At 39.8% G+C, this 57,825-nt stretch overlaps 3 protein-coding genes across 3 annotated transcripts in view; 1 reads left to right on the forward strand and 2 right to left on the reverse strand.

The window, feature by feature from the left end:
• The window catches only part of LOC139743220 (growth/differentiation factor 8-like), a 36,008-nt gene extending 30,893 nt beyond the window's left edge, over positions 1 to 5,115 (forward strand). Inside the window, exon 2 of the mRNA XM_071653716.1 lies at positions 1,476 to 5,115. Coding sequence (XP_071509817.1) covers positions 1,476 to 2,218 — 743 coding nt within the window. The 3' untranslated portion in view covers positions 2,219 to 5,115. The remainder of the gene's footprint in view (positions 1 to 1,475) is intronic.
• Positions 5,116 to 20,474: 15,359 nt separating this feature from the next.
• LOC139743214 (growth/differentiation factor 8-like) lies at positions 20,475 to 26,141 on the reverse strand. The gene is made up of 2 exons (XM_071653710.1): positions 25,211 to 26,141; positions 20,475 to 23,157 (listed from the first exon to the last, which is right to left on the reverse strand). The coding sequence occupies exons 1-2, from the start codon at positions 25,845 to 25,847 to the stop codon at positions 22,436 to 22,438; spliced, it is 1,359 nt and encodes a 452-aa protein (XP_071509811.1). The 5' UTR covers positions 25,848 to 26,141; the 3' UTR covers positions 20,475 to 22,435.
• An 11,706-nt stretch (positions 26,142 to 37,847) lies between these two features.
• On the reverse strand, positions 37,848 to 43,270 carry LOC139743206 (uncharacterized). Its single transcript, XM_071653705.1, has 3 exons — positions 43,132 to 43,270; positions 39,949 to 41,337; positions 37,848 to 39,157 (listed from the first exon to the last, which is right to left on the reverse strand). Exons 1-3 carry the CDS (start codon positions 43,214 to 43,216, stop codon positions 37,848 to 37,850), a joined length of 2,784 nt encoding a protein of 927 aa, XP_071509806.1. The 5' UTR covers positions 43,217 to 43,270.
• Positions 43,271 to 57,825: the final 14,555 nt, after the last annotated feature.

The following is a 57,825-nucleotide window of genomic DNA, read 5'->3' on the forward strand; positions in this document are numbered from 1 at the left end:
AAAGGTGTTCCTGTGTAGTCTTCACACGTGCGGGTTTATGTGGCTAATTAATGACCAGCGATTAAATGACCAGTTGTTAACCGACCCGTGGTTAGCCTTTCATTCCTACATTCTTCTACACACTGATGTGTAGATGAAAATCAAACTATCTGCATACAGGTAGATGCGATGAGCCCCTACACGGTTATTTATTGTTTCTCATTGGACACAAAACATACCGTGCCACTGCGTTCATTATTTTGGGTCGCGATCCTGATCGCGACCCAAAATCCGGAATTGTTGAATAGACAGTGGTTATACTGGGGGATGTTTCACGAAGAATTGAAGTTGAACTTAACTGGTTTCTCGTTTCAGTTTTATGTAATGTTTTCAGAATCCACTTCAAATTGTTATCAAAATTTACAGGAAAAACCCTTTGTCCCCTTACTTTATTTTGTAAAGTAATGTCTTCAAATTTTCATTCCAATATGAAAATTAGAATATTCTTGAAGACACAGCCTATACCATCATTTTAAGATGAACGTAAAATTTAGAATTGACTTAAATTCGTCGTGAAACACCCCCAGTTTGTTATTCCGAAGTTTCGTTACTCCGAAGGTTCATTCTTCCTAAAGACCGTTAATCCGTAAACGAAATAAGGTTCGTAATTTCGAAATTTGCACGTTCTTTTTATTTTCGGATTAAAAGGGCATCTAGAGATTCCCCGTTGATGCAACAGCAGTCTAGCTGCCAACCATTTCTGCAATATAGAGAATCTTTAAGATGTACGTGATGGGTTCTTCCTGTTAACCGGAAAGCTTGAGCGAACAGATAACACATATTCAATACAGTACACTCCCGTTATAACGTACACGGTTAAAACGAAATGCTCGTTCAACGAAGTAAAGATTCAGGCCAAAAGATTATGATCTATAGATATAAACACATTTATGCACCTGTTTGGCTTTACCAAAGTTTCGATACCGGTACTACGAAAGGAAACCGCCGGCCCGGGACCGCTGGTTCCGAAGACTTCGTTATAACGGGAATGCGCTGTAATTCAAAGTTTGATTAATGTCGTTAAAAATGTAAATTTGGTTGAGTTTTTCTTGATGTAAAAACACCGAAAAATAATCAAAGATTTTGTGTCGTGTGGATGATACTTAAAGGTCAGTAGATTTTATGATTAAATGCTTTCTCAGTGTATTGGAATGCACGCACGATTCCAGTGCAACGGACTGACATTACAATTGTAATGCTTTGTGAAGATTTCTATGGTGCTTGTCAGGCAGAGCGAAACCTACAGATATTGATTAGCATGGTGTGCAACTTGGTCGGATGTTTTATAACAACAAATTGCTGGGCAAATTCTAAGGAATATTAATTGAAAGAGGCTTTTTTGTTGTTGTTGATATAATGTGAAGTAGTTTCCGATCCAACCCAGACGGTATCATTGAGCTTCTTTCTTTTTTCCTCTCTCCCTCTCTTTCTCTCAGAAGCGCCACCATGTCCACTCACCTCCATGTCATCATCTTGCTTCGGGTTCGATATATCTTCGGTAGTTCGGTCAAGGGTCGCCATGGCCGAGCTATGGCTGTACTGGACAGGCGAGCAGTCGAGTACGAGGAACCACACTCTGACGATTAGCCAACTGTCGGGATATGGGCTGAGGATTCGAAGGACGATCGGGAGCCAGAGCGTGCCACCAGGGCAGTCTGCCGGATGGCTGAAGGTGGACATCAAACACACCGTTCGGAGATGGCGATCGCACTCGCACCACGACCACGTGGTTCACGTGACCTGCCCCACGTGCGAGTCCAACGCGCTGCTGCCCCTTGGGCGGGAGTCCAACCACCGTCCGTTCATCGTCATCCGCGTTACCGACGAGGAGAGATCGCGGCGCCGGAGAAATGTCAACTGCCTGGCGAACACCACAGACTGTTGTCGGCAACACTTTCGCCTCAAGTTCATGGACCTCGGTTGGGACTGGGTAATATCCCCGCGCGGCTTTGACGCCAACTACTGCCGTGGATCCTGCTCTAACTTCAACAGTCCCTCCCTGACGCACACAAGTATAATGCACACCCTGAGATCAAAAGTCCCAACAGTCAACATTCCAAGACCGTGCTGTACGCCCAAGGCCACGGGAATGCTTTCTATGATTTACATAGATGAGCACGGCAAATTCTACACCGTGGACCTGCCACAAATGAAAATCTTGTCATGTGGTTGCTCATGAACAACTGTGTCTGCATCATTATGAGCTTTTCTGACCCTTGATTTACAAAAGTTAAATTCTGGTCTGAAACTAAATTTTGCACTATTCTTTGGTGATGGCAAAGGACCGCGTCTGAAAGAATACGGACCTTCAGCTGTGAGAGGTGTAACAACGCTTCGGCCAATGGCTAAAAGCCTGTTGTAGACCAGGCAAGCTGATGTACGGTCAGAACATTGTCCCTTTTTTGATCCCACCGTCATTTCGTGATGTAGAATCTTCTTAGGCTGATACGCTCTTTTTCTCCCTCTCTCTCTCCCTCTCTGACGAGGTGATGAGACCATGATGTTTAGCGCTGCCTTTATATCCAACACCTTGCCATGAAAGAAAGAGATGTTCCAGTCTTTGCATGCATGCATTAAACAACAGCAATTCAATCCTAGAAAGCTGGTCACGAATTCTCGTACGAGGATGGATTCCCCCATACACAGTACGAGAGTTCGAATGTGGCAAAGACGTTGCATGCAGGTCCTCCAACTGAGCTTTGGAACGCCATGTAGGAACGCCATTTATGCATGCACGAGGGATACATAACCAGCAAAGAAACAAATAATACGACATTCGGCCTTTTGTTATGTTACGTGCATTTTTTTTTTCAAATAATCAGGTGAAGTGAATGACGCACACGCACCTGGAGATTTCATTTCCACAGGTGTCTTCGAAATGCATTATGCAAATGAATTTAACAAACAATAGGGGCAAGGTGTTATTGATACCGTTGTCTAACAAGTATGCAAGTTTTAGTCTACTGTAAGGGTGGAATCTATTTGTTTTACCTGTATGGATCCCCCCTTAAGTTACTATGCAGTAGGCCCTACCCACTCATTGCCTCGTAATAACTTTCGCCAGACTTTTATGGTGGATGTACATTTCACGTTGGAAGATACCAGAAATTGCTTTCTTAGACGATGCATTTCCTGGTAAAACACGTTTGTAATCTCGTAGCCCTCTTTCGGAATATTTCCCATGCATTTTTTTCGATCACTAATGCAAACAAATGAACAAACAAGAAAAGGCAAGATAAGTCGTCATGCTATAATGCCGAAATGTGAGCAAAACGGTCCAGTTTTTTTGCAACAATTTATTCGGATGGTAGTATATTTCCTTTCTTGGTTAAAGCGACACTGGCTCTATATGAGAGAGAAAGAAGACCACTGGGAAAGAAACGCAAATCCTTTGTCATCGAGAATTATGATTTTGGTATTGGTGCGCGTTTCAACCTTCCCCCTTCCCATTCACTTTGCGGAAAGGGCTGCTACCTGTTGCCGTATTTTAGTCTGTCAAGTTCCTAGTAGAAAAACTTTCTTTGTTCTTTTGCAGTTTTGTTGTGTGTGTTGTTAATGTGGTTAAATGAGTGTATTACATGTTCACGTTGCACATCCGTTTCTTAGTATATCAGTCTATAGCTTGACGTGCTTCAAGGGCCGTCGATTCATTGCGCTTAAGAGTGGAGTCATACTGTCCCAAAATTGACTCAAGATGGCAATATGAATGTGAATCTTCGTAAGGTCTTCGGGAAATTTTTTGGCTTGCCAAAGATCTTGCCACCGCTCACGAAGTTGTTTCCGGAGCCCAGAGAACCCCCACCGGCTGTTGTACGATGGCTCAAGGTGCCTTCATGGCTGACCCGAGGTTTATACGATCAGAGCCGAATTCGTTCATTTCCTTTATAGTGTTGTCCATCTTTGCTCAATTTTGAGACAGTTTGGCGCCTGTTGAATGGACATTACTTGGTTCACTTGTATCCCTTTATCAATGTTCGTGAGAAGTTATGGAACGAATGAGACATCCTTTAACGTTCTCCTATAGGCGCTGTCATGATGAAATGTGTTGTTAACCGCCAGTAAACATGAGGGTCCTTGGCTGGTTTTGATTTAGTATTACTATTGTTATTGAATTATTTGTTTCTCTTCTTTCTTTCTTTTTTTTTTTGAGGGGGGGGGGGTTCGATTGAATTCAAGATTACGTTCTGTGCTACTTGGCCGAGGCGCAGGCATTTGTTGGGAATAAAAGAACAAGACGTTTTTCGATTCATTTCAGTTAGAACATTAACTTTTATCTCTGTGGTAATGGAATCTGTTTGTGCAGTTTAGCTGTAGGCCTTGCCCTTACTTACGTGCTTCAGCATTCTTCAAGAGTCAGTGATGTGAGGAACAATGGAAGTGACACTCATGCGTTTGCTGTTCACAAAACTACCAATTTACAGGTCATGTAGCACATTACAATATGCCCATATTTTTTGCCCACGAGATGGAGTTTTCCTTCGCATATCTGCAAATGTTTGATCCTAAGAAGGGACTTGTTTCGTATGAGGACCTATCAACCATTGCAACTTAAATGACCATTGTAACATAATGCCCATCCATGAAACTGGGTCCTTAGATATAGAGCATAGTCTGGTAACCTAACGCGTTTACTAGTATTAAGTCCACGCCTCATCCATTTATATTCGAATGCACATGCAACAGTAAGATAGGGTGTGCATGTGCATGTATAATGCGTAAGTGTTTAGTAAAGTGTATGTGTGGTGTGAATGTGTGTATATGGGGATGGGAGTGGGACTATTTGTCTTGCTGTAGACCTGATTGTGTACTCGGTATGAGCTGTACAATGTGTCCAACAATACATTTTAGCAGCAATGACATTACCCCGCGCTAAGGCCGACAGGAGATATTTTTGTGTGCGGCAGTATGCGTTTGCCAAGTAAGGGATGACGATGAAATTACTGCGACTGAAACGAATGCATGTCCCTTATTTAGGTCTTAAATTTGCAGTATGCTTGGCTAACGTTATTGATGATGTAACGTTACCTTAACTCTTTTATTCTTTCACTAATGTTGTTTATATCGTGCAATGTTTATCTTGCTTCATTAAAACGAAAACCTTGCTATATACTTAAATGCAATCTCGTGAGCTTGAGTATTATCTTTTTATAGCAGCAAATCAGCTTGACCTTTCCTTCAATCACCACTGTCCTTTTTTTTCCGACGTTGATGATGTAAGTGATGATGTCACAATGAACGAACGCATTACAGTGTACCAGTGTGTCAGATCTGCCCCACTGGGGTGCGTATAGTCGTGACTGATAAAAGTCAACAGAGCGCTTATTATATATCAGCCTGCTATTGCAACGTCTAAGGATTTATATTTATTAGCTTAAAGCTTGGTATTTATTCTTCGTCATCATCTTATATTGTCATTTTTGCAATTAGGCCGTTCGTAGACAGTATTTATCTCTGTGAAACAATAGAATTGTCAATGTAATTGACAAGCTCACTGTCGCAAGGAATGCCAAGGAAGCGGTTCCATAAAGTAAATAAAATGTTTATGGCAGTAAATGTTTTACCAACTTATTATGATGTTTATATTTTGGTGTCGTTTTTTTTTTCTTTCAGAAGGAAGCGCCATCATTTAAAATGTATATAAAGTGTTTCTAAAAACAGACGGAAGAGATAAGACGAAGTTTATTGCTGTTGTAAAAATAGATTTATAAAATGTGATGTCCGTATTAGTTTTATGCACCTATATAGTTAATGCACGAAGGTTAAACCGCTACAAGAATATGACAAATGTATAATTTGAAACGGCATGCATCCCTTGGATAGATCAGTCACGCTCTGGTCAATATCATGAACCAGTTAATGCGTTGATCAGAGAGGGGGTTCACACTTTAGAAACGCGTAGGCCTGTGTGTAAATGCGCCCGAGAGAAAACCTGAACAAACTCGCAATGACTTCAACGAAGTCATGGGACTATGGTCAGTAAAAAAAAAAGAAAAAAAAAGATAATTATGTACTCTCTATAACTCAAAGTCATATCATGGATCTCTCCACTCTGTCGCATGAGCTATACTGTAGACATAAATTTCGTTAATCCTGATTGAAGAAAAAGAGTGAAGGCCATCATCAACAATTGATTCAAAATGATACTCATGCTTTTGTAGTTGTACGTATGATATTGTATTCAAAGTAAAAGAAGAAAAAACAAAGAAGAGTACTGTGGCCTGTTGAGCCGAGATATTGCAGTCAACCGTAATTCCTTTGATTATAGATTGCTAGTGTGCCAATGTTAGATTATTATTAGTTATCTGTGAAGTGGGCATTTGTCTGGTACAGTTTGCTGGAGTTGCACTTTTTTGGTTTTTTTGTGTGTTTTGTGTGTTTGTGTTTTTTTTGGTGTTTTTTTTTCTTTTTTTTTTGGGGGGGGGGTGGTTAACCGGGTTAAAGTAACAGTGTACTTGTGGGAACTTTCGAATAAATCTTTAATATATTGACATTTATTTCACTATAACTTAAGTAAAGAGGATATGGTGAAACATGTATATATAGCGACACTTCGGGTTGTCCGTTCGTCCTACCTTTCGTCCGTCCATAATCGATTTGTGGACGGCGCAACTTAAGCACCGTTTGAGGTATCCAAATGAAACTTGGCATGTATGATCTCAATGTCAAAGGTCAAGGTAAAAATTCTAAGGTATATCATGGAACTTCGTGTTTATATGTATTACTAGGTTCTTGAGGAAGTTTAAACCGTGGGGTGAAAGGTCATAGGTCCAAGGTTCAAATTACAAAATGTCACTTTTTCTCCACAAATATCTCAGAAATGGTTCCAGGTATCTTTGTGAAACTTGTGCATGTATTGCCGGGCAATGATTCTCTTGGGCAGTGTCCGCTCATGAGGTTAAAGGTCAAGTGTAAAAGGTTAGGTTTAACATGCTAAAATGACCCATATTCTCGTTATCTTTGTATTGGAAATAAAATTGATTTGATTTGAATTGATTCTTTTTTTCAATTAACGTATAAGGCTCAAATGATATTTCATAATCCGAACACTGACGGATCAGTTTATATCTCCATGAACAATAATGTCGCAGTTCGACGTAATTACCTTTCCAAGAAGGTAAACTGTTAACATAAACCCGGTCTGACCAAGGAGGTTTTGAACCCATGATCAATGCCACCACTAAAAGTATTCTAAGAATGTGCCAAAGTGGATTTGCCTCACAGACAGGAAGACAACTGATATATATCTCATTGCATAATGACCAGCCACTCTCTATGGAATGCATTTCTTTAGGTTGTTAATTTTTTTTCGCCATTCCTAATATACTTATTAAAGATTAGAAGTACATGATGGGAAAGACGCGGGGATGCGCGAATAGAAATTTCTTAAAGACTGCTGAATAAAAATCAAAATTACTCGACTGGACACGTCTGGACACTAATCTGCGATGTATCAATTTATGAAGATCTATATTTGAAGATTATATCATATCACCTTCATTTCTCTCACGTAATCGCAAAAGAGACGAAATCGGCTTTCCAGGAGGGGTGCGGGTACAAACACTTTCACAAGTATACAACTCAGATTTACAATTTTGCGCATATTTCTAGACGGGACTGACTTGTTTCTTATACTTTATCCGGTGAAATTTCATTTCATTTAGTGAACAAACAAAATACCCCTGATATTTATGTGAGCGTTCAAAATGAATGTCTTGATTGCTCAGAAAGATGTCGTTAGGATCAAGCCCTGATCATTAAAGCCACAAATAGACTTAAGTGATTCTTTTGCGCAGCTGTAGAAAACTGACAACTGTTTGAATGATCAGCTGATGATAATCATACCCATCAGTTGGAACTCCTTGAACCTCCTTGGTCTGGTAATAAATTTAAGGTCTGTTTTTAAGTTGACTACAGTGCACTCCGTTATAACGAACACGGTTATAACGAAATTCCGGTGACAACGAAGTAAAGATTCTGGCCGCTACATTATCCACTCTATGTATTTTTATTGTTTATATGTTCAGTTATAACGGGAGTCCACTGTACTTAGTGTTTCCACGCAGTCAAGAAATATGTATATATTTTTTCTGTTTTTAGACCTTTCAAAAGGTACGTCAGGCGATTTTGTTTTCTCAAAATATACCTGTGTTAACAAACTATATACAACATGTACTCGTGTTTTAACGGGACGTTTGTGTTGTGTTGTGGAAGCCTCATCGTCTCGTAGTAGGGACGTACTATTTTGTAAGACAGTGGAACTTCGTACGATGCTAATTTGCCGGTCCCCATTTTTGTATCTCCTTGTTTTTGTACCCTAATATAGTGAGAACCCTGATGTAGCAAGGTATATTGTCATGGTTTCCAGGTCCTTGATAAGACGAAGTTCTCATGTAAATGGGCAGGGTTGAAATCATAATGACGTGCTATTGACTAATCAGAGAGTGCTTGCAAAAGACGCTGAAATTATGATCCGTATGAGGACCCGAATTCGCCTTTTCAATTGAAATTCTCGTGTGCATAATTTGACCTCCGTGAAAGTCTCATCGTTCTCTCTTTTATTAAGTGGTTTTATCAACTAGGACATGTCCGATGAAAGTATAAATCTACAATCAGCATATTCCAGTTTTGGAATTAGCTTTCTCTTATGATGACTGCAAACATTTGGAGATATTCTGATATCCATCTCATAAAAAGAATAATATTGTCTGTATGTTGCATGTGGTTTAAGAGAAACCCGCGACAATTAGTACAACTAACTGCCAATTGATTGTAAGTTTGTTAGTCGTTGCTTTATTTTTGTAGACATAAAGAAAATTAATGGTGTTTTAGTTTTTCTCTTTGTGTTTGCTTGTTGATACTCAGTATCCCTTCTTTCAATCGAGACATACAACCTTATCTTGCAAATGAGTGTTTAATTCTTGTCCAAGTCCTCGGTTTTCAGTGACCTTGTTCAGTGATACGGTCATCTGAGCGATGGGAATACAAACCCCGTTAAATAGCAAGGCACATCCTTGTGGGCTCTTTCAACATGAAGCTCCACAGGCCAAACCTTGAACAAACAGGAAGAGTAGCTATGGGCAGCCAACCAGGCCATTATTCGTGTACCTATACGCACGCACTGTTAAGTTTTAATGTGTGCGCATCATGTAAAAATCTCTCCTCGTTGAAGAGGCATACATTTTGAATGGGCACAATGCATTCTTACCTACACTGAATACGAATGTGACGTTTTGGGGTGTACAGTTACGAAGTTTAAAGTGGAACATCTCATGAGATTAAGCATATCAAACAATCAGTGCGGCCTGTTGATCTCAGATCTAAGTTACTGTGCATGGTGCATGTAATGCAGTGTTCTGGGAAGACTATTGCTTCTTTTTTCCCCAACATTGATTTCTGGTCACACATCAAAGCTTGGCGATGCATAGTAGGCAAAAGAGTGGTGCATTGGCCGTGTATATCGACGCTTTGTTTGTAAATTCATGTGATGCACGAAATGTAATGAAAAGATGTACTACGTTGTATACCTTGTCAATGATGGGCATTATTGATATCAATGAAAATCTTATGTGAAGGATAATGTAACACTGCCTGAATGCCGTGATTCCATTTTATCTTTCTGGGAGGTCTATCTAAATGTATCAGAGTGGTCACAAAATATTTAAGACCCCATTAAGGGCCTTTACACTTTGCTTCATTCTTCCCCGAATACAGTGTAGGTACCGTCATGCACACAGAGCATGCGCGCACATGCGTACACGCAAACAAAGAAATAATTATGTACACATCAACTTCGACACACTCAAGGGCCTTTATCTCCTCGAAAACCTGTTCATTCTATTTCCGTTACGGAGATTAAGCAGAATCATATGGATGCACTGCACTTTTCTCGTGTTTCTTTTATCATAGTTACTATTCAAATGTGTTGCGACATTGAGAATGGCTTTGTCGTTTTGCCGACGTCGTGGAAAATGCAATTATCAATTTTCCTGATTGCGTGTTAGTATTTCTGTGTATATCAAGAAAGTCACCAGGATATCAAATCTGATTCCTCAGAAAAGTGTCGATACTAATGCCCCCACGTTCGATTTAACGCATATACCATTTTGCCTCCTTCCTTTCAAGGCGGATGCTTGAAAAAAATAGGAAAGGGGCAAAATCTGTATCCGCCTTTTAATCGGGGTCGTTGCATGATAGAAAAGTTCTTGAGGGTAAAAGTTATGCAGGCTGCTAATTACGCTTTCAAACGCTCAAACCGGATTTTTACTCGGTCGGGAAAAAAATAAATGATGCAAACACGATTAATGCCATCTGCATGTATCTAGAACTATAGGACCGTGATGTGATGGAAAGTATTATTGATTAGGCGAATGGCAATTCCGGCTCGATGGGGGACGAGACCTGATGATGCACTTTGTAAAACGTGTTCAGAACCGATGTTAATGTAATGTTGATGATGATCCATACGGATGAGTGCGAAGGGCTTGTTCCGCATATGGTTTAGCGAAAGGGGAGCAGTTTGTTTTTGTGTTTGTTTATCTCCTTGTAGTATAAAAGGAGAGTGGCATATTGATCACGTGGCCTTGACAAACACGTTTCCAATCAGCACAATGCGCTTGTTGGCCTCGAATAAAATGTTAGCGGCTCGTCTTGTGATTAGCGTTATAGTTTTTCATCAACCATTCTCATTCATATCCGATCATAGATATATGAATGAATTTATTTCTTCAAACATTCGATCGAATTGTTATCAAATGACATGTTGATTACTAGACGTAATTATCCTGTAAATGTCTTTATTAATGTTCTTTATTTATTCTTATTTTTACTGTAACTTTGCGGTGTGCCAAACCACGTCCATTCAAATGTAAATACAAATGGGAATATTGAATTTCCCAGGCTCCATCCACTGGACTGCGACATTACGGAGAAGGCGATGGCCATCTTTGTAAAGTGACTGAATATATTTATGAATTTTATGTATTGTGGTTGTTTCAAGCACGAACGGGGAATTTTAACAAGCTTTTACATCGTACATCAAATAAAGGAGGAAATGAGTATTGTCTGTAGCAGATAGTGAATACATGTGGTGTTACTTACGGAGATATAACAACGAAGATACGAACAGAGATACGTATAGTAAATGATAATTGCGTCCAGAGAGAATTAGCACATAACTGCATAGCTGGACAATTAGCAGTGTTTAACAGAATTAAAAAAAGGATAATACTCCTATCTCTTTTGTTGTGTGACGTTTACGTAACTATGATAACGTAATAGAAGATGAGCTAATTTTGTAATACATGTATTTTCATTTGTCCTATGAGAACAGAGAGGTGGCAAAGTATGAATGCTCAATAATGATGCCAAATACGTTCTACAGGTTCAATGTCATGATTTTTAAATGTTATTATTTTTTTTCGGTATGGAAGACGTTTACTGGATGGGAAACAAGCGTTTCCAAATTTGGTAGAGCACACGGATATGCTGTCTTGAATTTTTACGTCTTCGTATCTCAGTGGGCGTTGTTTATTTGATGTGTGTGTATTTTCATAACCTAATGTGTCCCGAATTCTGCTCTTTATAGGATGGTGGCCGATTTACGTTCACCATGAAAAATTGTGAAATTTAGCCGTTATCTGCGGAATTCACTTCAGTGGTGAATGTGAATATGTATGTTAACTATGCATCGTTGTAAACGATTAGAGTCGTTTTTTTCGAAAGATATACTTTGTAACAAAAAAAATGTGACTTGTTTTGATGAAAAAAAATAAAATTTGATAAAATCGATCTTTTAATACACGATAGAATCACTGGATGTTTATTTCTCGATGTGTTTGTCATTTCTACAAATGAAACGTTTGTGAGGGAATTGTATACATATATATATATATATATATATATATATATATATATATATGCATATGTATATATAGGAGGGGGAAATAGAAAATGGGATACACAAACATAAACAGATAAATTTTGAAAATATAAATGCTAAAGAATTCCAGCGTAATGCATGCACATATTATATATATCGTAGGCCTGCCTGTATTTACAAGTTACCATTTTTACACTATAATACAGGCGAGCAATTTTTATTTTGCATCAGAAAATTTGATTCCGGAAAGTGTTGTTGTATCTTCCAGTTCCCCTGCGAGCAAGGGAGTCAGAGATCAAATTTCACAGTGAGAGATTGAAAAAAAAATATATCTTTACCATGTAAACGACAGACTTGAAATCTAAAAATTAAATAAAGAAAAGGTCTATGTATTCGGAATGAGTTTATCATCATAAGTGTTTTCAGGACAAAAATATCACATTGAATATGTAAGACGCAAAGGCCCATTCACACTAACAGTAAAATATTGCTAAGCAAGGTCAGGTACAAAACGTCTCGAGGAATATAGCCAAAAATATTGCAGACCACTATGCACACATTTGTAATTCATCTTCCGTATTATTAACGAAAATGTGTTGGAACACCTGGGGAAGAGGACGTCATAAAAAGGTGTCTCTATACCTGTCATCAGGGATCATTTCACACATTCTTTACGATTTCCATTTAAATGGATTATGATCAAAGTCATCGTTTTAATTATGTGAAGTTTTTTTCCCGCCCATTTTCATCACCATTTTCTTTCAGTTTATCAATTTCCGGAAGGTCCGGTCCGGAAAAGATTTTATTGAAACAGGGCATAAAAATGAGTGAATTATGGAAGGGGCGGGAGTGACAAAATCTGATGATAAGGAATATGCGAATATAACTGTTTTCATTGATTTAACTAAAGTATTGTGATGTTATAGATCAATTGTAACTAGAATTATGTTATTGCGGTATTAAAGAGGCACCTCTTTTAAATCACTGACAATTCATCTCACAAATTGTTAACCATTGATATGTATTACAGGAGTCCCATCCTATATTTCAAAGAAATATAGTGCAGATTTCCACATGGGTCTCACCTTTGGCAATTCTGGTTTATTTTATTTTATTATTTTTAATTATTTATACTGTACTAAACACACACATTTTCAGATGGCATAAGTGTATTTGTTGAAGGGGTCTGAATCTATACATTGTAATACCTAATTTCATGATTTGAATGTTTAACTTAATAGCCTACTGTAACTGGATGTTAGCTAATAAATCAATTTTGAATGTTGATAAAAATCATTATGTGTTACTTGAAACAAAAACAAGTTGACAGTAATTTCAAATTAGTTTACAAAGACAAGAGAATAAAGAATTCATAAAATTATTTTTTTTTCTTATAGATGATGAATTGTCTTAGAACCATCACGTTGATCATATATGTTCAACCACATCTAAAAGTATTGATGTTCTCTTTAATCATTAATCAATATTTCTCACAAAATTTAACAAAAATGTTATATTATTCATTTGTTTCATCCCACATAAAATATTGCAGTACTGTTTGGGGCTTCACGCCAAAGAAAAACATTGAACGTGTTCAGGAATAACAAAAGCGTAGTATTCGTTGGATAACTATAACTCCTCATATTTGACCCCCGGTAAACTTTAGTTAATAAGATGAAAATTTTATCCATGTATATTTTTACGTTTAAGGTTGGGTAATAATGTTCTTCCTGAAGTATTTTGTAATCATGTCACTCCACCTTGTTCCATTCATGATTATAACACTAGGAATTAATGGTCAAAAACATTCATACCCTATAAACCGGGTTAAAAGAACCACAATCCTCCACATTTTAGTTGCCCAATTCTGTGGAATACCCGGTATGATATCCTTCTCACATCAATCAAAAGCAGGAAGATTTTAAGTCAATTTAAAAGGATTATCTTTTAAGTCAATTTAAAAGTATGTATATATATACATATATATATACTTTTTTGATGAATTGTACCTGATGTTACGTATATGAGTATGCAATGTTTCCTCTTCTATTTCTTTTCTCTTTCATTGTGTCTTCCACCCTTGTTTTTTCATGTGAATTTATTTGATGATTGCCGTTGATGAATTACCGTAATAAGGATTGCTTGTAAGGGATCATTTCCAACAAATATCTCTTGTGAGCTTCTTATGATCCCATCAATTAAGACGTAGTATATGCCAAATAATATTTTGAATTTTGTAGAAGTTATTGTGCCTTGAAATAGGACAAAAATGAATAATCATAATTTGCAGGTATAGTCATGTAGAATTTAGTTTGAAGGGGATGTTTGCTTTCTTGAAATTCCTATAAAGAATATGAGCAGGTCCTTAATGGAGATTAGTGAATAGGAATTGATATAATTATGTTGTTCCGTCTTACTTTTTATTCTGATTTCAAAAACTATGGTCTGCTGTTCAACCTTTCACCGTTTACTGTGATAGGATGGGTAACAAGACAACATGGACTATAGTGATGTATTGAGATCGCAGACTAATGGCTTAAAAGAGACCTCCGGATGATTTCAGACTTTTACATTTGAACAACAATGAATCAGTTATACTGAGTACAGAGTATCATGATTTATAGTGATTGGGATGAGTAATATGAATGTTTTCAAAATCTATAACAAATTGCAATGAACAAGGATGATGACAAGCAGCCTCATCATAAGAATGCATGAGTCGGGCTCAAGGAAGCAGAACAAAAGAAGAAGGTATGCATAGCTTCTGCACAGGTGAAATCGCAAGCAAGCGGTATTGTAATGGAATTACACTGCTACATTTCTGAAATATGTGAGGCTCCTATGTCATCAACACTGTTCAGTGTAATTTGTTCATGATTTTTCAGAGTATTGGTTTCTCCGCTCAAGATCCGCAGTAAATTCACAAATCTATACATGGAGCTGTCGATTTATGTACTACATGATGTGCAATTTTGAAAAAACGTCTGGAATGCCTCTTTAACTGAATTATTTTGCCACGTGTTACCTGGCGTGAAATATCCAAATTAGCGCTGTTCAAAATTCACATCACTCGCGAACATCATTTCCTCTGCGATGAAAAAAAAAAAATCGAATTAATCAATCAACTTTAAAGTATTGCTGTCAGAACTATCCAAACTATGCATATATGTTTGTTTGTGTGTGTGTTTTGTTTTGTTTTTGTTTTTGCTTTTTGCTTTTTGCTTTTATTGAACATGAATTCACAGGTAACCGCAGTCTCAGATATTAGACTTCTTTTTGCACGAGTGTTTGCCAAAGAGGGTTATTAACGATAAGTTTGAAAAGTGGATTTCGTAATTCAATCGCAATATCCAATATGTTTGGATTTTTGTTCGTACGTCACGAGCCCCTGTAGTGTTTAGATACATACAAGAATGATTGAACGGAGGGGGGGTGGGGGGGGAGGAATTACTTGCTATAAATCACACAGCCAGCTGTCATAGCATTTGCGAGCGAGGTATGCATAAATCAGCAAATACACCACATGAAAGTCAACGTGAAACACCAAAGGAATGTCTTTCGGGGGAGGGGGTTGATAGGAAGGAAGAGAGGGAGAGAGAGAGGGGGGGGGGGAGGGGAGGGGAGGGAGGGTCTATCTTCACACACCTGTGCGGGTTCTTCTCTCCCGTTACCTTTTCATCGCGTTCATGAGAATCAACGTGGCAGCATGAGGAATAAAGGTCACATTTCTTCCACCGAGTGACGTAGCTAGTTGCGACGTTTGATTTACGAGCCACCATGGGGAAGTATTATGCGCCACTTTCGCCGGGCAATAAACTTGAATGATCAGGGTTTAAAGGTGAAGTTGAAGACCTGGAACACATGTGGGAAGCCGAAGCAGACTTGTTCTCGTTTACGTGCATCACATTGTACGTAGGCGTAGTAGCGGCTGGTATCTAGAGGATTGAAAGTGACTGAGCATGCGCAAACCAAATGATTCCATACACCCTCCCTTTCAGCTTCAGGTTTTAATACTTCTATTCATCTGTAAGAATGTGCCAGGAATGACATTAAAGATCGAAGCATCAAAAAGCTGTATCCTATCCGCACAATAGACCAGCTCGTAATTCCACTTTGCCCATGAGCAGAAAAAGTTATGTTCCAACAGGCAATTTGGTTTGTAAATTCACTGAGATAAGCCTCTGTGATGTGATGATTATTCATAATGATCCTTACGAACAGTGCTTTCCAGCAAATTCATCAGACAGTAAGCCTGGTGTTTGGCAATATTAATGGAGGAAAAAATAATTCATTCACGGGAAAACAATGAAATATATACTTTCCCTAGGTGATACATTCACAGATTATCGTGGTCGCCTGCTCCGCGAAAGATTCGTGTAAACATATATTCCATAGGTTGTTACGTCGGGCAAGCTCATGCATTATGCTGCTTTCAGAACAAGTGAAGTGCCTAGCCAACTGAAAAAAAGAGGTCATTCGTGCCAATATACTCGTGAGCTACATGTAATTACAAACTGGCTTATTATACAGAGAACATTCGTGGCTGGCGGAAGCAGGAGGCATGCCTATTATGTGCTAATTATACACGTGGGAATTGCATATTATCATTGTCTCCTGATATTGATTGATTGATTGATTTTTTTTATGGGGGGGGGGGTCGTAATTAAGTCAGTGTACTATACGTGAGCATGCGCAGTAATTTCGCGGTAATCTCAGTCCACTCAATACACCACATGGCGACTACATAGTGCTCTATAAAGATCGAAGTGCCATATACCTCGATGTGATTAGTTGTGCTGTCAATATTGTTTAGACAGGAAAATTAGAGATGATGGCAAGTGAAATAAAAGTCAGAAATAATGTATGGAAAGAAAAGCAGAACAGGATCCCTATATCATACAGCTGTTTTTGTATCTGTTTTGTATCGGCAAGTTTTCAAATATCCACGTAATCGATACTGGTTTTTAGATCTTATTTTGGAAGTACGACGGCGTTGCTTTCTCACCTCAGCTATCATAGTTATAGACAACTCAAAGTAGCCGAAGGCTGCTCATTGCATTTATCTTCAGAGACGAATTGTTCAAGATTATGATTTAATGAGAAAACGCTGCTTTAAAAAAAAAAAAAGCCAAGTTGCGTAATACCCAGTACTGCATCCTTCTTTGCTGCATATATTTGTATGGTGTATCGCAAACTACTTATTATGAAGAACTACACGGAAATGTTTGTTATTCAATATCAAATATGATTCTCTTATATGGAACCTTCCTTCTAAAGATATAACACACTTTGAAATTGTACATGTTTACACATACGTTGCATTTATTGTGTCTTTAAGAAAAAAACATAAAACGATTTGATCCAATCAACAGAAAAACGCTTTGGCGTCGTAGTTGAGAAGAACAACACTGGGATACCTGATCCAATGAGAAACTACCGGGTAGTCTGTATCTACTTCCTTCGTCTGTCTTTCTTGCTACCAAGGGACGGTGTCGCGCAGACGTGCAGGAATGTCTTTTTGATTTGTTTGTTTGCTTTCTCTCCCCTCATCTCATAATAGTATGATCGTGAAACGCCAGCTGGTTGGGTCTTGGGATGATTTACGCCGTGTCAATTTGTTTTGAACGAAAGTCGGGATATTGTTCTGGGATTTCGAACTCCCCTTCCACGATAACAGACGCGCCAGCGCGTGCGCACATACACACACACACACGCACACACACACATTCACGTATACGCAAATGACACTCACTTTTAAAAGCAACTGCACACAGAAGCGCGAGCACTCAAGCACATTTACACGGATATTCACGAAGCACGCACGCGCATCTCATTCGCAAACGCGACACAAAAACATTGAAAACTACAAAACACTCTTATTTGTTTGTTTGTCAGCTTCATGTTTTTGTTAATGTGTTTGGCGCGCACACGTTCATGACATCTTGCTGCTGAAATATTGATTACAGTTCGGCAGATTTCACAGGCAATGACATTCCAACCACCTACTGTTACAGACACCTGTTCTGTGAAAGAAATGTTCGGAAAGGTCAGAACAACACAGAGGAAGAACTGGAATAAAAAATCCAATCACACTCTGATATAATTCCCAAGTAGAATCAGCACCTCGCAGTGATCGTGTATTTAGACACGTGATAAAATGTGCCATCCTATTTCGTAAACCTATGTAAGAACATTTAGATTTACACACTCTTCAACATAGACAGACACACGCATGTTATGCATTTATACACTGATTAGGGGATTTCATCTTTTAACAGTTATATCAAAGCAGCTATAGAAACTGTTGCATATGATAATGATGTTTCTCCTCATCAACATAATCACTAGACGTATGAAACTAAACGGGGAAATATAAGAAATATATTAATTGAATTATGAGCAAAGACATCTCAAATGTGTCAGACAGACTCCATAACAAAAGTAAATATATTTCAGCATACATCGTACAGGGACCTACATGCTCATCTTTCTTCGGGCAGCTCTATCATCTTTATGCAGAATTTGCCTCAAATACCCATCCCCACACACGATCTCATGCCCAGGTTTATGTAAATGTGAACCCAATCTCTACCAAACTCAATCTTGGATGTCCAATATATATTTTAGATAGCATGCGATGCCCAACCGCGGATTCTTTATTTGAAAATCCTATACCACTTTGCTAATGAAGTAGGTTGACAGTGAGAAGAATTTCAGTCTTGTAGAAAGTGCTCACGAGGATAACTCGAACCCCGACAACATCAACCTTTAGGAAAATAATTATAGAGTCCACCTGTAACAGAGAAACTGAACAGGAACATCAGCAGGTATACTGAAAACCATTAAGGCATACTGCTTCGGCTAGAAGGATCGTTGCACATCAAATGTCGAAAAATTGATTAATTTCATTGACAGATTCATCGAACAAAATTAACACACAAAGACACTTCAGACAAAATATTGGGGTCTTCAGACTTTCAAAGGCGATGATTTTCATTCAATTTATTGCATAATTCCTTCTTACTTTAAACATCACTGAAGAGAGGTTTAAAATTCTCTTGGAACACGCACTATTTCATTTGCGTGCTCACAGTTCAAACGCAGTTTGTCAGTGATGATAAAATTTTTGCAAACATTTTCTTGCAATAGATCAATATATGAAATGAAATGAGAGCCAAGATACAAGACAATACAATATACAAAACAATACAAAATACAATACTCTGATGGGACAAAACATGCCAGTATTTTAAACATCATTCATATAATGCGTTTGGCAAAGAAAAAAAAATCAATTGCATTAACATATAATATATGTACTTTTGAATTATGCACTGGCAGTCTGCAAATGTTATTTTCTATTCGATTGTGTGTTTTTGTAATAATTTCTTACTCAATTTGGTATAAAAAGATATTTGAATTTTACATCAATCCAAACTACAAGTACAATTAAATCAAATGAACTTTTGGCATACACATATTCCCCTTTCTGCATAAAAATCTTTTCATTTCAAACAGACAGACAAACATTTGCACCAACCAGCAAGATCTCATCTAACAGACGAATGAAACATTCATTTATATACGAGATTGCGGCAAACACAGTCATAAGTACGTGGATGTCAAGGCACAGTCGTTTCACCTGATTAAATCGTTCTATATACTGTTAAAAGTACCTTATACGAACCAAGAGCGTTTACTTTTTAACAATTATGCATTGTCATGTTAACTCCAACCAATCAATCAAAGCGCGTTGTGTCTTTAAATTCCGGAAGATGTGATACCAAGCGATGTGGTATCAGCATCGCGGAAAAATAATTTCGAGCCACATACACCGGAGCTGTTCAGTATGTACTCGAGAGGAAATGAAGTAACTCCTCCAGAATCAAATTAAAAAGGTTGACTCCATGTCATGCAGTGAATAGGGAGCTTTACATTTTCGGGACGGGGACGTTCAGAGAGAGAGAGAGAGAGAGAAAAAAAAGTTCTGAGCATGCGCAGAAGCGCGCGTCAAGTCGATCTATTTTTAGCTTGCATCGTCTGAGTTTTTCACTACGCGTTCTGGGCTATTTTTACGTCCGCACAATTGGCGACGTACAGCTACTTGATGCACCGATTATATGGGGGCGCCATTTCTGTGGTCCCAGCGTATAATCTACAGCTATTTTTCAGCACGACGAAGGGGAGGGGGGAGAACGTCCAGCCAAGCGTCGTCTCAAACGTCCGCGCGTCAAAATCTTAATATCGTTTTGGTTGACGTCGACAGAGGGCGCTGCAAGCATCAACGCCTCGCCGTGGACACGCAGGTTTCATCTTTCCCGCTTTGCTACTCATTCTCCTTTGGAAGACCAATCATACGTGTAGTAATTCGTTGGCTATCATCATTGAAACTGCAACGTGATACAATGGTGATTGTTGCGCTTAGTTCCTACATAGAATGACAGCTGGGTAGATGCAAATACAATCCATTGCTGGCATATTTCCTAGGACTTGTTGTTTCAGCGATAAGTTTTTTTTTTTTTTTTTTTTTTTTTTTTTTGGGGGGGGGGGGGTTTATGGGAGCTTCCTGTGAAAGAATTTGCAAATGACAGACAGGTTTTGTTCATTCATTTCTACTACACGTTTGCTTGAAGGGCTACACGGCCAAGAACCAAAATTTCTAATACATCCTGCCTCGGAATGCTTTCATTCTCACAATATTGATTGATATAAAGACTTTTGCTTGTCAGCGTGTCTTTTTGTCTTCGAATTGTACATTAAAATTTGACACTTACAGGCGTCTTCAAGTTGGTGCCGAAGACTCATAGATCGTTATAACTCATGCGTCATCTACCTGTGCGTCACCCTGCACTATGGGACAGTATGCAATCTTCAGCAAAAGAGCTAGCATCGTACATGTAATACTTTTGAGTATGAGCACTGGCTGGCGTGAAAATTGATGTCCAACAGATAAGCCTATTATCATATCACATTCATTTCATGTCTACAAATGCAATACTCTTCACGAGCATTCCTTAATGAAGTCAGTAACATGCTCCTTTGGTGGATAGCAATGATGTTCTGATGACAATCCTGTTCTCGAAACATGCTTTGAAGAAATAATCAATATCTGCTGATGCCATACATCTTTCTATCAATTTCCGTAGAATACTGAACTGAGAAGCTTGAGTGTTAACCATGTGATGTTCATTAAAATATACCGATAATTATTTTCTCATACTAGATTAATGCCATCTAACCTATAGCTATAAGATGAATCTGTCCCATTTTCAATTAACCCTTTTCTTTATTACGTGCACTCCAACGAGTGCTTACATGGGTTGATTTTGTTTGTATTTTGTTTCACGCTTGACATAATTATGTCATGCTTTAATGTTAATGTTAATCGCCATCCCTAACAATTCCAAAGTCAGCCAATTATTTTGAAGATACTGTATGTCGAAACCCATGGTTCCATCACTTCTTTGAATGAAATCCAATAGCAAAAATAAAAAGAGCAGGTTAAAGGGAATAATGATCTTCTCTCCGTGTAGTTTCTATATATATATTTTTTTTTGGGGGGGGGGGATGGGTGGGGAGGATTTAGAAAAATATAAAATTGGCCACTAAATCTTTGGTAAATGTCGCTGTGAGTGATCGGTATCGGGACTGGTGTGTGACGCGTTGACATAGGAAACGCAAGTTCTCAGCCGGGTCTCTAGCAATTACCCCCTGGACAATTACCCCAGATCCTTCCCCTGACCCCAGCTCTAATCCTAATCCTGAAACTAATCCTAACCCTAACCAAAACTCTAATCCTAAACCTAACTCCAACCCTAATCTTTACTCTAACCTTATCACTAACCAGTATTTACCCGAGGGTAAATTGTCCTCCGGGGGTAATTGCCCTGATACGTCCCAGCCCGTTATCCACCTTGGCGACTGCTATTAAATAGAATATCATCTTCTTTTTCACAATATTATTTTCATTGAATGAAAATCCAGTCAAAAGACAAATACAAAAGTAACTTTAATCACAACGTTACTGATAATGACAGTAATAATTATTGTAATAACAATAATGACAATAATAATAGTAATAATAATATCACTGACTTTGATATTAATGTAGCTTTTTAAAGAGTGACAATATGAATTAAGGTATCAAGTGGATAATGTCACCAGAGCAGTTTTGCAACACCAGGCATGACCTCAATTTCACACACAAAATTGATACAGTACATAACTCAATCGCAAATCCATGGCATGTGTTCATACTGTAAGCAATTATGATACGACTGTGGGCTGACATTAATCTAACATCATTCATTCATACGCTTCTGATTTCAGAAGATCCCTTTGCACTAGGTCAGATGTTAGACAAGGACGGCACACGCAGTCTGTACATGGTAGAAAAAAGGGCTTAAAAAAGTAATACACCTTACAGTGCCTCATGCTACGACTTTGGTATAATGCAGAAAGAAATGAAATCAGACAAACACGGAAATGATAGCGTCATGTCTTATTCGGATGAAGAGATCACGCACATCCACATTCCAGTACTTTCAGGTTTGGTATGTTCTTTGTGGTCATTGCCGATCCATCTTGATAGTAAATCAATTGAACTGACGCCAGTCGTTTCGATGTACAGCACGGCATTAGGAGTGCGCGCAAGCTGGGGTCGGTCTCTAGCATACCACGTGTGTACATGATGTCGGAGTGGTTGTACATGTGGTAGATGCCGGAGTCACATGAGCCACGGCAATAGTTCACGACCATTTCTGTCGGATGGATGAGCCAGTCCCAGCCCAACTCTGTCTTTGTGACGGTGAACGCCTGCAGACAGCACGTGGACGGATTGTTCGACTTGCATGTCGCTCCGCGGCGCGCGCGTCGATGCACCTCGTCGCGCCGCACGCGCGTCAACACCCTCACTTCCAGAATCGGCCTAGCAGTCATGTTGATCGTGGCCTCGTGGGCGGGATCTGTGGTCACTTCGAACACGACGGTTGGTTCACTAGACGACCAGGATGGCGACAGATCGATGCCGATCCATCCGCCGGTGTCATTGACACGATGAGAAGCGACGATGTTTGTCTGCGCCAACCTCTGCGTCACCACGACAGACCGCCTGATGGCGCTAGTCGAATTTAAAACGTGGATCCACAGCTTCCCGTCCACGACATCCGCCACCTGTACGCTCTCCGAGAGGAAAAAGCTCATTTTCACCGCCAAGTCGTTGCCAATGCCGTTCGCTGGTCCTTAAAGGGAGAAATATTCGTGAAAGAGAACAGATACAAAGACTTTATTCACGAATGAGATTATGCGTCTTTGATAAAGAGCTTTTTTAAAACTTTCACGTTTATATAACCATCACACTTGATGTCAATATTAGAATCATAATTGATATTACTATCACGGTCATCGTCATCGTAATGTTATCATTATCGTCATTATTATCATCAGTAAAGCTTTTCTTTCGGCAAGCTCTATCCATCAAAGAACAAAAAGGCAACTAACGATGATCGTAACTTTTGTCATGCGGGAGGAGCATGAGATGAACCAAACGAGGATATATCGATCCTGACGAAAATAAAGGGGCAAAAATTTGTGACTTTTCCAGATTCAAAGAGGAATCCTTTCCATTCTTGAGGTGTGTTTGTGTCAAATAAATATATTTCAGGCCAAAAGTCACGCTCGTTATTCGTCCACGTCAGATTTTGAAAAACTATCAATTGGGAGGGCATCGGTAAAAAACAACAACAAGTGGTTGTCTATTCAAAATTTACTGTCAATCAGTTGCAAAGTGGTTGTCTTTTCTGGGTAGAAGTATATACCTTAGGGCCATAAAAGGATGCAAAATTACTGAAATATTATAATTCCTTCCAGGTACGAAGTATTTGTGGAAAGTACAAGGCGGAAACAATGATATGATGGCGATGACAGACACCTATTGAAATTTGATGAGGTGAGAATTGTAGTGTAAATAAACTGAACGCATAAAGCCGATACATTACTGTATATAACAGACAAACAGACAAAAAAAAAACACCGATTGAATGCGTGTATACAAATTATCCTTATGTAGGCCTATAGAATGTAAAAGTATGTAAGTTTGTACGTATAAATATATTGTATTACTGTGTGTGTGTGTGTGTGTGTGTGTGCAAATATGTGTTGTGTACAACTTAACTTCCGCGAAGGCACCCACATTAAATGACAGGGATCAAATTTTGTGAAGGAAAGAGGAAAATGGGAAGTTCGCAGGATGAGCAGTTCCCTCGCAACAGCAACCCGTTGATATGCTCCTGGAGGATTCGACGTTCACCGAGTTCTGGAAGATTCGTTTGTTTACATCTGTGGCTCACGCTCCTGGATCGATTGGGAAGTACATTTAGCTGCTGCACCACTACTGATTCAGGGGGAGATCTGACCTGCGACAGTCTCCCCTATATTTATGTTTAAAGAAAAACCAACAACAGGCCTTCGTCTCTCTCGAGGGTGGGGAGGGAATGTTTTCTCACCAAATACGTGGCGATACCTACGCCCCCTTTCATCAATGCGCAGATGTACTAAAAAGGTGAAAGTATTAACCGCACCTGGGCGTAATAAAACATTGTGCTCTACTAAGCAAAGATCTAAGAGTTTTCGGTGTCACGTGACACGCGGCTGACCAATCAACGCAATTCTCCCACTGCTCTCTCTCTCTCTCTCTCTCTCTCTCTCTCTTTCTGTTGATCTCTCTCTGACTTGCAAGTGACGACAAAGTCTTTTGTCATCTTTTCGTAGGTTTGTTTTGCTTTCGTGTAACTGTGTCAATAAAATCGGATGTCAAAATGATAGAATCATGTCTCCTGCATTGTGTAGCATCAAATCGTCATCATAATTACGATGAATATGATTCGGTTCATTTGATTCACAGGATGTGATAATACAAACAAGTGTTGATGTTTCCTTTTGTCAAATGCTTTGCTTGTATCATGACGAGCATAGAATCTATCTTCTTATCGATCAACCCAACGACACTGCGTTAGTCAGTTTGTCCGAGGAACTTTTTGTCCGGGCTCCCTATACACACACTGTCCCGCCCACGCATGCCCACACGTCCTTGCTGCGATTCACTTTCTGCTGTTTGCTGATGGCTCATTTTATTAACATTGGGAGGATATTGTCATCAAAAGTCAATTTCAAATGCTCTCGATTATTAACCCGAGATATAACTGGAAACTACCATGTCTTAGCCTCTTTCCTTTCAAAATATCTAGTACGTGGCCCTCTTTTCTTACCTAAGCCCGTTTAGAGTAATCGTCTTACCTGCCACTCCTAGTATGAATTGTTTGTCTTTTTCTTTGAAGTCCCTGTCCATGATGTCGGTGTCGTCGTCTTCCCTGTCATCAGCTTTGTTGTTGGCATTTTCCGATTCACCGAAGACCTTCTCCATGACATCTTGGCTGATCGTTGGTGGATTTGCTTTTAGCTTCGGAGGCTCTGAGAGGTTTAGGGCGTCGAGAATCTGCCGCTTGAGGGCTTGGATCCTAAGTTGCTTCTCAGTTGCCGTCATCGTCGATGGTCTCGAACCTTGCTCTCCGGGGTAACTACCATCCTGACCTCGCAGTTTGCAACTTGCACATCCAAATGTCATTGTAGACGACGGCGGAGTCGACATCGACGACGAAGTTGACGACGAAGCCATCTTCGATTTCGACGAGGATTTCGTGGAAGATGGGGAAGATGAAAGACCGGGTGCGACTTCCGGATGGTTACTCGCTGCCATCGACATCGTCGATCTGCGGATCTCTCGACTCAGAGTCACACGAGCATTTTCACCGAAGAGTTGCAGTTTGGGCCACTCTGCAATGCGGGTCGGCGTTGCCCAGAGGTGGATGCAGTTGCATAGCAACACGAGACAGACGATGCAGGCTTGCAGAGGATGTGATGAGGAGCTGGACATTGTGGATGATTCTTTGATGAGAGACGCCGCAATATTTTTCTTCGTCAGTACACGGAGCTGACGAGCAGGCAAGAGCTACTGGACCTGAAATATGGCTGTCTCTCTACCTCATAGACCACGATCCAAGAGTGTCTTACGATGCAATCATTTGCGACGCCCCTCTTTGGCCCAGCACCATGTTCGGCAGGTCCCCAGTAGGAAGAGCCGAACAATCATGCTAATCGCATTTACATGCCTCCGCCGAATGGGAGCGACCAGCGAGCGACATTTCCGTAAATATGAAATGATTTTCACCTTGAATGCCCGGCTTTCGCTCGTTCATTCGGATTGTCATGAGACAATCGACGCTGTGATAGATTGACAAGTTGTATGAAAGTATCCATCACACACACACACACACACGCACATGCACACACACGTACGCACACACACAGACACACATGCACACACACACACGCATACTCTACACAGAGGCGTTCTCGCACACTCGCTCGCATAACATCACAACATGACAACAGAGGAGAAAATTGGTAAACCTGACACGTGACTGATCGAATTGTGTGCCAAGGTAAATTCCTTCATGTGCCCTGCGAGTTTTGCGCTCTGACATACCAGCACGTCAGGGAACGGCAGGTTTGACAGCCATTGCGAATCAGGCTTCAACGATATCAGTAGCGCCATATGACGCAAGTAATTTCCCCATTGTTGGCTGATTCTCTCAAAAGGCCAGAAAGAGGAACGACTGGGTGGTAGTGCGAAAGATGCTAATAGAGTTACAGAGAGGGAGAGAATGAGAGAGAGAGAGAGGGTGAAGGGCAGAAGAAAAGAAGAGACGACAAAGGGGAGGAAGAGTGGAGAGACTTACAGAATGGGAAACATTAGTAGATTGAGGTAGGTTAGCGTAAACAAAAAATAAGACAACGCACGAGAAAAGGGAGAAATACGGAGAAGTAACCATGCCTGGAGAAAGCAGATGACTATCTCCGGGAAATGTAGGTACAGGTATGATTATTTTGTACCGTGTAATAATATGGAATAAAACTGTTGTGACACAATAATTCAGAATGCTAATCTATTGGAGACTTATCATTTGCTCTTCCTTCAAAGGATAGCATTTGTTCCCATCTCTTTTTCCACCCTGTTTCAAAGAATGGTCGAAATGAGCCCAATGAAAAGAGACCGGAGGTGTAATGCACCTTTAGCATTTGTCGGCGAGCGTCGGAGAGGCTCGTGGGCGGCTATAGGGATTCAAAGTGAAATCACGGGCTTAATACCGCCAGATTGCAGCATGAGGATTGGGTGTGGGGAAATCAAATGTGATTCTTTTCCCTTTCTTCACAGCGAATTACAGAGAGATGATAATCATGTCGATGCTAATAACGCATTGATGATGACATTTTATCCAATCCGAGAAACACTAAGGTCTTGATCTAAGCTATTGATAGCCAGGAGATCGAGAATCCATACGGAAACGAGTATACACGTAAGGGTTAAAGAGGATGATTGGGTAGCGAAGATGAAAGTCGAAACTGGGGGTCGGAGGGGTAAGGCCAAGTGTGGTAAACAGCACTGCGGTTATCAACCGCAAACCGTGCATCAGGTTCATGTAGGGTGGGATCTGAATTCCTAGGGGGGCTGGGGGTAAACCGTTTAGGCCCGCAACGCGCACTGCTTCTCTGATTCGATTAAAGTCACAGTTGTGGAGATGGAGCGTTCCTTCTGCCCGCTACCAAGGAAACCGCCCAACATCGGCGTGACACACGGACGGCCAGTGCGTGGGGTCCCTTGCGTTCGTGTGCCGAGTGACGTTGTGCCCCGGTTGTTCAACAGAAGGCTCATTTGATGACAACTTTTCATTTCATGACTTACTATCCTGATTAAAAAGAAAAACTCGCAGATGATTTAGATGATAAAAATCTTTCAACAACTTGATGAGGAAGTCACGACTATGAATGTCAAATGGAGCTCGCGAGATAACTGAAAATGTAGACGATTATAAGGTCACCAGAATCGTACCTCCCACATACTTTGTCCATGTATCGTCACATTAACCTTTTGAATGTTCTTGATAGAAAAACTATCGTCAATATATTTTGTATCAGAACATGACGCTCACAGGCATTTATTCCAATGTATACATAGCAGACGAGCATAATGTCTCCTGGAGAAATTATACGTCAATGAATCAGAAAGATAGGAAAACTTGGGGAAAAGAAAAGCAGTAACTATTATTCAAAATGAGGGGATTTCGCTTTAAGGAATTACTCTTTCCACTGTTCGAGATTTGCTGGGAACAACATTGTCCAAGTATGGTTGTGTGGTTTTGTGAGATGAGAACGATGAATTTATGAGTGACGAGGTTAAGCGTGTTCGTTAAATCCAGCCATCTACCCAGCGAGCATTCTTAACATTCTTTTATTTCATTTTTTTTTTTTGGGGGGGGGGAGGTGGGGAGGATGGGGTGGCATTAGGGGTTAGGCATGTCTCATGTTTTCCTATCTTAAAAGTTCAGAACTATACACGCTTGATGTGTGCAATGGTGTCTTTGAGAGAAGCCTATGTACACTCCCCACTTATAGAACTTCGCCCTATCGCAGTACGCATTGATTGAGTGATTGATTGCTTCTTAATTTCTGCATTCTTTTTTTTTTTCATATTAAGAATATAAATTGAATTATAACAGAAAGCCAATTGAACAAAATTACTGAGTAATATTTGAAAAGTGGAAATATAAAGTATGCATGGAAATGGGTAAACGTTTGCCGTAAATTGTACAGCACTGATTTTCCTAATAAAAACAAAAACAAAAACCACACCTAGATACAAACATATGCATTCAAATCATATAAAGGATAATGTCAATCGGTTTCGCGAATTGTCAGTTGTTTGAAAAGTAATACCGTCCTGTGCGTTAACTGGCGTGGAAAAGTATAGCAGATTCTTCCCGTGGTTTAGGGAAAAAGGTCCAAGCCTTCCAAATGCGAGGGCCTGAATTCGAATCCTGCCCGTTCGCTTTAATACAACCATGGACAAATTGTTACGATGAGCCTCTTCGTCCGGAACCTGCAACGGCTGGGATAATGACAGTCGTGAGACCCACGGATCGAAGAGAAGTACTAGTAAGTTGTAAAGGAAGATTGCGCTGGCTTAGTGTGACCATGTCAATCCTCATGATTGCCATTGTAACATTATTATTCTTGCTAATATACGCTATTGTCCACTTTAAGAATTCAGAATACAGAAATCCTGGCTATTGTACTTATAACATGACAGCGGAACTCTGGATGTTATTAACCTTCTCATGGACCCATCCTACAGTCATAGCTCTTTGGTCATACTAAATTATCTCACATAAACATAATGCAATTGGACTTAGAAAATTTGTGCTGGTATTCTTGAACATGTTTCCCAATATTTGAGCATTAATTACAATGTTTTTGTTTGATATTTTGATGAGCTGTTATTGCACTAATGAATGAGAACATTTCTGATGTGTATATGAATTTCTATTTTAATTAATTGATTAATTAATTAATCTATATATTCATTTGTTTAGTTAGTTAGTTAGTTAATGATTAATTCATTTATTTACTTATTTATCTATTGCTGTCAAACTAAATATTTGACGCCTTAACGGTGTGTCATCCGATCGCTACTCTAAAATCCTCCCCACCCTATCACCCACCCCATCCACACCACACCCATACAAGGTCCATACGGGCAGAGCTCGAAGTGAACAATGGAACTTTCTTCCAGAACATGCCAGCGGGAGACAGACATCACAACATGTAGACATTGTTTCGTTTCTAATAATGACCATCTGTGGAGTCACGACCTTCTGCTTCTTCTTGAAACGAATTACTGACAAATCAAAAAGACAGATTATGGAGTTGCAACAGAGCGCACAACTACCACCAGGTATCAATTTTGGTAATCATGCATTCATGATCTGCATTGTGATAAAAGCCTTATCGCGTTAATGTAAAGATGCGCATTCACATAACAATGACTTTTAGGAGTAATACTGAAATCTATTGAAAACTTATTTGTTTCACGATATTTGAACTTCTCCGATTTCTCTATCTTACCTTCATACTCACATCTTCTAGTATTTCATTTACCAGACTTGGCGAAATATAAATTGCAACTATTACTACTATCTTTATTATCATATTGTAAAATCCATACTATATGCCCTGACACCTAACACTCATGGTTTTTCTTCTTTAGTCCTAGAAAAAATATGGATACAACCTACCAAATCAAAAGAGTCTGCATCCTGATGACCCTGCCAATCAAAATATGTCTTTCATACCGTGTTTGAGGTAGTTATCATCCTTTACTCGATTTATATCATCTTCTTCATTATCCCCCCATATTATTAATGATGGAAAAATGTGCATTTGGTAAAGACAAATTTATCCTAAATATCAAATAAACATAACACTTTTTTCATTCTTTATAAAACATGATAGTAGATTACTGACTGTGTACATGTGTTCTTGGGAACAAGTAAGTTCTTATACTAGACAACTCTTCCACAGATTAGACGAGAGAGAGAGGGGGGGGGGGGGACGAGAGAGAGGATTTTGTTTACGTTCTACTAACTACAGTCCCTCTCCGTGAAAAACCCTCACTGATGGGCTACATTATACAAATCTGTGGAATGAAAGATAAATCCAAAAGATGAGCATGATTTTAAATATGTTTGGCTATCAAAACACATTTTTTTCTGTTGCCACATTCCATGATCAAAAGAAAAAAACCCCAAATAATTTATCAATCAATGCAAAGTTGCAATTATTTCATTGAATCTTGTTTTATTCAACATTCGATATTCATCATCTTATTTTTTCGAATCCACCTTTTTCTGGTGAAATATTGTAGAAACGGATAGGCTAAACACTCTCCTTTCCTCATCGTTGTCTTGTAATTTGCTTGGATTCTTCTCTGATTTTCAAAGCAAACTGACATGACCTTTGCCAGAAATTCTGCAGATTGGGATATGATTATCAAATTTCCCACGAAATGTATCATAAAAATATACATAATGCAATGAAAATGAAAATTCTTAGCTACAGACATTAAAAAAAAAAAAAAACTTTCGGAGAATCTTTTCTCGATTAAATTCGTTTGTCCTTGTATCATAGTGAATGACAGTTTGCAGAAAGGATCAGAGGGAGAGAAAGGGAGGGGGAGGGAAAGAGGGCCAAATGTACTTGATCTTCACATTCCAGAGTTAGAAAGGTGAAAACGCAGTCAAATTTAGAGAGCCTACAAAAACAGACGTCTATCCATAACAGATCCCAACTGCCAAAGGGTGGTGACTTTCTAGGAAGTGTTTGCGTTTTTATCGCGTTTTGAAAGAACTGCCTTTCAAACAGATTTCGCCCAAAACGATTTTGGTAGTTCTGTGTCGGCCTCCTTGGTAATGTATTTATCATCTTACATGTGGTCATTCTACATGACTCAGAGTTTGACTGGGTTCTTAGAAGAAACCAATTATAGACATCCAAATGTCTAACCACGAAGGGACTCATATGTGATTTTCCATGATAGCCACGAATTAAATGTATTTACCGAATGATTTTTTTTCTTTGTAATTGCGTTTTTGTGTTTTACATTTCTCACTATGGTGGGTGTGTGCGATCGTTAAAAAGGTGTTTCTCTGATTTACAACCCCCTCTACTTAAAAAAGAAAATGTGACTGATCAGATGTCTCCTATTGAGAGAAAAAAGATGTGTCTGATCAGAATGTCACATTGTACTCTGTACTTTTATCGAAATGAAATGAAATAATGAAATTAAGTGAAATCAAATTAAATTAAGTGAATGAATTTCGTGGGAAGCGTGATGTGGACAAGATTGACCTAGATGGACCTCATACTTCAAGATTTTAAGATGAATAACAGATTTCCTTCCTACCACCTTCCAAATCATCCTCATACGCACGATGAAGAGGAATGACTACGTTTGAAAAGTGTGATGCCCTTTTGGACTCGACTGACACAATACCGGATGATGCCAGGTGGAGTTTAGTTGGTAACTATAAACCTTCTCCTAAATTGACTTCATTCTTCTCGGGTGATGATTTAATATTTGTTTTAATCCATGTCGCCGCTACGTAAACATTCAGATAATTTCAGTGAAAAATAGAATGGATTTTGAATTACCCATTGTCTGGAAAGCTTTCCACACAATCTCCAGTCGTTGATAGTCATGCATAGCTTACACTTGAATGCAATTTGTTTTTCGTAATAGAAGGTCAAAGGTAATCGTCAAGTGATGAAGGCATGACAGGTATTTTTCATCACGTAATGAATCTAATAAAAAGAAAGTATTCACACCAGGGGGGCTCAGTTTGACAACTTGGTGATATCAATATTGAGAAACCGAATAAACAAATAATTTGATAAGTCTTTCTGAGACAAATTATATCGTCGCAATCAAAGATAGGCCTATCAAATGAATTTTGTAAAATTCCATTAGAAAATAAGAAATACCGGCTCGATAAAAACAATAAATAGTCGTGTTTGAAGAGGGTTCAATATCCTTACAAAATTGTACTCCATTTTGGAGGCTGCATTATCCTGTTCTTGACGTTAGGGAAACTACATTGTTTTGGCGAGGCAGTCGCCTGCTCTTGATATCTTGTAGAGGAGTTTAAGAATTCTATACATCTGAGTGCAACCTTGTAACACATCTCATACACAATGCATTTTGTGCATTGGTCTCGATTGGGAACCATATTAGCAGATGACAACTTAACAAAGCTATTACATTGTTCCATCTGGCTTTCTGTGACCCCGGTCTGTGACGAGGGTCTTGGTATGGCAAGCACAGATACATGAACTTGGAAGTAGTGTAAAGTGGTAAGTCGTTCATTTTATCGTTTGTTCTTTTTTTTATTACTTTTGCTTTGTTTTTTGTTTTGTTTTGTTTTGTTTTGTTTTTTGACACATCGTCCTCGGTGAAGACGGTCGTACAGTATTTCACCTTTAAATAACACAAACATACACACACTGCCTTCCCGAATGAAGAACACAATTCCTTCAGCAATCACAGTTGCTGACTCTGTTGCCGTTTGGTAAGTTCCTTTCCACTCACTGCTGAAGACGTTCATTGTTTGAGATGAAAAGTCTGATGGGTGGGCGTATTCCTGGACGCGAAAGGATCGGCACCGGGGAGGAGGTGGGGGAGAGGAAGACTGAGGGCGGGGCTTTGTCTCTTAGCAAGTGCTAGATGCATTTACTATGGAGGATTGCATCGTTCGTGTCATGAAGATGGGCGCAAACTTGGCAAGAGCCTATCATCACGTCGTCTACTCCCGCTCACGCTCAATAAAAACCAGTCACACATATTAAATCAATGGTTATTTTTTTTTTAATGTGTCACACAGCTAATCTGGTTCAAGCTTCCTCTGCCTCTACATGATCCCCTATTCCAGCGATAGACAAGTTACAATAATGTACTCAAATATTTTTAATGGATCTAAAATCGAGCTAACCTATTCTCCCGTATCTGGAAAATAGGCTTACAGCTTATTTCTTAAAAATTAAGTTACTACTTATCACCAGATGCTATGTCAAGCAAGCCTTAAGGGAAAATTTCTGGTTGTCTATAGTTATCAAATTTGTACGACTTTATAAAAAAGTATGCCTGTATGTATTATAGAACGATGTACATTTCAGTAAACCAGTCTACCAAAGCGCGGAGAAATAGGTGTATCCATACATTTTCCTTTGGTGTTATAATAATTGCTGCTCCTCATTAAGTCATTTTGAGGGGGGCAATGTGTTTGCCTTGGTCGTCTTGAGTTATTGACATCAAATTCGATTTTGTCACAATTTGTAGCAAGCGATCAGAACCTACACATCCATGATAATACTTTTCATGCTTTATCATCTTCTACAGCTAAAGCGTATATAGGTAGATCATATTGCAAGGCAACAGATCAATACCTCCCGGTAAAAACACAAAAGAAAATGTGGCAACATGTGCGAAGTATCTCTTTAAAGGGATAGTATAGTTTTGGTTGAGACCTATAACTTCAGGTTTCTAACAGTTTTGGGTGAGATAATGAGAAACCTCCTATGAAATATGAAAGATCATGTAATTCCAAGAGGCATTCAACGTGTATTGGATGAAAATTGGTTTTGAAATACCTGAGATACCCAAAACAGAGTAATCCAAATAAAAGGTGGGACCCAGCTTTTGTTACGATCGCTTTATTTTACTTTGTTTTTGGATGTCTCAGCCATTCCAAAACCGATTTTCATCAAATAAACTTTGAATTTGTCTTAGAATGGTGTGCTCTGCACTATTTCATAAGTGGTTTCTTGGTATCTCGCAAAGAGTTAAAAGGCTAATCCTCGCCTCCACCAATACTGTACCATCCCTTTAACATTTCAATCTGGGTGAGAAAAACTCTCAGTTACGGGACCACACACAATAATGTGGGGACATGGAGACCATGAACGTGACGTCAAGTGGCGGTAAGTAGAAAATGAAATTTTCTGTGCGTGCCATTATATAATGCCCTCCTCTGTCCATGATATCCACGATTCCCTAGATTCGAAATTACGCGTGGTAGGAAAATTCCACGTCGTGATCAATTCAAAATTTGACACGTCTGCACGAAATAGTACAATAAGTCCTACATGTCGCACGTTATACGATTAGATGGGTTGATGACGTCATAGCCTCGAAAATCTCCCAGCCCCTTGCGCATATTATGTGGAATAACTTTGGACCATGGATAAATTCTTTAAAAGAAATAGGAATGATTGTCGTATCATATCATTCTAGAGCTTGAATAATTCTGCATGGATACCTTCAGAGAGGATTAATTTCAATGGTAAATTATTGACACAAAGTCCTATTTTTTCATTTAAATGCTATTTAAAAGATAAAGAGGCGATAGCAACATCGTTAAATTCTTATTCCGCAGGCCTATGCGATTGTAACTGATATTGATATCTCCTGAAAACATCGCGGAAGCTATACAATTCTACAGTTCTTTAATTTTGGATAGATGATAATGACTTCACAATTCTGTTCTATGAATACTGCTTTCTGGTGTTGGGTCGATTTTGGTTACTATTTTGCAGTCTTGTTTACTTGACTCTATTCATACTTGTTGAACTTAACTGAAACATTGCGCTGAATTGAATCTCTCTTTAGTGGACCAAGTATTATGCTGTCTGTACTAAATCAAACACTGAATAGTATTTCCCTTTAACGGACACATCGAAAGAATGTATTCGCTACATGTGACGGCTGATGGGAAGTGGAAACTCCACGTCACCTTGTGACAGCATAAACATGCATGCCTGATATCTAGATTCGTAAGTACTGTAAAGTGTACTTCACCTTGTTTTCTTTTGAAGTTTTGATGGCGTAATAGGGGCGTATAATAATCGTCTGTAATACAAGTATCCATTATCAACTTTACATACACAGTCACGCGCGCAAAAACTCACACCACACACCTAATTTGGTTCAGCCGACTATACGTGATGATACATACAGTAACATAAATTGCATCCACCTTCCCATTCTGGGCTAAATTTCACTTTATCTATATCGCCTCTTCATTTTCCTCTTCTTGGATGGCCATTAGGGGCCTACTACCGTATTTTCTTAATGTGATTTTCTTTGTCATATTTGAATGCAGGCACCTTTCATAGAATACTGTGCTTTCAGAGACGTCCATCAATATCTCGCATCAAATTACGTCACATGTATATCGGCCTACTTACATGTACGTTTGTGTTTCTTTTTAATGCAGAACTAAAATCAAGTCAAAAACTTTTTAGCTTCCTGTAGCATTTTTTATTAAAAGATCTATACACTTGTATAAGCATAAACAAAAGTATTACACATTCATCGCTCTTGTTGTTCATGAAACATTGCTGGACTATGTCGTTACCTCATGACGCCTGTGCATTACATGTGAAACTATACTACAGCGTAGGCAGAGACTCCAACCTCAAGCACCTTCTCATCTGGAGATTCTCCCGCCTGAAACCCCTAGCAAACGGGAGACTCCAACTTGATGTGCGCGAAGTTCTTTGTGGCCGGGGTCCAGCTCTGGGGTTCTAGATGCTATCTCATGGTATCTAAGGCTTATTTTTCAACATACGATGACACTAAGTAAGAAATCATTTAAAGCGGGAGAAATTAAATCTCAAGCGGGAGAACAGGAAATTTTGCAAAAATGGGCTTTCGGCAGGAGATCCTCCGTCGAAAGCGGGAGAGTTGGGGTCTCTGCGTAGGTCTGCTTAGACAACTGCCAACAGAGCGAACGTTAGAGATTCGCAATAAAATCCTACATGCAGCTCACACCCATTCTGCAACCATGTTCATGATTGAAAGGAGACCTCCGGATGATTTTCAGACTTTTACATATGAACAACTATAAATTGGGTATACTAGGTACAGAGTTTCAAAATTTATAGTGACTGGGATGAGGAATAAAATTTATAACCAATCACAATGAACAAGGATGATGACATGGCAGCCTCACTATACGAACGCACAAGTCAGGGCTCAAGGAAGCAGGACAAGAGGAGTAAGCATGCATAAATTCGTCACAGGTGAACTTGTTAAGCACGTGGTATTGTAATGGAATTACATGACTATATTTCTGAATTATGTGAGGCTCGTATGTCATCATCCTTGTTCAGTGTAATTTGTTTTGGGTTTTCCAGAGTATTGATTTCTCTGCTCAAGGACCGCAATAAATGCCACAAATCTATACATTGATCTGCGCTCCATGATGTAAAATCATGAATATCGTCTGGAATGCCCCTTTAAGTCAAACTGCAGAGAAAGAAAGTGGCCTTTAATTGCTTTCCAGTGGAAGTGAAAACAGCACACTATAGATGAATATAATGTCACGTGACTGGAAGGCTATTTTTGTTTCCTCTATTTTACCACATATACAAAAATCTACTCAGCATCGTGGGCATTTTGCAGATTGGACCCTGCTATACAGGGAACGAAATAGCAATTTCGAAATAACATTCTAATGGTATCATGAAATCAACAAATGCCACTAAATAAATGAAAAAACCCACACATAATAAATGATCTCAAAAGTGTAATTTGTTTTGGGTTTTCCAAAAAATTGGCTTCTCTGCTCAAGGGTTATAATAACTTCCACAAATCTATCCATGAAGCTGTCGATTATTTACTACATGGTGTGGAAGTAGGAAAGTCCTCTGGACTTCCCCTACAACTCCTGTCGAAACACATTGGCATATCGAGTATATAGCATTCATGCATTTCTTTTTTTCACTTGGAATAAAGTGAAACACGAAAAGGCCTACATATTTCACTTCATCTAGGCTCCAAACATTGATTTTATAATCATATTCTATACTACTTGTACTTGGGATTAAAAGGCGGGCAATACACCAATATTGCTTAGATATCTTCAATAAATATACTGTAATATATATATAGTTATTCAATTCATGATTAATACTTCTTCAACTCTTTAATACATTTCAGTTATCAAACTAAGTTTTCATTATTCTACAGGTGACTCTAAGAGCAATATCTTAACTAAAACTAGATTTTCATACGATATTTTGCTGCTTAAAAAAAGTCATGTATAATGCAAACATTAAAAAAAATCAAATGTAATTCCAATTTCAATTTCAATTTTATTTCATTTTAATATTTCTCAGTACATTAGATATAACAAAGTACAAAAAATCGATAATATCCGGCTAGCATGCACAAATTAAGTTTGTATCTGAGTATATCCCATATAGTCCATCAAATTAAATCAAATGGGAATATTTTAAGGAAGCGTCGATTTAAGACTACGTTGTCTCATGTGAAGAGGTCTTCAAGAGCCATTACAACAGTTTATAAAAGCTTATATAATGTGTGTGTGTCTCTGTGTGTGTGTGTGCGTGTGTGCGCGCGTGCGTGCGATTGCTTATGTGGCACATGTACTGCAATGCTTATGAAAAATTCTGTTTTGATTTAAAACATTCCTGGGCATGAATATCCAGAGGTGGGAGAAAATCCGTAAAGAACGACAGATACCTTTGCACCTCCAGTATTCAAAATGTTATTCAAATTATCGTCAAGGCGTTTCCGGGCAACGCAGACCTCCGAGGAAATGAACGGTTTCGACCACTCGGACGAGAGTATCGGTACGCCGTTCAGAGCGATGTTGGCGATTGCGGAGCAACGAGTAGCAAGGTTGGCGAATTTGGTCGTGTCATTTTGGTTACGGATGTTGAAGGATGCCAAGAGGATCTCTTCCTGCGGAGACTGACCCTCAGCATCGAGACTAGGAACCAATGTTTGACTGGGTCGAGAGAATCCAGAGGTGTGATTGAGGGGGCGGTCGTTGGGCACCTGGTACAGTGAGACCGGTTGGTTTGCGTCAATCAGGGCGTGCAAGCCTCTCTCCTCGCTCAGATAAATCTTACGCACGTTCCCAGGACGCAGGGGCTCCGGTCTTCCGTCGTTGATCCTGATTTCTGTTCCGCGTCTAGATGCCATAATGTAAACCGTAGTGTCGCCCCTGCTGTACCCCCTGAAAGCCGAGACTGCATAGAGGTGTCCCCACCTCTCCACAGGTAGCAAATGTTCCAGCATGTGGCCACATCGAGTCGAATATGGCTCTCCGTCTGGGAAGAGTGTGAAGCCACACGTGGTTCCAGACATGACCGAGATGGGCTTACTTGCGACAACATGTGTGCCGGTGTGATCACCATACGACATGAAGAAGAGTGCCTGTTTGCGTCGGAGACTGAATGCGACCGAGGTCCCCGCGTAATGGACCCGATTCCTGAAGCTGAGGCTGCCTCGGAGACTGAGCGAAACTAGCGTGTCGTTATGGAGACCGGTTATGATGAAAATATTGAACTCACTGGAAGACAATTCGACGGAGCCAACGATGAAGTATTCCATGCCCATCATTGGACGGGGTAGGGCAAGGAAAGCATCGGACTTGTCGCTAAAAGCGTCGTTTAGTCCGTGAACCAATACGTGACCGAAAGCTCGTATCTCCACCGGACTGCCCGTTTCGTCTCGGGAATCCCTCAGAATCACGCTTGCCGGAAGCCTGATCTCGACGCCCCTTTCGCCTGCCGGTATCGTAAACAGATGCATAAAGCGACCGGAAGTAACTGACCCTTGAATTGGAGTGGAGTCCTCGTGGCCTTCTGCGCGGCTGATGAACAGTCTAGGTCCCTCTCCAGAGACAGGGAAGTAAGTAGCAAACGAAACGTAAAACTCACTGCCAACAGCTGAGGACTGGCTTGGATTGGCCAGCGCTGCTCCTGCAATGGCAAATCAGAGCAATACAGAAAGCTGCAGAATCGATGTGCAGTATTGTCATATAATCCATTTTGATATCAGCTGTGTACGCTCATATGCATGCTCAGTTTATCTTCATTTCACTTTGAAGAGACAGACCGGAATTTGTCATTACTTTGCTTGTAAGGAAATATTCATCTGCTTCTTTGTCATATTGACATGCGAAAGGCTTGAATTGGACTGATAAACATTCAAAGATCATGGTCTGAGATGATATGTCATGATTTTGGTTTTTCTTTTATATCGAAATCATTTTATTTTTCCTTTGATGGGACGTGACTGAATCATTGTTATCATGATAAAAGTTTTATATCATGATTGTAAATACATAATTTGAGGAATTAGATTGGCGACGGCTAGATCTTTTGAATACCTTACAAGAAGTGCAGAATGTTTAAGAATTGTTCACTTTTTTTGAAGCTGAATGACGTGATAGTGTTAGGTTTGTCTCACGCTTTTTCGAGACTACAGTGCTCCATAATCAGATTGAATTCTAGTGGACACACACAAAAAAGCTCTTAAAACAGGGGACGGCTTGGATTTCAAACACTGGGTTTAGCTTACGGGAAACCATATTCCATATAATTTACAATTTGTCATGACCTTCTATAACTCATTTTTGGTGATTTTAGGAATTGGAGGTAGCACCAAGTGTTACAACATTTGCTCTTCTGTTGAAATGCTGCATCTGACTGTTACCTCGAAAAAAAAACCTTCTACAATTATTCATAGTAAAGGCAAGTGTAATACTTACCACTTCTTGTCCCGTCTAATCCGACTGGAAACCCATATCCTCCATGCGTCCCGTGTCCAAACACGTATGACGACAAGAAGCAAGAATCTACGTCGACGTCTGGTCCTGATGAGAGAGTGTGGTATCCCGATGGAACCTGATACTGAGACCAACAGACCCCGTCGGTCAGTTCGGAATATCCAGCTGGGGTCACAAGACTCCTGCTGCTACTTCCCCAGGTGAGACGACGAAAACAAGCGCAGTCGTAAAGAACGCTGAGGTAGTGGTTCATTTCAGCAGTATCGACCTTATCCGTTGCGTTGATAGTTGCAAATGCAATGCTTGGGGCTGCAGGAGACAGCGGTGGAATAAGTGTCATGGTAGGGGAGCGCTTCTTACAGCCTTTCTGACACGCTCCGTGGTAAAGCGCGAAGGCCGCCACCAGTACTGGTTTCATGGACGTGATGTAGACTGTCTCCATCCCCCGGATGTCGATTTCTTGACGATACCTCATAATACGCCCAGAACTTGTGCCGATTATGACGTTGGTGTCGTCCTCAGATTTAAGGATTCTGATCTTAGTCAGGACGTCCTCAACAGGTTGCGTGTGACGTCTACCTTGGCGAGTCTGCGGGCCACCCATCAAAGGTCTGTAGATGAAGTATTTGCCCCATGCTCGTGTCGGAGGAAGCTGCTCTACCATGTGACCACATCCGCTCCTTACAGAATGTTCCAGCTTTATGGTTCCACAGTCTACTCCAGATAGTACAGCAACTGGAGTCGGGGCTGAGATTTGCGTCCCGGTAAGATCATCAAGACTCTTAAATTGGAGGACCTGATACTTTGTCAAATTGAATTTCAGGACCGACCCAAGCGCAAAGAAGCGATCATTGTAAGAAATTGCCTCACCCGGTCTGATGGTTACCTCTGTAAATTCGTCGATTCCAACAACAGCAAACTGCGAATGTCGGCGAGTATTTCCCTTCTTCTGTTTCATGGACATGACGAAGTACTCCACAGGGTCAGTCTCTGCTCCGAGCGAACTGACCGGAAGCGCAAGAAATCCTTCCGATCGGGAATGCCGCTCCTCTTCTGCCAAACCGTAAACGAATACGTCGTCGCTGGCATCGACGCGGATTCCGTTGGGAAAAATTCCACTTCCATGCTGGAACGCCTGGTAGGGTAACCGCACCACTGCCTGACCTCCTGGAGGAATGGTTGCCGTGTCGAAGACCTCGACGAGAGGCATGCTGACGTTCACGAAAACGGTGGAAGCCGAGTCCGGCGGCGCGGTGATGCTCAGTTTCGGTCCTCGCCAAGCATCCTCGTGTTGCTGGAGACAGTTGTCCATGAAAGCGAAGACGAAATGGCGACCCTTCGTTGGTGCCTGTGGTTCGTACCGGAATTCATCTGCCAGAGAACATAAGATGTGTTACTCAGTCCACCTAATTGACTACTGTTTCAATCAAACTGGACATCATTACGAGAGAAAAACGAAATCACTCAACATTCATCCATCTCTTGCAAGCACACACACACACACACACACACACACAAAGGAACAACAAAGAAGAATAACAATGACTAAATATGATTTTAAATAAATCTATTCAAAGTTTACCTTACCCTTCAATGCACAATCAGCCAGAAAGACATTAGAATGTTTGTTTTTACTGAATTGAAGACATTTCTCATTGTATCGGTATTGGAACAAAACTCTTACCCACTCGCATTTTCATGATTTCGTTATATTACTTCTTCTAAATCTTATTGATATTTTGACTTCATGACAGTAGCATTTAAATCCTCCTTGATACTGTGTCTGAGGACTTGCCAGGGTTTCGCCAACATTAACATCAAAGAAAAGTAGTAGAGCATTACGCATGAAAACGATTATGTAAAATGTGTTCTGAGTCAAGCCAATGTAAAATGTTGTTCGTACAGCAATGAAGTAGTTTATTTACTTTGATTAATGCGTGATTTATCATATTGATCATCAAAGATTACATTGCACGTAAACAGACTGAGGTTAGATTGTGAGTTTAGACCATACAGTTCGTCCTTCAGAATTTTCATCATTTACGTTTTTGACTTAGGCTCTCTATTTTTTTTTTCATAGCCTTCTGAATTTGTTTTTCAGCTTAATCACGGGAAACATGTTTTTTTTTTCTTCTGTTTTGGCATTTCCTCCTGCATATGAAGGCAGCGGAAGGACGTAAAACGTCTGGTAATTTGGAGGCTGTGACTACAGTTTAACAGCCGAATAGTACTGTGAGAACTATTTCGGTATTCTAAGTAGGATGGTGTAATGGTGATTGTAGGTGATAATGACAATATGGAGATATGACAATATGGTGATAGCTATTGGCAGGTACTTTCATATGGCAAGTTGTATTGCTTTGAACTCAGTCCAAACAAACAGTATAGTGATAAAGACTGTGGCCAGTGCATGGTAATGGCATGTAAAAACAATTAGCGTAACTCCAATTTTAATGACTACAAAATGACAACAGTTACACGGTTAAAAACCAACAAAACAGATATTGAATAAACAATATGTATTTATATGCAAATATGTATATGTATATGTATATGTATATGTATATATATTATACAAATATACGATTTATATATACATATATGTAATATACATACATATGATTCATATATGTGTGTATATATATATATATACACTGTACATAAACATATATGTAAATTCATCACACTATAAACTACAAACTACATATTTTCTTCAAAATAGAGGTGGCGGTCTTACATCGACAGGCATAAAATTGTGCACGTCCTTTGAGCTGGCAACAGTATACAACAACAACAACAACAATAAAGAATGCGACATTCAAATGATTAAAAGCAGGCATTTAATTCTATCTAAAGTTTCGGCATACCAGTTCTGACACATGGGGAATCGTAATATTACAGACCAGTAAAGTGGGGGAAGCATATTACATAGTGTTAGGCGAAGCATCGAGAAAACGTTTGCATGATGTTAGGCCAAAGTGCAACGGCTCTGCTGAGTTTATGGACAATTACCTTAATGCAGTAGGGTCTACAATATATAATCCAGTGCTCTTCACAAAGTTAAAAAGACATCACGCGAAATCAATCAAATTAAGTTTATATGTAAACCATAGCAAGTGTCACTTTTATGGCTAAGTAGAGCGAAGATCTAACGAGTTTGCCTACCCCGAATTCTTGCAGCAGCTGTTGTCAAAAGCAAAGCAATGCAGAAAAGGGTGAAGGAACTGCGTAGCGAACCGTTGGACGACATCTTTTAATGCCCTTGTCACGAATCCGTCTACTAACTCTTCGCCGATCGAGGTCGTACACGTGATGAGATGTTACCATGGACCACAGAGCTACATCGAGTAGGTTCGCTCTATTACTGTGAATTCAACTATAATAAGAGTATGGAACAATATCGTGAATATACAGTACGTGCACACTGTTCCCCGCTTCCCAGGAGGTTCGCTGTCGTCTGCTCTGGCACTGACCCGAACACGAAATTCCAAACCGGACCACGGTTCACGTTACAATAACTGTAAACAGCGGGGCGTCACACAAAGGAGGTGACTTGCGATTTCATGTCAGGGATGGTTTATAGGGAAATGTGTTGCACGACTACCGGGCCGTATCGTGTGCGAAGACTTTCATGAGTACGAAGTCGAGTGTGTTTTAATGCTTATTCTCTCACTTCGAAAACGCTAACTATTCTCTTACTTGTCGTTCAAAAGTCAAAAATATGCTCTAGGCAAGGACCTATGCTTTAGGCAAGAAAGGTCATGTTTTATAATTTGCATAAACAATCCTGTAATGTTTTCGTAACCTAGTTGCCATGACTATGGTGAAAGATTGTCTGCTATCTACCACTCCGTCTCCTCGTACTCCAGGCTCTGCCACTCATCCATCGTTCACTTATCATTCAAAATGACCTGATCTGTTTTTTGTTTTGTTTTGTTTTTGTTTTGTTTTTGTTTTTGTTTTTGTTTTGTTTTGTTTTGTTTTGGTTTTTTTTTTTTTTTTGGGGGGGGAGGCGGTGTTGATTACTTGGATGTAGGCCTATACTTACCCATCATTTTTTTTTTATTCATCACTCGATTTGACGAGATTGATTCTTCTTGTAAAGAAACATTTCTCCCTAAATGAAGAGGCGATCGAAACGGATGTGTATTGCTCTTAATCTCTTCCCTTGGTTCCAATAAGAGGAAAATAGTGATTGTTATGATTATAAGCTGGTTCTAGGTTGACTATGCCGAGTCTTATACGAACAGGTCAACCGTGAATTAATGTTACATCTGCGCAGATGGGTTAGAGGGATTGTAGTATTATAAAGCGAGAAAGTTATAAGAGAAAGAATACATATAACTATACTAATGCGTAATGAGTCATCTGCCTCTTTTCAAATGACATCTATCTATCTATTTACTTCATTCCAGAGCACAAACATACGTTATAAAAACGCCTACAAAATGTAAAGCGTAGAAATAAGTACTGTTAGATATCCTGTTTAAATGATTTGAACAACACGTACTACATTGTCGCAATTTATATATATAATGAATTATACATATTCCTGTTAAGCCACGGTTGTTTCCTCTTTGTTTTCAATAAGTGAGAGTATATTTTTCCTCCTTTTCTAATCATCTCTGACCTTAATTTATATCATTTTCGTTCTAAAGTACATCTATCAAGACTTTCTAGCATTACATTTTAAATCTAATGTATACTACAATTACAAGTTCTAGTGCGCTATTTGTGTTTGTGGAACCTTCCCTGGGGAACCTGTATGCAATGTTTAACCCTTACAACGGATAGAGGAGTGTTTTGCAGGAAGTTACAATACCATGTGTCTAATGGAATATACGAGCACATACTTTTTATGTGTGAAATAAGCGGTCGTTTTACGGAATACTGAATTTTGAGATGAGATCATAACGGAATTATCTTGTATATAGTGGTCATAGGGGAGTTAACTCATCTACAAACGTGTGTCAGTTCAAAGGCCTATAACACCTTTGCAGAAACGAAAACGGAGTCTTCTGCGCAGAGAACACTGGTAATGAGATACTTGTGTCGATTTTTTTTTTTAAATTGTCTAAAAGACGTTTATTGGTTCCAAAAGATTACAGGGATTTTAAATGTACTCATAACGATGCATGTTGGTTCTGAGAAAGATTCGTAAGTTTACACTTGGCGACTATACTATGCATTAATCTGCCAGATTTTACCCAAACTAGCAATTTCGATAAACATGATATTTTCAGAATGATACAAATTGGGTAGACATTTGGTGATATATACAGTGATTTAAAACTATCAGCTTTGACATGAAATAGCAAGTTCTATGAAAATGTGTTTTCAAACCGACAAAATTGCAAGAACATTTGGTGAATATAGTCAGTAAACTTAATCTCTAAATTTTAGCTTACAAATTGCGGGGTCGATAATTAGACCATGCAGTGCAATTTCAAACCTGCCACATATACATGTACAATGGTTACAAATCTTATCAAAGAAATAAATCAGTTCAGATCAATTTATATTATTGTCTACCAGTACAAATGGGAAATTTTTCCAAAAAAAAACAAACAAACACCTTTTACACATATTTGAAACAAAATCAAAACGTCAGCCCTTGTCTTCCGACACAAATGCATAATTTCTACGTGTAAAGGGGAAGCGGTTGTCCAAAATCTTGGTAGATACATTTTTCAGTCAAATTAAAGATTACATATTTTGCGGGAAACAAATTGAGAGTAGGAACGACAAGTAATGGACACACTTTTCTGACTTCACATTGTGGATGCAAAAGGAAGTTTAGTAGCAGCTCTCATTCAATTTTTCCCTTGCTGTTAAAATGGCAAACGTGTTGAATTCTCCGTACGTGCTCTGATATTTCGTAGAAAATCGGCCAGAAGAAATGCAACATTTTTTCTCTTGTATGTGCTAATAAGGTAATGCGGAAAATGTCCATAGCTTTGGGAAGTGGGTCTAATATTTGCAGAAAATGGCAATTTTTTTTTAATAGCATAATTATTTCCATACTGGTGTTATCGCCATTCTCTTACGTGGTTGTTGACACTTTTCTTTTACTTTTGATGTGATTTACCTCTGAGTTTAGCCACATGATCAGATATTAACGCCTTGACTATCTGTGCAGACATTTTTTCCCCATTCTGTTAGTCTCTAATTCAGTTTTTCATTTTGAAGGGCAAAGACTGCTACAAATGATTAAAATGATTTGGAATATAATTCCAAACTGAAATCATACAAAGTGTCTTTACCAAACAGGCCTGAAAGAACGGAGTGTGCCTCCGTGGACTTTTCGAGCTCATGAGAGAGAAAAAACATATTATGTTAGTACTCATGATGAACATGTTATTACGTACACCTAATATGACCAACGTTTTCGATAATAAGGCGACTAAGCGTCTGATGTCAATCTTGGCATAAAAGGATAGACAATACAGTATGTATGACAGTCAGAAAGTTGTGAGGAGTCACCTGAAGAATGTTTAATTCAGTGTCTCTGTAACTTCTTATACTACTAATACACAAAAAAATGTTAAATCTATTTTTTAGGGGTTTCTGTGTCGTTTAACCCTTGTTTCATTGGCATTCAGTTACCAATTAGCAGGACAGGCGTATCCAGACTCGGGAGAGAACCCGTAAATAACCGTCGACACCTTAGCTCCCCCGGTATTCAACACGTATTGAGAATCACCCTCCAGCCGTTTCCTTGCAATACATACGTCCGAGCCATACACGGCGTCCCAGTCAGAAAACGGTAGTGGATGTTGATTTAGAGTAACGTTGGCGATGGCGGAGCAGCGAACGGCTATGTTGGCGAAGCTGGTGGTGCTGTTGTGCCCACGGAGGTTGAACTTTGCCAGCGGGATTTCTTCCATCTCACTTCCATCCCTGTTAAGCTTGGTCAGACTAGGAACAAGGGTTTGCGTGGGGCGGGAGAAACCCTCGCTGTAGTTGAGAGGACGGTCATTGGGTACTTGGAAAACCAAGATGGGAGCGTCATGTGAGCTGATATGCACATTCATATCCCTCTTCTCGCTAAGGTACACTTTCTGTGTCTGCCCTGCTGGTAGAAAGAAGAACCTCTCATTGCCGTTAAGGTACACACCAGTGTCCCGACTAGCCATCACGAATGTTGTGACGTCACCCCTGCTGTATCCAAGGAAACTGGATGCGGCATACTCAAGTCCCCATCTCTCTACGGGCGGCAAGTGCTCAAACATGTGATCGCATCGGAGGCCGTGGTTGTCGCCGTCCGGGTAGAGCGAATAGCCACACGTAGTGCCCGACATAACCGAAATGGGTTTGCTCGCGTGTACATGAGTACCTGTGTGGTCGCCCCGGGACATGAAGAAAATTGTTTGGTTTTGTCTGATCGTGAAGCCCGTCCTAGTTCCGGCATAGTGGATGTGGTTCCTAAAGGGCAAACTTCCCTTGAGCTGGAGCGATACAAACGTTTCATCATACAGTCCGGCGATGACGAAAATATTGAATTCAGAATCACTCATCTCGTAAGATCCGAGCAGGTAATACTCCATGCCCATCATCGGTCGCGGCAGGGCGAGGAAGGCGTCAGACTCATCGTCAGACGCGTCGTTGAGACCATAGACTACGACAGGGCTCTTCGCTCGGATCTGCACCGGGCTGCGTGTCTCATCCCTGGGGTTCGTGAGGATAGCGCTGCTTGGAAGTTGAACGCGGGTGCTGTGTTCACTGGCCGGTATTGTGAACGGAACAGAAAATCGGTCCCCAGTGACAGTGCCCTCGATTAATGTGGCGTTCCTGGTTGACTGCCCACGATATATTATGAGTTTTGGTCCCCGTAACGTGCCTACATAATATGTGGCAAATGCGATATGAAATTCGACGCCAGCTACTGAAGATGATGGAGGTTCCGTTGTTGGTCGTGCTGCAATGGGGGGAAAGAACAATTTTAGATTATATTTCCTATACTGTACAGAGATGTGGCATGCTGTCACTCTTTTAATAATAGTAGGCCCCACGTGTGATGTGCTGGAAAGAAAATTAGTCTCACAATGTGCTTGTATGTACACATCGTGATTAAAAATACCGATTTATACAGAGCGGAAAAATAAATACGTCAATTAAACATAGTAGTGTGTAATCCAGTCACTATAACGTAATATCCCAACTCTTTCAAGTGGCTGCAAAAGAAATTGATGCATAGCCTAAGAATCAAACTAGAAATGTCGCTACAGCGACTGGTTATACCCCCGCCAAACAACATTTCATAAGCTTTGGTCAAAACAACATTTCATAAGCTTTGGTCAAAAAACTGAGGAAGTAGTTAAATCCGCAAGATCTTTCCTTGATCTTCTGCCATTAATATGCCGTTACCATGGCAACGTACTTTCGGGTACTGTCGAAAAATGCGTCTTGCACATCTACAACCAAAGGCACACATCTGTACCAAGTTTCATGGAAATTGGGCAAAAACTGAGGAAGTAGTTTGCAACACAAAATTTTCCATCATTTTGGCTCATAATATGTGAGCTGTTACCATGGCAACATACTTTTTGTCACTGTCAAGAAATGTGTCATGCTGACCTATATCCTAAGACAAACATTCAATATGAATTCCATGAGAATTGGAAGAACACTGATGAAGCAGTTTTGCCATGAAGCATTTTGCCCTATATTTTACCAATAACATGCCGTTACCATGGCAACGCACTTTTTGCCACTGCGGAAATATGTGTCTTGCACATTAACATATTCAGATGAACATCTGTACCTAATTTCATAAAAATTGATCAAAAACTGTGGGAGGAGTTCGCGACGCAAGATTTGTACCCATTTTTGCCCATAATATGCCGTTACCATGGCAACGTACTTTTGGGTACTGTCAAAAAATACGTCTTGCACATCTACAACCCAAGGCACACATCTGTGCCAAGTTTTATGGGAATCGGTTGAAAACTGAGGAAGTAGTTCGCGACGCAAGATTTGCAACGGACCGACCGCCCGACCGACCGCCCGACCGACCGCCCGACCGACCGCCCGACCGCCCGACCGTCCGCTGATTCCTATATACCCCCTTCAAACTTCGTTTGGCGGGGGTATAAATGAATTAACAGTGGGAGACTGAGGAGTCAGTCGATATTTCCATGTTCTAAAATGGATACAGCATGAAAATGATTAATGAAGAGAACTCGTAAGGGGACATACCTCTTTGATGACCGTCGAGTCCGATGGGAAATGAATATCCCCCACTCCTGCCGTGTCCAAAGAGCAATGCTGAGAAGATGCACGGATTCTCATCAGCCTTTGCTCCAGAGGACAACTTGTGATATCCTTCTTCGACCTGATATTGTCCCCAGCAGACACCCTCAGTGACTGTCTCAGAACCAACGGTAGTGACCACATCCCGGCTTGCCCGTCCCCACGAAAGGCGATCGGCGCAATCACAGTCATAGAGGACACTCAAGTAATGGTTAATGGAAGGACCCCTGGCCTTGGCTGTGGAGTTTAGGGTAGCGAACGCCACGGTCGATGCAGCAGGCGACAACGGTGGGACCACTGTCATGGTGGGAGAGCGCGCCTTGCACGCTTTGCTGTTTGCACATGCCCCATGGTAAAGCGTGAAGGCTACCACCAGTACCGGTTCTATGGACGAAATGAAGACCGTCTCTGATCCTCTTATCACAATCTTTTCCAGATTTCTCTCGATACGCCCGCTGCTCGTCCCAATGAGAGCTGTGTTGCCGCCGTCGTGTCGGTTAGACTTCATGATCTTAATCTTGGTCAGGACGTCCTCAACCGGTTCTGTCTGACGTCTGCCCTGTTGGGTGTTCGGTCCTCCAGCGAGCGGTCGGTAAATGAAATACTTGCCCCAGTTGGCTTTCGGAGGAAGCTGTTCCACCATGTAGCCACAACCACTTCGACGTGAATGACCAAGTTTAATCGTTCCACAGTCTGCACCAGACAAAACAGTGACAGGACCGGAAGCCGAAATATGCGTACCTGTTAAGTCATTCACACCTTTAATTTGAATGACTTCGTATTGTCTTAAATGCTGTGTTAATGATGACCCCATCTCGTGCACCGTTGATTCATAGATGATGTTGCGGGGAAAATTTTCGATGGTAACCCTGGTGATGGACGGCGATACACCGACTACAACAAATTGGGAGTGGCGACGAGTGTTTGTAAGGGGTTCGTCCACGGAGACGACGGTGTACTCAGTGCCGCCAGCCATGCCGCTATAGACGCTTACCGGGAGAGCCTGGAACCCTTCCGAGCGAGAGTGTTTGTTCTCAGCAGTCATTCCGTAGACGTAAATATCGTCACTCGCAACGACGCGGATTCCGTTCTGACCCAATTTAGCGCCACGCATTATCGCCTGGGTTGGGAGAGTAAGGGTGGACATTTCTCCCCGACCGAGGGTCAGAGAGGTGGCGTACTCCAGAAGGGGCATTGAAACATTCACGTTGACGACTTCGTCGGAATCTGCCGGTGCTGTGATGACGAGCCTCGGGCTAGACTCGGTGATCGCGTTGATTAACATACGATTGTCCATGAAGGCGAATACGAACTCTCGACCTTTGGACGATGGTTGCGGTTGAAAACGGAAATCATCTGCGTAATCAAAATAAGCAAAATTTAAAGAACATTTTAACATCGAACTTTCCCCATCATTGGCTTTTCATGACATCGATCTGCACAGACGAAAGCTAAGGAATACTTTCAAGTGCATACTTGTCATCATATATCTTTTAGAACTTCACTGTAAAACAACTACATATGAAGTACAGTTGTACAATTGGCACATGAGCAGGGTCATCCTTACGTGTATTTAGTTCTCAAACACTCTGTTATGTCCATCCTTCACTACTTAGCTATGTCAAGACCCTTTTTAATATGAAAATAAATTAACTTCAGCTCAGATCAATACGATCTTACGGGTTCGTCTTAAAATGATTTTAGTTTTTCTTTGACGTTAATTTTTGTAAAAGGACAATTAAGGCAGGACTATCAATCAGTTAAATCCAAATACAGCCTGCAGGGACTAGGTTTCATTGGATCAACTTTCTGCAAATGAAACAAAACATGCATTTGCCCTATCTATTGATAGCGTCACGTCAAGCTGATAACAGTGATGAGGTACTAGTACTTCGTCACCCGTTTAATAAATGTCTGTATACAAAGTTGTGTGCAAACTCTGGCAGGCAAAGTCGAAATCTTTAGGGTATCTCACCATGAATGTTGGCAGATGCCACATTCACAGCCAGCAGGGAGCAGAGCACGATGACGGTAGTGGCGGCACAGAGCTCCATGTTACCACGCTGCAGTATCAAAGCTGTGGAAGGCCACTTTGGCTTCATGCGATGACCATCTATCTCTGGCGGACACCAACTTCAGCGAGTCAGCAAGTCGTTCGAACACCGAGCACGTTCACTTACTATTCATATCTGTGGATCCTCTCCAAATATATACAAAAGCCACACGTTTCTATTTCGTGGATCAACTAATGAGTTCTGTTGCTATTGTTGTTGTTGTTGTTTTTGCTGTTCAAAGTGCATGTGCGTTTACCATTCGCTTATATTTTTTTTTTCCTATATCGGAGACAGGAAACTGTAAACCACACATTTGCGTGGCCTTTCTATTGGTATGCTTAACTACCGGTGGTAATGTCATGGTCAATGCCAATGCATGTAGACACTTGTCATTAAATGAGGGCAAGTTAAAGTTACCCTACATTACAAAACAAAAACCCCCCAAAAATGGTTGGAAAGTTGTGCTGCATGTCTAAATGTATATGCAGTAAGCAGGCATTACTTTTTAATGTCAAATTCAATCTGGGATGGAACAGTTATGATTAAACGAAAATACACAAAACGTTAGAAATTGCTGATGATGGGGTGTGTGAGAGGAATGTTTATATTGGAGTTGACATTAACTGATAGCAGGAACTATCAATTTCACATTTTCAAGCTGAACTGTAAAAATTTTGTCAGAATGCTCGTAATGTGTCTTTATTTCATTCATCTCTCTGCGAAAATCTCGCTCCTTTGGTTCGAGGACTGAACTACGATATACATGTCACAAAATTACCATTGATTAATTATATTCAAAAATATACTCTGATAAGATATGGCGCCCAGTAGGTGCCATCATGCCTTTTCGTTTCTTTTTATTTTGAACAACGCTCTTGTTTCTTCTGTAGAATCCGTTGCATCATGCTATAGTGCCTCGCTAACATTTACGGGCTTATTCTCTGCAACACAATGGGATGGGAAATGAACTTAGAAATTAATTCAAACTATGCTAATTCTACTTGTCTGACAAAATTCGTGAGTTAGAATTGAAAGGGTGTTGGACTGTTCCACTTGCTTTCTTTAATAAGAAACGCATAATCATGATGTCATAATTTTTAGAGTTACCATTTGTTTTATTTCGCTACACTTCACCACCACTTTAAAGACATGTACTGGCTTTTAAGATATGACATTCTTCGATGAAACTGTTACTAAGTGATTGTAATCTGATTTTTTTCCCTTTATCATTCATTTCGGAGAATCTCCAGAGGAAATGTACAAGAGAGGCATTGTGCGATCTACATGACTAAAATGTTATCTTACAGCGGTGATTGCTTCTGAGCAAAATAAGACAGCTTGTAAAATGTAATAAAGTAAATGCACATTCTTGTCATTTCGAGAATGTTTTCCTTGTGGAAAACGAAAAGGATTAGTCTATAGTAACCAATCAAAGAAGAGAAAGTAGAAGATACATTTTACTATCAACTCGCTCTTTTATTCCGTTGCTTTTGAGCATGGGAAAGCAGCTTGTAGGGAGGAAAGGTTGCATGCCCCGCGCTCCATATTTTACTTAATTTCAAAACTGATTTCTATGTATAACATTTCTATGTATAACATGTATAACATGTACAACTGATTTCTATGTATAACATATTTCATGGGTTATGGATATGCTTGCTGTTCTAAGCCACGTGTGCCATTCTTATTTGAGCCAATTGCCATCTCTCTCTCTTTCTTTAAAAGTAATACATGATATGTCCATTCCCCAAGCCTGATTTTTTTCCCCAAATCTAATTCCTAAATCCTAACCAATTCCTAAAACACTATCTTAATCATGTCCTTAATGCTCACACCGAGATTGTGACTATGCGTTCTTAACGAGACAATGAGTTAATTCTATCAGAAATGATAAGTTTCTGACATTTCCAGCAATCCTTCCACGCTCTAGATAATGCCAACACAGCGTCGAGGAGCAGCATCTACAGTGGAGAAGCATCGTTAAAGGTGAACTCGATATCTGAGGTGGTCACCTTCTACATTCGGTCAATGCTAATCATTTGACTATATATCCGTGCATGAATTAGGAAATACATATTTCTACTTATATGACGACTTGATTGCGTCTTGAACATTACTGGGAAATATAAGACAACCTAAAGAAAAAAAAATCCACTGTGAAAAAAGAACCCTCTTCACTTCTCCCGTAAAGTCGTGAAAAGTAGGAAGAAGTCACGGTGAAAGGGACAAAGGGATGATGAGACCTTTGGGTTACAGATATTATTGGTCTCGTTTGGCTGTCTAAAGCTGGCAGACTTTAGAATAATCAATAATCAGTAATAAATAATGGTAATGATGATAATATTGATAATGATTATGATTATGATAATTTAAATGATAATAGTTCAGGAGTTACGATATAATTGTATGAAAAGTGTTAATATTTTCCTGAGCATCGATTGGGCTTGCAACAGAAGACTCGTACAATCAAAATTTGGGAAAGGAGAAAAAGTATCCGAAAAGTCACCTCCTTCCACCCTCTCCTGACACACCCCCACGGACATCCTGCCAGCGGCAGTGAGATACAATTTTTCTCCTATTTCTCCCGGTTCCTAATCAAGTTCAAGTACTTTCATTTCGATGCAGTGGCATATATATGGACATATGCGATAGCTCCCGAAGGATATTGTGTAAGCGATAATAGCATACTGCGGCATTTCTTTACACCGCCACTTCCGCGCAGATCCGCAGGTGGCAGGGGTCCATACGAGAGTGGCCTGACACGCTCTTGTTTTCGTCAGGAAATACTTGGCACTGATTGGCTGACCATCTGCACGATTACTTTTTTCATTGGCTGGAGTTTTCGCGCAGGCAAGAATGAAAACTAAAGAAATTTACTTATCTCTTCAAGATATCCTGATTTAGGTCAGAAGACAATAAAGCCAGCAGGGAGAACAAAAGGGGACACAAAAGATGTGCAGGTATGCATTTAGGGAGCGGAGATAACTCCCTGTCACAGTATGTATGAGTTGAAATCTTTACCTTAACTCCACCCATATCAGTGTATTTTCGAAGGAAAGAATGTCTAAAATAGATACTCAAGCACGAAAAAGAGCAGACTATGAGATTAAAAATTGTTTTATTCAAGACACTTCAAAAGGGTACATCAAGGGGAGCAGGGCGAAAAACGTTCCATATCTAAGGTTATGGAATTCTCACGATTCTTCTGTTTTCAAGAAACCGTATCAGGGTAATTACCTCCCGAGGACAACCCCACCGGCTAAATACTGGTTAGTGATAAGGTTAGAGTAAAGATTAGGGTTATGTTTAGGGTTAGTCTAGGATTATGGTTAGGGTCAGGGGAAAGGTCTGGGGTAACTGTCCAGGGTGTAATCGCCCTAGAACCCAAGAAACACATGCTGTTGATCACAACCATTATCATAACAATACAAACTTTAATAGTGGAGTAGTACACAGTGCATTGGTCGTCTTATCGAGAGTATCCATCGGATTTGCAATGTGTGTTGGAGATTGTAGAATTTTTTTTCCCCTAAAACCTCCTGAAAAGTCGCCATTGCTAGGGTCATCGCAAATCTAGAATTTGACTGACGTCTTCTGTTTGAATTCATCAAACTAAAAAAGAAAAAAATCTGGTGAATGTTATTTGGTTAAAGGTCAATGGTAGATTGGTCAGAGGATGACATCAGCATCTCATCTAATTTGCATACGTGACATGTGACCGATGTCACGAAGACAGTCATGTGAAGGTTTCCTTTAAAGGTCCACAGCTTACTTCGTCATAATATAGCAATAACATTGTTCGATGTTCATTCGTCTTTTTAACTCGATTGAAAATGGAGTGGAATCTTCCTTCAACCACAAAGATTGAGGTCACATTCTATATATGTGATTAAAAACCGTGACTAGGCACTTCGCACTACAGTGGTGAGTCTCTTTCCCATACATTTTTGTTTTCCATTTTTTTTTTTCTAATGGTAAATTCGCCACTGTTTGGAAAAGTTTACCTACTTCCTTTGATAGAGAAAATCATTGATGAAATAAAAGGCCATTCCTTGTTTAAGCTGAATGTGACAGTAAGCAGAATGGATCAAAGTTAGCATGGGAGCGGAAGTTTCATTAAAATATGACCTAGATTGATTATGAAATTTACACAGTGCAGTTTAATATGGTATCACGAAGCAGCTGCGATCTTATAAATACATTTGTACAGAGGGAGACAACTGATAAAAATTTGTCATAGCACAACATCTTTGCTTCTCGACTACATGCCAAACTAATTCTTTCATGATTTTTTTGTTGAGAGGGTGGAGCGTCTGATCTCCATTAAATTGTTCACCTTCGTTTTGTGAAGACAAATCTACTGATGTTATCACAGTCACTTTAAACATGACGCTGAGTTTCCTTTAAACAAGTAAAAAAGGAAATGAAATGACTCTTGCATGCTTTTCAAGCGTTTTGTCCTTCAACAGGCACAGCGTGTATCCCATGCCCCCTTTGGCTGCTGATCACCTCCTATTTCCCGATGGATTTCCTCCCTCGAATGACGTACATGATTGTATATACTGTATCGTAACAGGCTGACAGGTTTTGTTATATATATGCGTCAAGCGTGTGTCGTTCTATAACCACTCGCGTTCGATAACTTGGATAAGATCAATCACATATAACTCTTTCACACTCAACATGCATGCATGTACGTATGTAGTATGTAGTACGCATATTCATATACATATCACGAAGTACATATATTTGAGAGAATGTTGATAAACAAACTGACGAAATTGAAAAAGAAATACGAACAGAGAGGGAACTTAAATATACCTCGTCTTGCTAACAGAAAACTTTTATATTTTCTTGTCGATAGACCAAAATGGGTCCAAAATAATTGTCTCATTTAGATTAACCCTACTCTGGACCAATACATTGTGTGTATATGTTATTAATTATGTTGAGATGGAGAAACACAAACTTGAACTTAAACTACTTTTTACAAAACGAAGAAACTATAACAGCAACACTTTGTGTCACGAAGTTGTCGGTGAAAGTAACAAATTTAGATAGTATATAATCCCTCGTACAAAATATTATAATCTCATTGACAGTCCGTGGGGAACATTTGTCTGATGGATAAGCTCTTTTTGATAGTCTTGTTTGCTTTCATAGATTAAGTAAAGAGTAAAAGTTTAACAATGCTGACAAGAGAGAAAAAAAAACACGAGCAAACAAACAGAAGTTTCATCACGATTGTACGTGTTATAATAAGTTATAGAATGCCACGTCTTAAGTTTCGAGTGAGACGGTATTGCAGCTGTATCATCTGCAAAAAACAAACAAACAACAACAACAAAAAAAAACAACAAAACAAAACAAAACATAGTTTTGATGACATATCTTATTTAAAAAAACCCGGGAGATCTGTGAGGCGAATACGTCTTTCTCTCATTGATTTTGCATATGATTATGATTGTTACTGATTCACTGTTTCGCGAAACAATGTGAAATTACATGACTTTATTTTTCTAAGGTCCGATTCTACTTTATAGCTATTATTCTTTTAGTTTGCTCCCAAGGTGAATTATAATAAGAAGCGAATTTTCCCTTTAAGATGCATGAAAAACGTCATTTGTATTTGAATAGACAAATGGAAAAAACTTAGAATTCTATTATCGCTAACGTAATGGTCATTAAAAGCTAAAACTTGAGACTAGTGTGCAGATCGGATGAATTTATTTTACTTTGACCGAGTCTAGAAACTAATGTATGTTAGGGACGACGAGAGAAAGACGGTATGTAATTATTTCTATTTACTGTCAATGATTAATTAATGCAATGACGGTAGAAACTGTAATGAAAAATTAACGATAACTAAATTTGACGTTACTTTCATTGACAGAAGAAAAGAACCTGCTGATGAGAGGATTGGTAGATTACAGGAACAAATACATCAGCAGGGGACGGGACAACGAAAAAGAAAACGCTCTTGATTCTTTCTATTTCTCAGTCGTTAAATGTGTATCAGTTACGTCCTGTAATTTTTTATGCCTGTTATTATGAACGACTTCTGGACAGGGCAGAAGAGAAAACGGAAGAAGGACAATTATCTTCGAATTAGGAGGAGGAAAATCAAACTTCTCGAATGAGAGTGACGACGTGGCATGTCAGGGTGACATATCCGAGTGTTTGATGAGTTATTTTTTTTCACTGCCTTTTGTACAATCTGTTTGCGCTTTTCAGCGATGCCTTGCGCGCGAGAAGGGCAGAACAATTTGCTAATAGACGGGAAATGAACCGGAGGCGAGCTTGCGTCCAAAGCGCACGTGCACTGCACCGGTCTTAACTCCCGTTTTCTCGCACGTACGGAGGGTGACAAGTGTGTGAGTGAGAGAACAAAACTGGGGCATTTCTTCATTTTTTCCTTTTGGAAGATGTAGACGATTAAAAAGGAAAAGAGAAATCAGACTTCCCTAGGAAAGATAATCTTCCATCACCATCAATCAGGCTGAAAATGTCCGTGCATGTGATGTGTCGCGGAATATGCTCCGATGCCAATATA

Source organism: Diadema antillarum, unplaced genomic scaffold (assembly GCF_040938485.1).
Source record: "Diadema antillarum isolate AM-2024a unplaced genomic scaffold, OU_Dant_1.0 seq00001058_RagTag, whole genome shotgun sequence".
Taxonomy (NCBI): Eukaryota; Metazoa; Echinodermata; class Echinoidea; order Diadematoida; family Diadematidae; genus Diadema; species Diadema antillarum.

What these genes read in the sequence shown, in the direction of transcription:
- LOC139743214 (XM_071653710.1), bottom strand. Translation starts at nt 25,847, where the DNA reads ATGTCCAGCTCCTCATCACATCCTCTGCAAGCCTGCATCGTCTGTCTC. An exon ending in ATTCATACTAGGAGTGGCAG is followed by an intron (nt 23,158 to 25,210) that starts GTAAGACGATTA and finishes TCTCCCTTTAAG; the next exon opens with GACCAGCGAACGGCATTGGC.
- LOC139743206 (XM_071653705.1), bottom strand. Translation starts at nt 43,216, where the DNA reads ATGTCGTCCAACGGTTCGCTACGCAGTTCCTTCACCCTTTTCTGCATT. An exon ending in AGCTGCTGCAAGAATTCGGG is followed by an intron (nt 41,338 to 43,131) that starts GTAGGCAAACTC and finishes GTTCTCTGGCAG; the next exon opens with ATGAATTCCGGTACGAACCA. An exon ending in ATTAGACGGGACAAGAAGTG is followed by an intron (nt 39,158 to 39,948) that starts GTAAGTATTACA and finishes TTGCCATTGCAG; the next exon opens with GAGCAGCGCTGGCCAATCCA.